The sequence below is a fragment of the Amphibalanus amphitrite genome, unplaced genomic scaffold (genome assembly GCF_019059575.1).
Source record: "Amphibalanus amphitrite isolate SeventyFive unplaced genomic scaffold, NRLGWU_Aamphi_draft 000290F_arrow, whole genome shotgun sequence".
Classification (NCBI taxonomy): Eukaryota; Metazoa; Arthropoda; class Thecostraca; order Balanomorpha; family Balanidae; genus Amphibalanus; species Amphibalanus amphitrite.
The window spans coordinates 606,644-676,195 of NW_024881785.1; the positions used below are offsets into that span (position 1 = coordinate 606,644).

Below are 69,552 nucleotides of genomic sequence, written 5' to 3' on the forward strand. Positions count from 1 at the left end.
GTGAGCCAGCAGCAATAATCAAGGCACATGACAAATACATAGGTAGGATTATTTTCAATACTGCCCTAATGTGGTCCGGGTAATTGTGAAAGGAAATCGGAAAGATCGATTTGAAAAAAAAATCAAGCGTTAACCCGCGCCCTGCTGGGGGGTGTTTGAACACCCCCTTGTGGTTTTTCGCAAATATCTCAAAAACGGCGGCGCGGAGCGCCGCCGTTTTTGGTACACCTTATCATACATCAATTCTACACATGCTGTTAAAATTTCAGACCAAGGTCATTCAATGTCAGGTCACCAGGTCACTTGAAGTGACCTCACCTCATAAAAAGTTTCAATGTCTGTCATAGCTACACCGAGTGACAGATCGCTTTGAAACTTTCAGCGATTGCTAAGAGCAATAGCATTTACAAAATGTATATCTCAGAATTTTGATATCGATGACCTAAGGTCAGGTCAATTTTGCGACCTCCCCATTATAAGTCAATGGGAGAAAATTGAAATGCGCCTCTTCTGGACGAAAGACATTATAAACACTCCCAAACACCGAATTACAAGTGGTTTAGACACACTGAACATGAAAATGGTGTCCGTGACCCTTGTTTAATAATGTTTATGCCCTGAGGTCATCTTAGGTCACGAATGGTATCTAACAGTTTTTCGCAAATAACTTTTGATAGAAGCATGCTAGAGCGATGAAAACGCCTTAGATGTGTTCAGCTCGACGATACGGATCGACTGATATGCAACATGACCCTTTCCGGTCAGGTCGTGACCTTGACCTGAGATCAAATTTTCAAGTTGACCTTTCAAGGTCAAGTTATAGTTCATTCGATGCGTCTTGACGAGAGGAACACGATGCCGGTGAAAGTAAGCTCGTACAAGGCTTGTGTCAAAAGCTATTGCAGAAAAACTGTTTCCGAAAAATCGGCTATTTTTGCAGTTTTTGCCCCCTGCAGGCAAAACCGTTGAAGTAAGTTCAAATCTGAGGGATTACTCAGAAAGGGCGTTAATAGGGCTATCGAATGCGCTTTTCCGCGGCGCTGTAGCTCTATTGGTTCCCGAGTTATGCGTTGGCTTCTTGGAAATTTTCGACATTCGACCTGGAAATCGGCGAAATTTTGCCTTCAATGACCTCTGGTGACCTGACCTTTGACCTGACCAAAAAATTGACCGAAGTGATTTCGTCATTATTTTTGACGCTCTTTCGAACGCCGCCTTCCGCGTATCGCTACGTGGCCCAGGAGCCGAGTTACAAGGGGGGGGTGTTCAAACACCCCCCCCCCAGCAGGGCGTGGAAATCCAGGACCCCCAGCCGGGCGCGGGTTAAGAATGAAGCATTAAGCTTTGAGATTAGAGCGCAGCTCGTTATTCTTCTCGACCTCCACATTGCAAACATGTGCCGTTTGCGCCCCGTCCCTGTACGGTTCCTAACGGTGTGTACCCTCGCGTGAGTTCATTCACCCCTCGGTGCGGGGAGGGGCAGGGACGGCCTCAGGTGATCGCCTTGGTCGATAGTCGATAGCGTTCCTTCCGCAGGAACTTGGCCGTGATTGCAGGCAATGCACAGCAGCAATCACTGGCTAGACATCACACCGCAAGCAATAAAAAAATAAAGTTTAACATGTCATGGTTTATCACGTCAGGTTTAGGAACAACTGTCTATCTCGGAAAGCATCTAACGTTGCAAGCCCTATGCCATAGTTCTTAGCAGCCCTCGGCGCCCGCGTCTCCCACCCAGCGCCCCGGTACTACGCCTGGCAGTGCCGCGCTGTTCACTGTGCAGACGGAGGGGGCGGCAGGGCGGCTACTCGCCGGCCCGGTGGCACTCACCTGTCAGCGGGCTGCGGTCCGTGGCTCACCTGCCCTGCGCCGCGCGAGTGGCGTGCCGCGCCGCGCCCCCTGGCGGCCCACAGCGCGCTCCAGCCGCGCGGCCGCCTCCCCGATCAATAGGCGCAGCGCACCGCTCAACAGGTGGTCGGCCACGCCAGATCAATGCTCGCGCGGCCGCAGCGCGCACCCGAGCGCGTGCGACCGCGCCGCAGTCAGAGGCCGGAGGCGCGGCTGCCCTGGAGGCGGTCCCGGCAGCCTCAGAGCCGAGCTGGAGCCGCAGCGGCCGGCACCACCCGCCGGCACCGCCGTGTCCTCCCCGCCCACCGCCCGCGGCGGCCGGCCGGCAGGGGCGACTGCGCGCAGCGGCTCTGCAGTGGTCAGCTGGCGCCCTGCCCTCCCTCTCGAGTGCGACCCCCTCCCCCCTCCACCCCTCCCCGGCAGCCACCCGTCTCCAGAGACCATTGATTGCAGTCCAGTCACGGACGCGTCGGAGTGGATGGGCGCAGCGGCCACGGGGTGAACAATGCCTCGCCTCGGGTGACGCCAGCTGAACCAGTAACACTGCGAGTCCGAGGCTACTGGCTCAATGGAAAGCCACACAAAGCCCTATCTTAATTCTTAGTCATATGTCCATTTATCTTTCCGGAGCCACAATCACAGCAGCAGATGCTTTGTCTGCACCGTCTCGGTGACAGATACTGATAGCGCAGATGACCGAATCAATCGATGGCGAGACACTCGGAAATCATATTTGTCCTCCTGCTGGACAGACCTACTCGTACTTTTTGTACGATCTCTGCTGGGGCGCTAGCAGCACATCGAGTGGACCAGGAAATTGCCACTCTGTCCCACTTCCGTGCACCTTGGGGGCCTAATCTTGCTCGCCTTGCCGGCTCTATATTTTCTTACACAACAGACGTTCCACCCAATAATCTTATTGATCAGCTGATAACAGGAGTACCGGAATTACTAGGCGAGCAAAAACAGACTCGGCCGTCGCCGTCGGAAGTTCAGCCCAAGCATCAGCGATGAGCTTATTTATGTTCGGCGCTGTATTTGGTATTATGACCATACAAACTGCTGGGTAGTACGGGCTACGGACGCTATCGCGAGCAAAATAAATGCAAGTTTTTTTAAGGAAACATGGTGTTTAAAATAGAATGATGCAACAAACTGGCGTCCTCTCGGGCCCATTTGGCACAATAATTCTTGTACGTCTGTTTAGTTACATGTGTGAACTTTAAAACTTTTCCAAAATAATTTTAAGGGCACGGCACGTATGGCCGCCAGCATGTAATTTTATTCGGAATTTAAAAATTGATTTATTTATTATTATGTTGTTATGTCTTGCAATTATCTTCATATGTCTTGTCGACTGAGCGGACTCAACTGTCCCTAAATGTGAAGTTTCACCTTGGCCATGATCGTCATATTTCCCGCGAAAGACGCCCTCGTTGACGGTTGAGACGTTGAAGGTACGACGTTGAAGGTACTAAGATGTCGTTGAAAACGTCGTTGATTGTAAAGCCAGTAGTCACAACCAAAGGACTTCAAAGTATTAAAGTAATTACTTTTGGAATCATGCAGGCGCGCACACAGGATTTTTGAATGGGGGGGGGCACGACCTTCGAACTGGGCCCCCCTGGCCGAGGGCCCCCCCCAAAAAAAAATGCGGCCCACGGGGCTATATTTCGGTTGGTTTGAAGCTTGAGCAATTGGTTTATCAATGCATGGTAAAACAATTATTTCGGTACCAGCTTAATTTTCAAAACATATATATTTTTACGCTAGCATGTTTTTTTTCTCAAATGCGACTCAGAGTCGGTACTTATACCTAATCATCTAATTTATTACGTAAAACATTTCATTAAAAAACATTTTTGCAAGTCCCTCAGAAATCAGCCCCGGGCAGCGACTGACTGCCGGCCGGCCGACCGGCCCGGGGTGGCTAGAAGCAGAGGCCGGTCACTGTTTGGCCCGGATGTGTAGGAGCGGGAGCAGCACTCCTTTTTCACGTATATTCGCACATTTTTTTAGGCACATCGACATGAAATGTCATTATATCTGATACGATGGGGGATCACAGACTAGAGATCCAGCTTATAACTTATATTTAATGTTTAACCAATGAATCAAATCAACAGGACTATGTACGATGCATGTCGGACACGCACCCAGAATTTCGCCCAAGAGGGGGTCACCTGCTGGTCACCTGACCCCGGGCCCGCGAGTCATCCGGGGGGCCCGGGGTCAGCTCAGGCAAGGATGCATCCAGGACCTTTCGATGGGAGGAGGGAGGCACGGTGGGTCCAGTCTCAATGGCAGACGGGTCTCTTTAAAACGGTCTTTGCATGAGAAAATGTGGAAAATTGGCAAGCAAAAGTATCATTTTATGCCCGAGGAGTGTGCCTAATGTACACTAATGCCTAATTTACATGGTATTTTACGAGCGAGCGAGCTCCTCAGAGTCACCGGTGTGTGGCGCGCTCAGAGGTGCCAGTGAAAGGCCGTCAGATGCGCTGGTGTTGGGTCCTCACAGGCGCCGTTGCGGGGTCTTAGGGCTTAGAGACACTGGTGGGGCCATCATTGGCATGTGTGTGGCCCTGTAAAATGGCCTGCAAGTGGAAAGTGGCCCGTCATAGGCTGGCAAGGACACTCAGAGGCTGGTAAGAGGCCCTCAGAGTCACTGGTACGTGGCCCTCAGAAGCGACGGTGTGGGGACTCTCAGAGCCGCCGATGTAGGCCCTTAAGATGCGCTGGTGAGGGTCCCTTGGGAGGTGGGGCGAGGGGCCTCGCAGTTGCCGTTGTGGGTGCCTTTAGAAACCTGGTGTGGACCGTGTGTCTATCACAGACGGATGTGGAGCCATAGCAGCCAATCCCTCGTTGGCCGTTACTAGGGCCCTGAGCGGCCGGCGAGGTCTCTCAGAAACCGGCATTGGGCCTTTATGAAGATAATTGTGGCTACATAGGAGCCAATAACGTCCCTCCACAAGCCCTGTGGTGTCCTTCCGAGTTGAAGTGCGGCCAGCGCGAACTATCTGCTACCAACTGGCGCCGCAGGGCCCCTCGGTTTCGAAGGAACCCTAAATCCACGGGCACGTACAGGGACCCGCAGTTGCTACTGTACACATATATTACCAATTTAGAATTGTGTTATTATTTGCTAAGTGCAGGCCATTGGAGAAAAGAAATGTAGCGCAAAGTATGGAGGAATAACACATGTTTGATTCCAGGATGAATGTTTTGCACAATTCCTCTTACCGCAACAGATATTCTTCCAAAACTACAATCGTGCTATTTTTATGTGCCGGTTGCCTCCCCAGAGCCCGTCCTTGGTATCGCCACTAGCTCCCGCTCCCGCTACGTGAATGAAAGTCACGTGACTACTACACGTTTGCGCTCAGTACTAACACACCTAGCCCGAGGGCCGGTCCGTAGCGGGGAGGGGTAGAACGCCAGAGCTCCAGTGCAGTGGAGGTGGTGGTGGCCCGTATCATAAAGAGGCAACCGTAAGCAGAACTACAATTGCCGCAGTATGAGATTGTGATAAAGTTTTCTTTAAATGTATTGATTAACAAGAAAGTGCAACGCTTTTTCGATATTATAAAACGGTGTCCAAGGTCTGGAAGAACTGTGAAACATATTCAGGAACGTATAAATTTCTGATACAGGCCATGACCTTTCACCTTGCCTCCGGGGAGGACCGCTCAGGAAGCCACATACCGAACGAATCGAGGCCTCGCAGCGCTGCGGCAGACGAGGTGGAGAACCATCGCCTGATCTTTCGATTACTTATGTTTCCAGAAGAAGAAAAGGGGAGGGCTGTTTTCAACCCACTCACCAATCCTTGCGTTAATAAGTTATAGCTTACCAAAAAGATACAACACAATGGTGGCCGTCACGGGCGTCACGAGATGTAGCGAATAGTGCCTCAGCCACACCGGTTTTAAGTAAACCTTAAGCATTGGAAGTCAGGCCAGTGATCCTGAAGCAGTATTTTATTTTTGTCGTGCATAAGCTGGGATCACGTGGGCAAAGTTAATCGCAAAGAAACGGTTTTAGTTTCAGAACATTTCTGAGGCTAATCGCGCCAAATAGTATACGTTTGTTGCAAAATGTCCAATAGAATGTTGACGTGCTATCCAGATGATGGAATCTGGACGATGATGGAATCTGGATGGAACACAAGAAGTAAAAAAAAGGCATCGTTAGTCATGTTCCATACCTTTAAATCGATTCGTCAGCTCGGTTCGAGCTCAATAGTTCTTTTGCGGATGATCGGTTCGTTTTTTTTTTTTTGACAGTTTATGAGCCCGCAACCACCCTCCCCAGTCCCCCCCCCCAACAACAACAATTGTTGACAAATACTGTGATGGCCTAAAATGCCCTCAATTGTGTTAAGCATTTGGGGCTCTCAACTTTGATTTGTTAAAATTATTGGTCTATTCATTATAAAAATCTGTCAATTTTTTTTTTTTCCTCACGTTTATTGATCGGAACACCCATCCATCAGCACACATCAACCCAGCAGCACGGTAGCAGCTCACACTCGAGCATGCTACACACATTCTAAACATCACCAGGCACTCTCCCATAGCAGACATCTGTCACCCCCGTGATCCGTCAATAAATTTAGCGTCCGGCGCACCGCTCGCTGCCTGTCGCCAGTGTGTTTACTACCTATTCACGAGCCAGGCGGCGCCACGACGCCCCACGACGGCGGCCCCCGGCCCGGCGGACCGGCAGAGGACGGCGAGGGCGGCAACGTGGAGACCTTGGAAACGGTCTCGTGAGATAAATCGCGCGACAACCGCCAACGCCGTACAGCGGCCGACGCGCTCGCTAGCTTGATTGAAGGAAGGAGAATATCAGGGTTTGGGATACTATGAGGGGGTGCCAATGTGTATTGTGTTATAAGAGTATAGGTGGCGGTAATGTGTTCATGTGGCTGTGCAGTGTGTTTGTGTGTTGTGTATGTGTGTTGTGTATGTGTGTGTGTATGTGTTTTTTTTTCTTCATGTCCTATTCATTTTTAATACAGTCCTCACTGTTTAAGCATTGATATGCCTAAGTGCTCCCCATTTCTCTTGAAAGCTATTTTGTTTGCCGAGCAACTCGGCAACTTTGCTTTCTGTTTCGATTTCTTGTTTTAACATGTTCATCCAGTGTGTGATGTGTGGTGTGCTATCTTTGCAGCGCGCTCTGTATATTGCTATTTTTGCTAATGTGAATATCAATGTTTCCCTGGCTGGTAAATCTGTGGGAAATAACCATGTTTTTAAATTTACACTTACACTTACGTTGTACTTGTTTAGAAGAATCTGTCAAATTTGCCGTATCATTAACCCGCGCGGGGCTGGGGTCTCCAGCCGAACGCGCGGGGCTGGGGGGGGGGGGGTAAATTTTACCCCCCCCCCTGTTATCTCCCGAACTAATGGTCCGATTTGGAAAATTCAAACGCCAATCGAAAGCTCTCATCACGAACTACTAAAAACATGTACTTAATTTAAAGTTTGAGGTCAAGGTCAAGGTCAGGTCAAGGGTACAAATTACAAGTTTCTACAGTATCGGCCTTGCACCGTAGTTGCCGAAGAATGGAGTCATGGACTGAGACTGATCGCCCAAAACGTGTTCTTAGGCTACCAAGACAATATTCGTTGCATACAATATCATTCAGAGGTCAAGGTCAAGGTCAGGTCAGGTCAGGTCAGGTCACCAAAAAACAAAATATAGAAAAGGGCATGTGCGACACATGTTTTATGGGTCATTTTACTCATAGAATTCAATAGGCACACTCACTAAGTGATATGGACCACATCTGGATGAATTTCAGGTCGAGGTCAGGTCAAGGTCAGGTCAAGTGAGGTCAAATTTTGAAGTTGGTTGTTAAGGCCTAAAAAGGTGTCTATCTGATGCAGTTTTTCACGGCGAATCGAATGGTGCTATTTTTGTTTCCGTACGAGGTCTAGAACTTCCAAAAAAGTCATTTTTCAAAAATTTTGTGTGTCGTGACGTCATAAAATTTTGAATAACTCCCACATTTTTGAACCGATTCTTCTAAAATTTGGTATGTAGGTGCACATAGACCACTTCTCTGACATATATTCCGGTTTTTTCGATAGACTCAAAATTTTGGATTTTATAATGATTTTCCCAAAAAAGTCAGTTTTTTGAAAAAATTTAGGCCAAAATCCAAAATTTTCAAAAACCGAGATAGCCATTTGATAGACAAAGTAAAATTACGTATAACCTTTTTGTAACGTCTTGATTCCTTTAAAAATGAAGATGTTAGCGGCGTTTGAACTTTTGCCGTTTTTGAGGCGAAAATGGCGAACATGACGTCACTAAAACGTCAATTTCTCAAAAAAATTCCGACGGATTTCGCTCAAATTTTCAGGGAACGTGTCAAATTGATGTAAGAAAAGGTACTGAAAGTTTGGCGGCGCTGCGCGCCGCCGTTTTTGAGATATCGCAAAAATTCGCGAGGGGGGGTAAAATTTACCCCCCCCCCCCCAGCCCCGCGCGGGTTAAACTACTATTGAGTTTGTATTTCACACTTCTCTAAAATGAACATTTTTATCACTGGATAGTTCTTTTATGAATGGATGGTCGCATGAATGAACGAATGAATAGCTCTGCATCATTTGAGCGTCAGATGAAATCAATCCTAAAACATCTATCAGTCTGCAACGAAAAGGTTTTAAAACGGCAGTGCAAGTTAAGTGTAGTTTCTAATCTATGCCGTTTTTCATTAAGTGTCTCATAGCTCCTCAATCTTGAGCCGCTTCTCTCACGATTCATTTTATGTGATGCTTATATTGTTCATGAAGTTATTGTGTATTCGAGCGGTCTTTAAACTCATCGAAATAAATTAAAGTATTTCGGCACTTAAAAACCAATCGATATTTAAACCGCACCCGCTTAAGCATTTTTAAGCGTCTTACATGTAGCGGTAGGGCGTAGAAGCCCTCAGTCGTTCGGCCCTTTATAATATAGAGCCAGAGCTTCGCTGAAAGAGAAAAAAAGAGCGCGCTCCTCGTGACGAGAGAAATCCGATGATTTTAGGGTCCTGGTCATCGGTGACGAGGGAAAGCCAATTATCTTTATGTCCTGGCCAATGTTGAGATCCTAGGTCATTGGTCGACCTCCCAGATCATGTTAATAACCCAAAAGCACGAAAAATTGGATCCTGCTAGAATTTATCCAAGTGAAGTTTGCCGGGGACTTGGCTTCCTCCTGACTTCGAATTTGCACTTGTTTTGTTCAAATAATCAAAGCATTTCGGGTAGGACGGGTCACGCCAGATCATCCATTAGACGTTCCGCCGGCTATCCATAGAATGTTAACCAGCACTGACAGCCTTGCAACATGTTGGATAGGCACTATACCTAACTGATACCAAACTATGCTTAGTTTTCAAAGCTAAAATGGGTGCTAAATTTCAAACCAACATTACCTAAAAACCACAGTAAAAAGGTGTAAATTTAACCCGCGCACCGACGGGGGTCTGCGCCAACTTAGTACCGACGGGGGGGGGGGCGGATGACCGCCCCCCCTGAGATCTCGAGAACGAAGCAAGATAGCGACAAGCGGTAAACGGCATCGGATACGCACGGACAAGGTCTACAATTTTTACAAAGGTCATTTTCAGGTCAGGTCAAAGATGACGTCACAGGGGTCGAAAAAGTCAAAATGGCGGCGCTAGATATGGAGAGGGTTTTTCTCGAATAACTTTCGAAGTAGTCAAGATAGGAACAAACTAAGGGCATCATCGTGATCCTCTCGTCAATCCGCATCGAATGATATATATGTTGACCTCGAAAGGTCAAGGTCAAAGGTTGACCTCAGGTCACGTGACCTCGAGGTCATCATGTATATCATTCGATGCGCCTTGACGAGCTGAACACAATGAGACCATCCGCGCGGCTGTATCTTGTTCCTGTAAGGAGTTATTGGCCAAAAACCTTTGGTGACCTTTGATGACGTCACATGACCTTACAGCTGCCCAACAGCAAAACAGACCTCAAGGTAGTGAAGGTTGATCGTATGTGAAGTCATGTATGGTATATGGGGCCATTCCGACCCGTTTTAGTGGTAAAAAACAGGGAGTTGATTTTTCCCCCATTGACTTATAATGGGGAGGTCGCGAAATTGACCTGACCCATGGGCGTAGGAACCTCACGAAAAGTGGGGGGGCCAGCTAAACTTCAATGTCTCTTTGTGGGAGCCCCAATACCCCTATGAAGAAATTCTTTGCAGTTTTGTGCTCATCTCACCTTGCTAAACCATTTCCTGCTCTTAGTTTTGTAATTAAAATAAAAATTGAAGATTTTACTTAAAAAATGGCTGAAAAGTGGGGGGGGGCCATGGCCCCCCCGGCCCCCCCTGTTCCTACGCCTATGACCTGACCTTAGGTCACCGACATCAAAATTCCGAGATATACAAATTGTAGCTACTAATGACCTAATAACATCCTGCGACTTTCAAAGGCCTCCGACATCTACTGTAGCTCTGGCACGGTGACAAAGTTGCAAAAAAGTGACTTGAGGTTGGGTCATTCAAAGTGACCTGGTGACCTGACCTTAAAAGTTAGGAGGTTCAAACTTGCACACCATGTGTAAAATTGATGAGAAAATAGTCATACCAAATTTCGCGGCGCTACGCGCCGCGGTTTTCCCGCTATCCGCGAAAAACCTCAGGGGGGGCGGATATCCGCCCCCCCCGTCGGTGCGCGGGTTAAAGAGGTTAACCGACATCATTTCAAGTAAACGACCTTAATCGGAGTTTCACGTGACCTTGGCACCCACAGCAATCAATGAGAAACATTAAATATTTATATTATATTGCACATGTTGTCACGTCCCTTATCACATAACGACTACGGAAACACTCAGAAGATGTGCGCTGACTGACTTTCAATCGCTCATCTGGCTAACATCATGATCAGTCACAGGTCAAAGGTAATTTGGTTCAGGGATTTCAAATTCTCGGGGAAGGTGCAAAATAATAAGGGCTATTTACTTTTCCGGGAAGCTGTAAAATTGATTATCTCCAGGGCACCAAAGAATCGTCGCAATCCTTAGCTTTTACGCGACTTAGGTATTGGTGAAAAACAGAGGGCGGGGTCTACTTAACTCTATTTGTAGGTATGTGTGGTGAGGGTTAATATTCATTTTATCTGTGTTGATGAATGAGCGACAATTTCTACATGATCTGAGACTAGTCCACTTGAGTATGTTTTTCTCACGGACAATGGCAATACAATAACAATGCGAATAAATAAAACGTTTCGGACAACAACGTGCCTTCGTCAGTGGAGAAAAATAAGTGTAGGTTTAACATCGATTATTAATATATGCGGCACCGTCTCGGTATGGCCAGCCGGGTTGCCGACAAAATATACAAATGTTTATATGCTTCCATGATGTGCTTAAAAAAACTGCTGAAAATATATCTGAAAAAATAAAGATAACTACTTCATCGATTTTATCGAGAGATAACACCTATACCTATTATATGTAGTGACTAATATCTTGCCACTGACGAAGGCACTTTGTTGTGCGAAACGTCTGGTTTTATTCGTATTGTTATTGTATTGTCATTCCCTGTGAGAAAAAGCATAACGCTTCAGTTCTAACCATAAGAGTGAAGCGGCTTAATGTAACACTTCACTGTGTATACGAAACCCCTAAGTCCCTAAAAATAATCCTATTTACCTACAGCTTTTAAAAAGATACAGCTTATACAGCCTACTGCTTAGGCATACAATTTTTTCTGCAACAAGACAATATTCATTTATCTCCACAGAATATGTTAAAATAGTGCTGCTGAAGTTCACTTTCAAAGCGTCGCCTCCACGAATTCCACAGCTCTCGAGTGCCATTTTGGATCACGGAACATGGCTGGGCGCGGGACAGGTCGTGTGCGAGCTTGGACGGACCACGTGACCACCTCCTGCCCTCCCCTTCATTCCCGTCCCCTTCCCCAGCAGGGCCTCCGATCTAACCGCGCCCCAGGCAGTCGGCTCGGTCCGACCTTCACTGGTCGAGCCCCGGTGCCGCCTGCGTTTGTGCCGGGTGCAAAACTGGAGCAGTTACTAGTGCCGGAACTAGTAATCAGCACGACCATCGTCAGATGGCAGGAGTGAATGGAATAAGCGGTTCCAGGTTTTAGAAGGAATGGGGCAGGAAGAAGCGCTGAAAACAAGGTTTTGCTGATACAGCCATAAAACGTTCATTAAATTAGGAGAGCAGCACATCAGTTTAAAGCCCTTCAGATGGTGGTTTTAATAAGCACACAATCATTTCCCAATTCGCCTTCAACGGTGTCACAGGCCAAGAATACGCTGAAATACTAGTGTGTACAGAAGCAACTGCGGGTCCCTGTACCCCCTCGCTCCCTTGCTATGTCACTGAATCCAAGTGATTAGGGACCTTTTAGGTAATCAGGGGCGTTTCAGATGACCGGGGGTTTTCAATTGATCAGGGGCCCACCAGGTGACCATGGGCCCCTCTGGTAACCAGGTGCCCCTCAAGTAACCAGGTGCCCCTCAAGTAACCAGGGACCCCATCAATAACCAGGGCCCCTCAGTAAACGGGGGCCACTCAGGTAAGTGTAGGAGTCCCGCAGATAACCAGGGCCGGCAAGGTTTCTCAGGTCCGTTTTTGACAAGGCTCTTATTGACTCAGGTGCGAGCCCTTTGCCATCAGAAGAGGGCCCTTTCAGGCCTTTTGAGGGCCGTTTAACGTCTCTTGAGTTCCCATTGAGGCCTTCTAAGGGCCCTTTGAGCAGTCGAGGGGCCTTTGAGGCCTTTTGAGGGCCTCTTGACGTCAGCTGAGGACCGTTGGACGCCAGCTGAGGATCGTTTTTGGGCCTTCTGATGGCCATTAGACGCCAATGGATAATGACCCTCTGACACCAACTGGGGCCCTCTGACCCCAGCTAAGGGCACTTTAAGTTTGACGCTAGCTCAGGGCCCTCTGACATTAGCTGGGGGGGGGGGGCTCTGACGCCAGCTCAAGGCCCTTTGACGCTCTTTAAGGCCTTCTGAGGGCCCCTTGAGGCTTTCTAAGGGCCCCTTAAGGTTTTTTGAGGGCCGCTTGACGCCAGCTGAGGACCGTTAGACTCCAGCTGAGGACCGTTTGAGGCCTTCTGATGGCCATTTGGCGCCAGCTGGGGGCCATCTGGCACCAACTGGGGGCCCTCTGACACTAGCTAAGGACCCTTTAGAGCCTTCGGAGAACCGTTTGACGCAAGGTGAAGGGCATGACCCTCTGACGCCAGCTCAGGGACCTTTGACACCCTTTAAGGCCTTCTGACGTCCGTTTGACGTTAGCTGAGGGCCCTTTGAGGCCATCTGAGGGCCCTTTAAGGCCATCTGAGAGCCCTTTGAGGTCATCTGAGGGCCCCTTAAGGCCATCTGAGGGCCCTTTGACACCATCTAAGGGCCCTTTGACGCCAGATGAGGGCCCTATGACGCTAACTGAGGGCCCTTTGAGGTCATCTGAGGGCCCTTCGAGGCCATCTGAGGGCCTTTTTAGACCATCTGAGGGCCCTTTAAGGCCATTTGAGGGCCCTTTGTACACGGTCTTCAGTGGTCTAAGGATTAGTTAGAGGCCCATTTGAGGCGGCCTTCGGCCGCCTCAAATGGGTTCGAGGCCATCTAAGGGCCTTTTTAGACCATCTGAGGGCCCTTTAAGGCCATTTGAGGGCCCTTTGTACACGGTCTTCAGTGGTCTAAGGATTAGTTAGAGGCCCATTTGAGGCGGCCTTCGGCCGCCTCAAATGGGCCCCTATTCCTTCGAGCTGGGCCCCCCAACTCGAATGGGGGGGGGGGGCACGGGCCCGTGTGCCCCCCTTGTGTGCGCCCTTGGAATCATGTCAAAAATCTAATTTGATTGGTTTTTGGTACATCCTGTTCCCGAGACTGAATTAGGAACGACTTGATAAATTGCATGTATTTAATTTAATTTCATCATAGACCCCAAAGGCATGCACACTTAGATGGAAACCCTCAATTTCATGGCACTCCTGACATAGCCTATAAGCCAGATGGACTGGTGAAGCCAAGCGTTGCTGCCGTCCCGCCGGATCACGCCGCGACGCGGCGGCTTAGCGGGCGGCTGGCGTGTTAAGCGGCACAGTCTACCTTCAGGCGCCGTCGCTAGTGCCATCTAGGGACAAACGGATTTACTACTGCTGGGGCGCGCCGCTGCGTAACTGAGCGCGGCGGGAAAGCGCAGTTACGAAGCAACAAAACTAAACCACCTATCCAGCCCCGTGTATTTGATTGTTATGTGCATGTTCCAGCCTAGTCTGCCTACCCGTGCTATAACCCACCCCGCGCATGGCGACTCCTTGGTGCTGTACTGAGCTGACAGTCCGTTTTTGTTTGATGTGTTGGGTTAGGCCCTTTCGGTCTGACGAGACCATTTCAGAGCCGGAAGGATGGTAGGAATTAGGGGGAGACATTGGTCTGGGCAGGCACCCTAGTGAGTCATCGGGGCTGAGCCCGTCAAGAGGACAGGCCACCCAGCCCCAAGGTACTCACTGCACCCGTCTACGGGATGCGCTCCCTCGGGAGCAGCGGTGCCGTTCCAAGGCAGCAGCCCGCATGAGATAAAGTTGCCTGTCCAGCCCGGAGGGGTTGCGGCGTGGAGAAGAAAGATTTCAGTATCCTGAGGATAGAAGCACGGAACGGGTGACAGCCCGTCTCTGTGCCAAATGCGGCCCGCGATAACCACAGTCAGTGAAGCGCGTAAGGGATTGCTGTCTCCTCAGAATCCGGGACCGGGCAACACGCGAGAGTGATGGTCGGATACAGTCAGCAACGCTATCCGGGTGTCTCCTCAGTCCGCACTCAGCCTGCTTCTCCCGTTGACCGGCTGCATGCTTCATGGTTTTGTTTCTCCCCGTTACAGTTTCTTTCGAATACATCGTCGAAGCATCAGCCCCGCGCAGGTAAAACAGACACTTCGCTCCGATTCTGTATTGAACCAGAGGATGACAGTGAAAAGTGACAATGGGGCTGAACATAATGCCACTACCCTACGTTGTACATACATCCCGCTCGGCGGCTGCAACTGCTATCATACTCGTACTTGTCACACACCACCAGATGGAACATCCGCGCGGCATTGGAACAGACCTGCTTCGTCGGAAAACACAGGTTGGCGGGACTTCCGATTGTACCCTGATGGACTAATCACCTCGGCTCGGAACGACAAGTCAGGATAGCTCGGCGACCAGACCGTATGGCAGATGGTAGATCACACGAAATCGCGACAACTTCACACATCAGTCGCTATCTTGGGATGCAAGTTTTGATGACCTCGTGACGACATACAATGCTCAACGGGTTACCCATTGTCTTCTGAACCAACAAATGAGATGGAAATCCGCATTTGAAACAAACTGAAGCAAATAATACCCATCTTATCCGCCGGCCGGCATCTGTCACTCAGAAATCTTACCGTCACACAGATATCTCACCCGTGTGACAAAATCTGATATTGCCACGCCCATAGCGCCAATGTGACAATATCAGGGACGATGTTGGCAGCATAACATCACTGTGGGTACACTGCAAGACGACAGCGGCCCGCCCTGCCGTCCGCTACCCGCCCGGCCCGCGGCGCCCCTCCGTTCACTGGAACACAGGCGGGGGAGGGGGCGGCTGCTGCGGCGGCGGCTGCGTTGGCAGCGGCGGCGGCGGCCGGCTGTAGGGCAGAGCCGCGTGCGCCTGGCCGCCGCGCCCCCGGAACACGGGGCCGACCGGAGAGGAATAGTCACCCCCTCCTCCACCGCTGGCGTTGTGATAGGTCGCGTTACTGAACTGGCCGGCCTCTGGCATGTTAAAGTCTCCCTGGTCGCCCATCTCGAGACCGGCGCTGGCGCTGAAGCCGGCCGCCGCGCCGCTGTAGCCGGCCGCAGCGCCGCTGTAGCCGCCGGCGCTGGCGCTGTAGTCGCCAGTGCTGCCCAGCGCCGCGCCGCTGTAGCCGGGGTCGCCGCCGCTGGCCGGCGTGTAGCCGCCGCTGGCCGGCGTGTAGCCGCCGCTGTAGCCGGGGTCGCCGCCGCTGGCCGGCGTGTAGCCGCCTCCGTTACCGATCCAGTCGGTCCCCCCGCCCTTACCAAGCCAGCTGGCCCGGCCGCGGCCGATGCCCCGCGCCAGGCCGCCGCCGGAGAGGCCGCCGGTGGTCAAGCCGCTGTTGCTGGTGCTCAGACCGCTGCTCAAGCTGACGCTGTTGAGACTGCCGCCGGCCAAGCTGCTGTTCGTGTAGCCGCTGCCTTTGAGGCTGCCGGCACCGAAACTGGCGCTGGCGGTACCGGCGCCGCCGCTGGTGTACCCACCGCTGTTGTACCCACCGCTGGTGTACCCATCGTTGTTATACCCACCGCTGTTGTACCCAGCACTCTTGAGCAGACCGCCGCTGGTAAAGCCGCCGCCGGGTCCGCCACTGGTGCCCCTGCCGCGGCCGCGGCCGCCCCTGTCACGAGTGGAGTACGGCGTGCCCCGGCCGCGAAACCCTTCCCCGAAGCCGCGACTGTGGGACACTTTGTTGCCGGCAATCTTGTTGGCGTGCTTCTTCGAGTTCATGTGCTGAAACAAATGGAGCGTCAGAGTTTTGTCATTCCTGGCGAGTCACATCCTTTCCCATGAGTAACATTTATATTTCATAGAAAATAAACTTTGCTGTTCTGGTTTGACAAGTTCTTGAAGTATCTGGCACGGATTCGACGATCAAGTTTAGCTACACTCATAGTGTATAAAATGAATACCTATGTCGCTAACGCTCCATCAAACATAACTTGAGGCTATGTTCCGCAATAGTTCCAGTGAGCGTTCACTCATCGCCTGCTACGGAAGGGCTGTTTAATCCTTTTTATATCCACGACAAAAACATGTTTGCGCATTCGTTTTTATGTGTGTCCACTTCGTATGTTTGCATTGATGACATGGGCAATATGAAAATAGACAAACACTGTTCGAGCTACTCAGGTTACGAAGAAACATTTGTGTTTCTCCGAAAGTTCTATAGAAAATGCTGATCATTGAGCGAGCAACAGAATTGTTCTCCACGACTAAGATATTAACAACAAATTGTGAGTCCTCCCGTCACATGCCGGTCCCGTAGCTCAGTCAGTAGAGCGTTGGACTTCGCGTGGTGAGAGCACGCGTTCCCGGTTATAACAGTCCGGGCTCGAAGCGCGAAGGGCGTTTGAAGTTTGAGCCTCCTGACAGGTATGGTTGCGGTTGGTTGCAGGCCGCAGTCAGGCGAAGTCAGTGAGGGGACCGGCCGTGCGCGGCTATGTGTGCACGTTGAACTTTGGACTCCAAATTCTGCCATAGAACCGGAATTGCGTGATCGGAGGGTAGAGGGCAGGGCCAACGCAACAAGCTTCGCTTAGCGGTGGCTCTGTCCTTGTGATTCCTTCCCATCAAAAGGTTCGAACTAAATTTAATGCGGGAGTTCACACAACGTTTTGGTTGAGACAATGTGCATAATCAAAATTGATCTAATTCGCTTACACTAAGGATGATAATGTACTTTTGTTTTCATATTCTACCGATGTGTAGCATATCGAGTAAATCATTTATGAATTTTCAAAGTTTAAAGAACATATAATTTTAATGTAAAAGGGGCGCCGTTGTCGTAAAAACTAAACGCAATCTTAATTCTTAAAAAAGCACCTATATTCAATACTTAATAATAATACATAAAACTCCTGGAATATATTTCATGCCAATGAACTTACAGCTAATTCAGACAGAACTGATAAAACTTCGGTGCCGACTGACGCAATACCAGCCTTGAGCATCAACGAACTTTTAGGTTCGCTTGAACTTTCGAAACCCGTCCAGGCGAACACATCACCAAACAAACCGTGTGATGCTTTCATCAAAACTTTTCCAAACCAGGCCTAAATTATCCTGTTTTGATAGCTACGCCTATTGGTTTTTTTAAAGGTCTGATATTCTAACAATCTACCCCATGTTTGGATATGAATGATTTGCTTAAATGAAATGATAACGTGACTCGGACACACCCGCACATCCGTTAGCCAAGTTATTGAGACCTACGTTCAGCTGTCTCAATGTTACACTACATATAAACGCCCTTTAAAGTTTCACATAATACATAATGACTCAAGGCTTAAAAACAACACGCGACACTGCACCTACCAATGATGCAAGGTGTACAAAGCCCACAACACATTACTGGCTACTTATCAACGCCCGCCATAGACGGAGCCAATGTAACCGGCCCAACATTAGTAGCGAGTCGATGGATTTACCTGGTCGCGCTGGCTCTCCGAGTTGAGGTCCACATTGCACGCGACGCACTTGAAGGTCTGCACGGGCGGCTTGGCGGGCTTGCTGTCGACGGCGGTTTTCGGTTTTGCTGCAGCGGCTGTAAAAAGGCACGTTGAGATACAGGGGTTACGAGTGTTGAGATGAGGGGGTCACAAGCGGACTAGCCCCACAAACGGTTTTCTATAGAGACCAGAAGTCTGCAAGAAAACTAAGCAACATTACAATCGAAGACTAAACATTACATTACATTACAATTAAACAGGTACTCAATCCGTCAATATTATCGCGTGATAGCGACCAAGCATCACTGTCTCGCCGGTCGTGTATACAATTACAGACCCCGTAGCCACCCTACTTTCCACACTGTGTCCACCGCACCTGCAGCAGCTGTCCCAGCGGCGGGGGCGGTCCTAGAGACTGGTGTAGCTCCAGCGGCGGGGGTTGTAGCTCTAGCGGCGGGGGCCGTGGCTCCAGCGGCGGGGGTGGCTCCGGTGTCGGAGGCCAAGGCTGAGGGAGCGACGGCAGCGGGTTTGGCAGAAGTGGCCACGATCGGGCCCGCGGCAGCGGACGGCTGACTGCCCGTGCCGACACCAACTGCTACCGGCTGCCGGTCAGCCAGCACGATGGCACTGCCGCACCGCTTGGTCTTCTCGTTCATCTTGTGTCGGCTTCCTGCCAGGGCACAGGCAGATGAGTGATCAGATTCAACACACTTCATACATGACGGTCAAACGGACAGTCAAACCAGGCGTATAGGACATCTATAGAGGTCCCTCGTGCTCCGAAATCCCTCGAAACTGGTGTGAAATATCATGGTGAGCGGGGGTCGCATACGTGCCGCACGCTCGGACAATAAATAAGTGTTTTCCGATTTCTCACAGATTTCCCCTGGGTGTGAAAACATACCGCTGAGATGCATGGCCAGCTGTTGTGAAGAATTGAGCGTGATATCGCACAGGGCGCAGCGGAACATGCTGTTGATTCCGGTAGCTGCCGGGATCTTCTCTTTCAGATCAGATAGGATCTGTCGCGATTTCACCTGAAAGTGCATTGATGACATTAGGCGTATTCAACTGCGATACGTTTTTTTTTTTCATAACCAACACGTTAGCGCATAATTATTCATAAAAAGTACAAGGTGAAAGGTAATTTGTAAACTTGGATACAAGCTAAATTGTTACTAGCTTCGGATCTTATTTCGAATAGATCGAAAATGTCCGTCCGTAGCTCAGTTCGTAGAGCATTGGACTCCAGCGGCGAGAGCCCGGGTTCGAGTCGCTCCGTCGCCTGACGGGGTTAGTCTGCGGTTGGTGGGAGCAGCCGAAGTAAATGGAAGTCAGTTGAGTGGGACAGACTGTGTCGGCTTCGATGGGCCCGTTTTATCCACATTCTACCGTTGCCTGGAGCTGGAATTGCGCGATCAGACGGAAAGGGTCGAGGTCTACGCGACAAGCTCTGTTTACCGTGGGCTCCGGCTATCTCGATCCGCCCATTCAAACATTCGAAAAAAAACTTACATTGATTGCACAACAAAAGTAAGAAGTAGGAAAGTAGTGTGCTAGAGCACTTTGTTATATGTATAACAATATACAACTATGGCCTCCCAAACTTTCCTTTCAGTTGAAGACCAATCCTGGAAGTTCAATGCTTCAAATGTGCTGGGTATGCAATGAATGGAACCGAACAGAAGGAGCATTGTAAGCTTTGCAGTAGTAGACTTACTGCCTTGGCATGTTTGGCTCCAGCCAAGTGAGAATTCAGTTCGATGCTCCTATTGAAGTCCTTGGCGCACACCTCACAGTGCAGATTTGCCTGCTTGAACAGAAACAGAACAGTGGATAGGTACAGCTGCAGTCATAAACAAAAACACATGTATTCCAGATTTACAGCATTTGGTAAAAAGATCGAAAGTCGGTACAATGATCATTTGATCATGGTTCAGATGATTGACCAACTAACATAAACACCATAAGGAAAGCTTTTAGTACTTAAATGAATAGGCACATTAAAATGTATACCAGCTATGGATATAATTTTTATAAAACATCTCCCTGACACGAATCATATCATCTAGTAATAATAATTAATATAATAAGAAACGTATCTGTTTATTATCATCATCAAACTTCAGCAAACCTTTTGATTGGAAGCAGTCTGTTGACTTCCATTGTTGGGTGTAGTTCCTTGGCCCTGATGAGCTTGAGATGAAGGCTTTGAATCCATCCTGGAATGAATGAACACGAAGAAATATGAACGATCAGTAGGTACCTATGACATTAAATTACACTCGGTGCGGACGACGGATATATAGGTATGGAAGACCTCGCTGAGCATTGCTAAGCGTTGTGAAGTACTTAATCCTGCAAAGGGTTCCTGCCCACTGCGGGATTGACGGGAATGAGAGCGCGGAAGACCTGGCGAAACAAGCGGCCGCACTGCCGGAAAGGTCATCTTATGATTTTGCATTAACAATAACTTGAGGCGTCGGACGTGATGCGTGTTGATGAAAAGAGCCCATGAAAGGAGTCGGTGAAATCGTTCCCAATTTTGGGTACGCCGTTCCCATAATAAGGAACGCTGGCAGCGCCAGTGCACCAAAGTGTTCCCAAATTTGGGCACGCTGCCCGGGCGGCGGACTGCTTTAGTAATAGGGGAACGTTTGAAACTATGTTGGGCTTTACAATAGCAAACTTTTTCCCAACAATATTGAGACAAATGTCAGGAGGTTCACGATCATTTGATATTTTTATGGACGTCATTTAACGGTTCTTCTTCTTGTTTTAAATAATGCCCACATGGCGTTTTCATATTTGGGTTTTTCGTTCCCAAAAATGAGCACGCTTGACCATAGTTCCGCCTACTGAGAAGTGGAGTGTGAAATCTGCTGTGCAACTAGGCACCTAGCCCACAACCAGTCTGCAAAGTATGACAATATCGACGAGATCTCGTCGGTGCGGGCTTGATCGGCTGGTGTGGATTTGCCTTGGTGCTGTGCGGATTTAGTGAAGTGCGGTGTGGAATGAACTTAGTGACAGACATGACAGGGCAGATAAGATAGAAGAGGTAAATCAAGAAAAAAAAAACATTGTTGGAACATCTTCGACATCACGTAATTCAGTGTGCTCTCGGGTCCGAATGAGTGTGCAGTGGTCAGAACGGACGGCCAGTGCTGGTGGTCCCATCCATCACGTGGGTCGCCCGCAAGTTCGCACTTTTTGCACTGTTACAACACGAAACGCACCGCATGGCCCTGTGAGGCGCCGGCGGTAGAGTAAGAGAGATGAGCACGGCCGATGAGAGGGATTCAAGATTTGTACGGCCGATGGGAGCCGAGGACCAGAAAATCACCGCTCCGCCGCTTCAAGCAGTCAAATGCGAACAATTTACTGGGTACCTTCCTACGTTTGACGCAGTTAGTAGGTTGCGTTGAAAGAATCCGAGTTTGCTACATTCTGCACTCTGCAGCATTCGTGAACGAGATGCTCTCGGCTCATGTGAGAGTTTGGCGTTGTCGCTCGGTGGTAGGTAGGGCAATATGCGCATGGCTGATGGCAGGCCTTGGGGACCACCACTTTGCCACGGCTAAGTAGTAAAATCCGCTGGGAATGACTTGCCTATCAGATTTATTGTTCGATACAGCTAATGACCTCGAGAAATGCCAAAAATGCATGCAATGGGCCCAATTTTTGCCGTTCATATTTTTATTTCTATAACTGGGGCCTTCACAAGTTGTCAAGCCATTCAGCTAAATGACAGTGTCATTTAACCACTAGGGTAACCATGGGACATACATCGCACAATTATCACCCTGGATGAATCGCCGGGGGCAGGTGCCATATAGGATTCTTGTATTGGCATGACATGCTTTTTATTCTAGTTTTGGTCAGCTCATTTCGTTTCCATACTGCTGAGAGGTCAGGCTTGTGACTCATGTCAATAATTGAGGTCAGTGCGGCTTTCAGCTGGTCACTTGTGCGGGTTCGGTGCATGTTTTATTTTGTACTCTCAGCTGGCTTTGCGGCGGATCTTCCTGCTCTGTCTGAAGGATTGGTGCGGATTTAGAGCTTGGACCGGTGAGCATCGTCAACCTGCGAGCCATACCTACTGGTCCTGATCCCAAAAAACTACAGTGCTTTATGCTATAGGTATGGCTTTATCATTTCCCTTGCCCACATCCTTTCTGATTGCTGAGTGGACAAAACCCATTGAGGTGAGTGAAAATAGGTTGCACCGCACGTTTTAAAATGTGGATCCATTTTGATCAACTTCAGGTTGGGCAAACTAGACTTTTGGAATCAAAATATGGAGGCATCAATAATTTGATTCTGGTGGGAGGAGCCATGACCAAATATGGGCATGGAATCAATTTTTTGATTCATTTGGGTACACTTTTGACTTCAAATGTATCGTTACGGTTGAAAAAAGGCCCATGACGGTGAGATTTTTCTTTAAAAAGGTAGAAAAATGTGGTAGGTTTCCAAAAAGTGTTACCTCAAAACTAAGAAATTGTCTCTTTGGCCTTGTGAATGGGAAAAAGACAGAGCCACTCTCCATCACGTAAAAGCTGTTGTGAGGAAATCACACTGTATGCTATTTTTGTATCATGAATCGCATACTAAACAATCAGTATTTGTGTAAAATGGCAAAATGAAATTTTTAAACCCCTAATTATCATTGTTGTAGTGCTTTTATATTTATTATATGGTTTTTACCTGTTGCTTCAGTTTTTGTATTCTTGACATTTAAAAATTGTGAATTGTTATCAAATGTAGTGAAGGTTAAGTACAACAATGCTATAGGTATCTGTTGTGGTGCTGAGGATACCACTAAATGAGAATAATAGCAAGATAAATGATGTATTCCTGCAAGTCATTGTTGCCTATCTCTTAACATTACCTGTGAATCAAAATAATGATTAGCCAGCTGATGGGGAATCAATATTATGATTATCTGTTTTAAGTGAATCAATTCCTTGATTGCCTTTCACTACCTATATAATTCAAATTGTTATGATAGGAGCAATATTATTTTGCTTAGGAGATAGTTCCAGCATTTCTGTTCAAGATCAGGCATGCTCCTTCTTGAAACACTCTCGTATTTTTATGTGATTGGTAAGTTAGAAATGGTCTGCATTTATGCCCAAATATGGTCATAAGGAATCAATCTTTTGATGCCTCCATATTTTGATTCCAAAGGTCTAGTTTGCCCAACTGAATTAGTAGGTACCTACCTGTCTACCTATAATTTTTGTTATATTACTTTATTATAAATTTTACGCATTTATTATAAATTATACGTACACCGTATCGTAATGAGCTGATTATATGACTTCTGACAGCTAAATGGCTGATTTTTTCGCGTATTTTGGCTTCGAAGCCCTCAACTCACAGCAAATTATGTCCGCTCCTGCGCGCACGCCGCGCCAGCGCGACACACGAGACCTTTTGCGCTGTTTGTATTTTCTGCGTCAGAAGTGTAAAAATGTGAATGAAGTTGAAGGAAAAACTATGTGATGAATAATTTTAAAGCGCTGATTGCCTTTCAAGTTGAATCATAAATGATGCAGTTTTTATTTTGATCTCCAGCATGTATATTTTTTAGAAGTATTGTGGTAATCTTATTTTTCGCTTTGAGTCTTTTTAACAAATCAAGCTATTTTCAATAAAAATACTTATTTTTCCTTCCCCATTTTCCTTCATTGTTTTGCTGAGAGCTCTTACTAGTTTTGATTTGGTAGCTCTTGTCGCACTTCGCAGAAAGATGGAGGAGGGTGTTGATGGCGCACATTCTTTGAGTTATGGAACAAAAATGACTGAGTTTTTAAGTTATATCGGCATAATTGCCGGGGAAGAACCACACACAAATGAAGTGGTTGTCTTCCTGTCAAAGAATCAAGTGAGTGTCGCTTCAAATGATGCATGTTTTCATTTTGTGCTTCACCTGGCCCTGCTTACCTGGTCATTTCAATTTTCTGTTCTGTTCTACCTGAGCTCTTGTGCTTGTTAAATGTCGTTTTTATTTAAAAATGTAGTTCTTAGCTCTTTTGTTATATTGTTCCTATGCTAGGGATCAAATGTGTGTCAAGGTGCTCCTCGGTCACTTATTAATCAGCAGGCTGTCAGCTACGCTACCTGGCATTTTTGGCTTCTCATTGACTGAATATTGAATTCACATGATATGTGGGGTTCACCAACAATAAGCCAAGAAATGCAAGCAAACAACTGCACTCGGAACTATTAGCAGCATCAAGCATGCTGATGAAAACTCAACGCCACACTGATCTGGTCCAGACTGTAGAGCGTGGCAGCAGGGTTGATAAGTTGCACCAGCTGGGGTGACAAAGCTGGATCAGCTTGCACCAACCAGGCTGGAAAGCTGCACCAGCTTACACCAAAACAAGACCTAGAACTTCTGCTACATAGTTTATAAATCTGCTCTTATGATAGGCTAATGCCACAATAAATTGGATTACCCCATTATCTCCTAACTACCTCTTTTGTGTCTCCTGTGCATCTTTTTTTAGGCCATGGTGTGACAGTACAGCAGTTTACTACAGCCATGGTGAATCTGCACTGCACAGTGCACAGCACAGCAGCAGTGCCTCAGCACTGAAAAGAGCTCATTAAGTTAACCATGCCTTGCAGTCTGGGCTCTGGCTGTGCTAAAGAAAAAATGTTAATGTTGCCTCAAACAAGCAGGCACACATACAATAGTCATACCAGTTACCACATATAAATTAGCAAGTATTAAGGCGTGACAGTACAGGCCAAGCCAAAAAGAGCTAGAATACTTCTTCTCCTCTCATCATCTCTCTGTGTGTAGCAGTTCAAGAACATTCTTGATAAGCACTGGAGTGACATCATTTTTATTCATAACACCTAACTACAAACATTGCAGTTTCATTCAGCCTCCATCTGCTCAGTAGGCTTGGGAACCATTAGGTAAAGTGGGGCTCAAAAGTTCCATGTATGGTAAATTGAGGTAATATTACAGTGACAGCAGTCAGTCAGTGGTTCAAGCATAAGATAGGCTAAAGACCGGACTGCAAGGCTCAGACTCTGTGGACCAGCCTCTGTGGCCATGCTGCAAAGACTAGCAGCTGTAAAAGAGCTTCATGGCAGCTCTGCATGATGACAAATCTATGCCAGCCCACACCAGCTGGCAACCAGGCTGGAACTTCCCACCAATGCACATGAAAAATGGTTTAATTTTTACCATGACAATAATATTTTTTTGCTCATTATGAGCTACTGCAATGTAAAATTGATTATTCCCCACCTGATCCATTGTCTCATGTGGGTGCTTTTGGTATCAAGATGAGGGTTTTAGCAACCAGTAGTATGGGTGTGGCCTTAACAGTTCTGGGTGTCACTGTTCCAGTGAGACAGTCACCTCTGACCTCACCCAGGATGAGTACAGGAGCTGGGGGAGCAGGGGGCTGCACAATCAAAATATCAGTTCATGAAGTTCATGAAACCCTTTATCTTGAGACCAACAGTACCTTATTTTATTGAATGACTCTGTGCCAGCACACTCTGTTCAGTGCAGTGCTCATGTAGGACCTGCGCCTCTCGACGCAAAATCAGCGCCATGCAACGGTAAATCGGCACCACACCGCGCACCCGCAGAGTGGCCTCGCAGTCCGCGCCGACGAGATCTCGTCGATACTGCCATCTTTATAGTTTGTGTGGTATGACCTCAGTGGCATAGTTACGGTGACGTGGATCCGCGGGCTGCCCCCCGGCGGGCGTTTGGCCCACGCCCGAGACGCCGGGTTTCATCACTTGTCTCACACTCTGCCGTTGACGAGTGGATAATTGCGCCCTCGGCGAACCGTTACTACAACAGAAATGCCACACCAGTACCACCATTGTCACTTCTGTCGAATTGCTTGTGTGGATCAATATAGGCGGACCGTTTCGCCCTCCTCTCCCACTGACGTGCAGGGCGCGAGTTAGTACTCCCCATAACTGTTGTTTATATAAATGTTGCAACATGCTCTCTTTCAATTGCAGGTGGTGGTTGGGAGCATTGCTCTGCTTCTCTTGTTGGTTACCATCATTCTCTACTGCATCAGAACTGGGTCGACTAGTGAAATCAAGAAGAATCTGCAAACCAAAGGTGAGTACAGAGTATGTAGGTAACTCTTGGACCAACTGTCTCAGTCCTGGGGAGATTTGTGGATCGCCACCCCGGTAGGGAGTAACTCCCTAAGGGCTGCTATGCTCGGGCACCTTGTAGTCAGGAAGACAGCTACCCTTGTTCTGTTTTATGTGCCATCCTAGCTGTTATCATTACCATCGTGTTTGGGTTGATATGCGCCTCGATAAGACCGGCTGAATTGGCGGTGATCGAATCGACAGCTGTCGATTGTTTTTATGTCCGCCGCCGACTGGCAGAGCGGACTTTGACCACTGGACGACGGTCACCAGTCGCTACTCGAGTGATTCGTCTCGGGTTGCTACGTGCTATGATTGGTACACAACTCAAAACTTCTTTTTGTCGACGTGCGTGACAGGGAAGTTGTTGAGGAAAAGGAATAGTGACGAAGGAAAGATTAGTTGAAAATCGAATTCATAGGTAATGTGGCCGAATCAAGAAGAGTAGTATACCAAACTGCTGTAATGCTATAGTGAAAAACCACAAATCGATCGCTCGCTTAGCTGTTTGCCGAATTATATTGAAAAAGCAAAGGAATTCATCGCACCAGGGAGCACAAAACTGATCCACACATGCATTTTAGTTGCATTTGATAGGTAGCTGAACGCATTTCCGTGAGATGGCAGCATTTTCCTCGAAAACAGGACGGACGAAAGCCAAACTGATTAGATGCACGAAGAACTAAGCTCAGTTTCGCTCCGGCTTTCTCAGTCCAGACATCACGTCACCAAGAAGTTCTAAGTCGACGAGTGTATTTTTATTACCGATCAGACTGACTACTTTTCTCATCAAAACCGAACACAGGACGTATTATGCAATTTATTTACTAAATCAGTATCTGACATTTTATGGTGTTTACAGTGGAAGACATGAAGGACTTCGTCGGCGTTGGAACTCGGCCTCGGTTTAGAAAACGAGACAAGATCGTGTTTTACGGACGGAAAATGCTCAGAAAGGTAAGGTCTCACTCATTCAGTGATTTGGAATGCAGAGCTGAAGTAGCACCTTTTGCCCGGAGTCGAAGCCAGAATCGAAGTGAACTAGTAACACAAAATTTTGACTTCCTACAACGTAAAAGGATATCGCAGGGGAGCTCCAAACATCGAAATATTCATGGATACTTCGATATTGTCCCGTCACTTGTCAGTCAGTACTCGTCTTACACAGATCGCCCTTTCCCCAGGTGAAATCAGTGGGCCAGTACGTCAAGTCGAGCAAGAACGTGAAGAAGCGCCAGCTGGTGATGAAGTTTGCCAGGAACCTGTTGCAGATGCGCAAGGACGACCAGACGCAGCTGGCGGTAAGCGGCCGGACAGGACTCGCAGTGGTCGGTGAGGTTAGGTATATTGGCCTCTCTCGGCCGTCGGGCGTAGGGCAATGTGATGCTCACTGCTCGCAGCGGTCGGAGGGCCATGGCCGCTACCCTGGTATCGGTCGATCGCCACTGATGTAGGTGGAGAGCCGAGCGCGGTATGCCTGGGCTCTCGTTAATTATTTCCGAGTGGATTGCCGGTGAGCCGCGGTGTTCAGAGATCGAGCCGAGCCGAGCCGGGTCGATCTGCCGTCCAAAGGCAAAAACGCATATGTCGGGTCAGGTCATCACCCGACATATGCGTTTTTGCCTTTGGACGGCAGCGATGGAGACGGTCCGGATATTGATAGCGCCTTCCAGAGAGTCAGAGCGTGTGTCTTGTTGCGCTTCCATCCAGATTTTCGAGTTAATTCTCACAGCCCTGTAAGCCAGTTCTGTGGAACTGACTGATCAGCTCTGTTAACACCTCACTGGGATGGAAACACCCCCGTAACGTTCCCCCAAATGTTTGGGAATATTTCTTGGAACAAATCTGTCCTCGCATATGCTTTTACCTGCGACATTTACAATTACATCCATCACCTTTTCACCAGTGTTAATCACCCATCACCCTTTTGAAGAAAAAAAAAACCATTGTAACTTAGCTTGATATTAAGTCGGAAAATAATATTAGCCGACGTCTCACCCGAATATATAACAAACATAAATTTATGGTGGTCTGGGCGACAATATTATTGAACTTTGCTCATCAATGGATACCACCCATCATCCCTAGCATTGATGGCTCGACCACCCGTTTGTGAGTCGATCACGGGCTCTCCGTTACTGCTGACGCCCCGTGACGTCATTGTATCGGTGTGACGTCAGGTGCTGGAGCCCCCCAGCGAGTACCTACAGGAGGATCTGCGCGACGACAGCGACTCCTCGCTGCCGCGTGAGGTCATGTACATGCTGCGCAGTGTCAGGTCAGTCGCGCACGCTGGTCCGAGGAATGGGCGAGGGAAATGGCAAGTTATCGTTGGCCACCCACCTTATATTGAGGCTGTTGCAGTATCACTTATTCGTGCTTTGCGGTTGAATGTACGAGCATTAACAGAACATGTTATATTGTTTTACAGCTTTTATCTCAATGTATACCTGCAGATACTGGTGCTTGGTTTTGATTTATGAGCCACTGCTAACATCGTTTCTTTTCAGAGTGTTTGGTCATTTTGAGAAGCCGATTTTTCTAGAACTTTGTAAGCAGTGTGAGACAATACGACTACGTCCTGGGCAGTTCCTGTTCAAAATAGGTGAGTCTCGGCCATGAATCATTTGATTAAATTCACAAACGCCAAGTAATAACCGGATATCCAGCTTATGTCAGCCGTCAGTCGAGTAAAAAGGGACGTAGAATTAGTTTCACATCAAATGTTCTAAGCACGCAGCGATTTAGACTTAAACCCTATTTGGTTCAACTCTTGCAATCAATATCTGAGTCACTTAATAATGTGTTCAATCCCGTCCCGCATAATAACACGAGACATGCGCTCGGTTCATTTCGTGTCTGTTGACTGTTGCACGTGGTGTTACCGCCATGTCATAACAATGCACACGCTTCGGCTGTCGTTTTCGTGTCTGGCGTACGGTAACCGCCGTGACTATCCTCAGGTGACAGTGACGAGAACGTGTTCGTGGTGCAGTCGGGTCTGCTGGACGTATTCATCACTGAGGCTGACGGCAGCGCCAGCACGCTCAAGTACGTCGGCGCCGGCGACTCGGTCACATCGCTGCTCAGCTTCTGCGACGTGCTCACGGTACGGGGGGGCGTGATTACGGTACGGGGGGGGGGCGTCCTCACGGTACGGTGGGGGGGGGGGGGGCGTGATCACGGTACGTGGAGGTGTGCTTACGGCACGGGGTCGTTCTTACGTGTCGGGGAAGGGAGGGAGCCTTGCTCACGGTACGGGAAGGCTCACTCGGGGGGAGGGGGGGGGGGGGGTCGAGAGACGTGGCAGAGTGGTTTAGTAAGCTACGGAAGGCTATCAGGTTAGTAGCTGGATACTAGAGACGTTCTTTACCATTTTACTTCGGGCTTTGTTTCTTCCTTCGTGATCTGACATTTAATAAAAAGTTTTTCTATCTGCTCCACTTGAATTCGTGTAGAACGATGCGGCATAGGTGCCAATATTTTGACAATTGGTGCATTTTCTGTGTCACAGGGTCACCCGCAGCCTTATAAGACGGTGTCGGCAAAAGCAACCGAAGATACCATAGTAATCAAACTACCCTTCATGGCTTTCTTGGTACGAACTCATCAACATTTTAGCGTGCTTGTGTTGTTTTATGCATGTGCATGTTTTCCTGATATCTTAATGGTTAACCCGCGACCTGGTGGGGGGGGGGCTATTTTTTGCCCCCCCCCCATCCAGACTTTTCGATATATCTCCAGAACCGCTGCGCCGATCGTCACCAAACTTTCAGTACCCTCCCGGACATCAATTTTACACATTATGACCAAAAAATTTTCCAAAGCCTACGATAGGTTGGCCGGAAGTGACGTCAGAGTGACGTCATGTTCTGCCGTTTTCGACCCAAAAAAGGGTTTCGCGGGAAGAGCTGTCAGGCCTATAGCTTTGCAAATACAGAAAAATGATAAAAAACATAAAAGCTGTAGATTGGACAGGGCTACAAAACTGCTATCTCGGATTTTTGAAATTTTTGGATTTTGACTCCCAAAAATCAAAAAATAGTTTTTTTGGATATAATAATCGAAAAATCCAAAAAGTTTTTTGAATTTCGTAAAAACCGGAATATATGTGATAGTCCTTACCGCCTTCCATTCACATACCAAATTTGAGATTGATACCTCTTTTTTTGGGCGAAGTTATAGCGAAAAAACTGTTCAAAATTGATGACGTCAAATTTTCAAACTCAATTTTTAGCAATTCTAGACCCCGTAGCGCAAAAAAAAGACCACCATTAGACTCTCCGTGACGAGCTGCATCGATTCAATACCCATTTTATGCAAAACTATCAACTTTAAAATTTGACCTTTTTTGGCCTGACCTTGACCTGACCTTGACCTGAACTTCACCAGAAAGTGACCTAAGCCGTACCTGATAGTCTTATAACCAACACCATTGAGTTGGAAATGAAAAATTGGCCATAAAACATGTATCACACAACCTTAGTTAAGTTGGGCTCATGTGACCTGACCTGTGACCCTTGGTGACCTGACCTGTGACCTGACCTGGTATTGCCAGTGACCTCTAATAGCAGCATATCTACTAGGCAACTGACGTCCTACCGCTGATTCTCGACAAAATGCGTTTTCCTCGGTGTTATAGCGTATTCCCTAGAAGACCCGTGAACGGTGAAACATTTCATCTTTGACCTGACCTGTGACGTCATCGGTGACCCCGAGGTCAATGAAATTTGGTTTCGTTCGACAAATTTGACAGGCCTTTCGAACGCCGTTTGAATTTTGCGGATCCGTCCAGTAGTTTCGGAGATACGAGGGGGGGGGGGGCAAAAAATAGCCCCCCCCCATCAGGTCGCGTTATAAACAGACCCCACCAGGGCGCGGGTTAAGTGCGAATGTTTGCATCACTATCGTGCTATGTGTTTGGCAGTAACTGACGGACGCTTCCTGTTTATGATTGTGACTTATGCTTTGTGTCTGACGTATTGGGCAGAAATTGACCAACAGTTTATATATAACCGTCGTGTGAATCACGCTAGGTGTTTTACATTTTCCTTTATTTCCCCCTCAGAAACTGACGGACAGCTACCCGGAGACGGTGGTGCGTATGGTGCAGATCATCATGATACGACTGATGAGGGTCACCTTCACCGCTCTGCATCACTATCTGGGGCTCAGCTCCGAGCTGATGACACAGGTGAGGTCAATGTAAGAAGGTCACTGGTCACAGGTCACTACCTGGGGCTCAGCTCCGAGCTGATGACTCAGGTGAGCTTGATATAGGGGTCACAGGTCACATGTCACTACCTGGGGCTCAGCTCGGAGCTGATGGCACAGACGAGGTCAGCACTCCGCTCGCATTATTAAATTGCTGTGCGCTGTTCTGCTTCCCTCCCCAGTGTGCCATATTACCGACTCCCCCTCCCCCTTTTCCCTCCACCCCTCAGCACGCCCGCCAGCGGACAGATACGTCGCTCAAGTCGCAGCAGCAGTCTCCGCGCAAACAGCGCCGGCCGGCGCCGGACGCCGAGGTACCGGGCGGCGGCTGGCGGCCCGGCGTGGTCCAGAGCGAGCCCGTGCCGACAGCCGCCTCAGGAGACGCAGACACGGAGGAGGTGCTGGTCGGGTCGGCTCAGTCGACTGGCAGGGTGAGATGGCGCGTGGCGGGTGAATAGGGGGAGTGACTGAATGGAGCAGGGAGCGGGATGTGGAAGGAACGACGGCAATGAATAGGAGATCGAGATTCTTTGAGTTGCCACTTGCCAAAAAAGTATGTGAGAGTGGGAGGGACGAGATTGCTCAGACGATTGGAGTGGGACATCGTATTCAGGGTTGTGCCTGTCTGGCATCGCATTAACTGCTTTTTGTAACCACCCCCTCTCGCCCCTGTACAGGAGCGTCGCCGGTTCATGGACATGGATGAGGCGGCGCTGTCTGCAGACGCACTGGAGCGGTTCCGCGCCATCCTGCAGCTGCCCAACCTGTCGCTGCTAGAGGGACACGTGCTGCTGCGGCACCTGACCCCCGGCCAGGTCATCATGACGGAGGGTGTACAGGAGGTCAGTCACACTCCCCCCCCCCCAGCCAGGTCATCATGACGGAGGGCGTGCAAGAGGTGAGTCACTACACTCCCCCCCCCCCCCCCTTGACCTCGTCCCGGCCAGGTCATTATGACGGAGGGCGTGCAGGAGGTGAGTCACTACACTCCCCCCCTTGACCTCGTCCCGGCCAGGTAATCATGACGGAGGGCGTACAGGAGATCAGTCGCTGGCTGCTGGAGAGGACATGAGATAACGCTGTAAGGGGTGATTTAACCGTAACCGCTTCTTGCAGCATACACCCACCACAGACACCTTGGCATAATCATTCATTATGCTCTGTTTCATGTGCAGACATCCTTGAGTTTGCTCGCTTGGTACATGTCGTGTCGTGTAGCTTACTCAACCGTTCGACCGTTCCCTTGCTGCCAGGAAGAGAGAACAGCCTGGCGCTCGCGCTACATAGTACGCTCCGTCCACTGACTGCTCTCTCCCTCCCCGTCAGGAAGAGAACGGCCTGGCGCTGGTGCTACACGGCACGCTGCAGGTCAGCCAGCGGCGGCCCGACAAACCGTCTGAGGAGGTGCTCATGTACCTGGCGCACAGCGGCCAGATGGTCGGCGCGCTGGCCGTCCTCTCCGGCGAGGCCAGCTTCTTCTCTGTCCGCGCCAAGTCTGCGGCGCTGGTGGCCCAGATGAGTCAGCAGACGTTCTACAACATCATGCTGGAGGTGCCGCAGGTAGTGCTGCACGTGGCCAACACGGTCATCCGCCGGCTGTCGCCACTAGTGCGACAGATCGACTTCTCGCTGGACTGGACGCACATCGAGGCCGGAAAGGCCATCTATCGGTGAGCGAGAGGGCAGAGTCAGGAAGGGGGATAGAAAGGAATGGAGGGAGGGAGAAGAGAAGAGGCGAGGAGTGGAAGGAAGAGCTGACATTTACTTCATTTTCGTCCAGACGATCTATGTCACAAAATTGGCTTTGGATACCGCTAGAAATTATCAGCATGCCTAAGATACGTTGCTCTCTAAATTGCTGGACGTTTTTGAGTGCACTTATTAAGTCTTCATAATTCATCATTCTGCTTAGCTGCTGAATGTCTCTTGGCTAGCTGCCGTTCCTACTGTCTTCCCCGCTCGTCCCGTCTCTGACGCCATTACCCACTGTTCACAGTCAGGGCGAGCCGAGCGACAGCACGTACATCGTGCTGAGCGGCCGTCTTCGGTCGGTCATCAGCCACCGTGACGGACGGAGGGAGCTGCTCGGAGAGTACGCGCGAGGAGACCTGGTCGGCATCGTGAGTACCTGACCGGTTCGACCAGGAACCCTGGCAGACAGGGAGTGGACGTGGGGCAGGGTAGGGCAGCGGTAAGGGTCTGGGCGAGCCGGTTATAATATGTGTTGTAAATGTCAGCTTGCCCGCCCGTTCTCCTAGGTGCGGATTATCGTCATATCCAATTGTCCATCCATCCGGGCGGCCAGGCAGAACCCTTAACCCGTGTCTTTCCCTCATTGCCAAATGAGTACTGACACAGTTCAATGCCCTCATGCGTAAATAATCTGATATTCGTCCGTCCCTCAAAGACAGAGTCACTGACCGGCATGTATCCCTCCTCCTCCCCGTCAGGTGGAGACTCTGACGCAGACGGAGCGCAGTACCACCGTGATGGCTATCCGAGACACAGAGGTGGCCAAACTCTCCGACGGTCTCATCAACTTCATCAAGCTCAAATACCCGATCGTGGTGACGCGCCTCATCGAGCTGCTGGGCCACCGGATCCTGGGCTCGTGGAAGCGCTCGGCGTCTCCGCTGGCGGCCGGCAGCTCGCTCAGTGCTGCAGTGGTCGAGCAGCGGCCCAGTCAGACCAACTTCAACACGGTGGCGCTGCTGCCCGTGTCCGAGGACGTGCCGCTCGTCTCGTTCTCGTTCGAACTGCTGCACAGTCTGCTGGCGATCGGTGAGTGGAGAGGGCGGTGGACGGTGGCTGATAGAGTGTCTTGTTGTGGACGACGGTGGTTGGTCGTTAGGGACGGCTGTGTCGCCTGGTTTGTGTGTTAATGAGTATGTTGGTGAGTGTTTTGATAAGTTTATGTTCGAGAGGCTTTTCGATGAAATGTGCGACTTATTTGTGTTTGTCACAGGACGTGCGACTCTGCTGACGTCCGAGCTGATTAGGAAGACGCTGGGAACGAGCATCCTGGAGCCGAGCAACGACCACCGGCTGATCGCGTGGCTGGCGCAGCAGGAGGACCAACACCAGGTAAGACGCTGACTCGTTGGCAGACTGATTCATATCCTCCCCATAGTGGCTGTTGCCCGATCCATCGATTTACTGTTCTTTCCGGTCCGCTGAGCACTGGCCCCAGTTATCTGTCTCAGTCGACTGGTGGGTGGGTGGGGAATTTCAAAATGATTGAGAGCCATTTACGTCTTTTCTCTGAGTTGTGTGTTGTTCCCTGTCATTTACATCAGGCTAGTCTAGTTTTGGAAATAAAATTTGTATTGTTCTGTGCCGGGTCTCACCAGCTTCCGCCGTGACCGCCAGGTGACCATACCTGTGGCCTCTGACCGGTCCCCTTCTGTAACCTCCAGGTGACGCTGTACCTGTGCGACAACGAGCTGACGCCGTGGACCCAGCGGTGCATCCGCCAGGCCGACTGTATCCTGATCGTGGCCCTGGCAGAGCGCGGACCCTCCGTCGGAAAGGTGCGCCAAACTCCGTCACAGACCCTAGGTGTCTGGCCGCACCTACCAGCCATTTCTTCTGACAGACCATGTAAAACTTTATGCGCCCGTGGCTACTCAATGAGATAAAAGTGTTGGAAATACCCGCTTTCGTTAACCTTACATGAGCTCAGTTTGTGGCGTTGAATTTTATTTCACCGTTCATTCGCTCATGCTACTAATTTCAGCTGGATTGGTCGTTTCTCTGTTTCCCAAATTAGGGAACCGGGGTCAAAATTTCGACCCGTTGAGGGCTGACAAATGTAGTATTCTCTGACGAATAATTGTTCCTCGTCCGTCTCTACCAGATCGAGAAGCAGCTGGAGACGCTGGCGGTGCGCACGCAGAAGGAGCTGATTCTGCTCCACCGCGAGGGGGCTCCGCTGCCGCGGCATACGGTCCGCTGGCTCAACATGCGCTCCTGGTGCTCCTCACACCACCACATCCAGGCGCCCAAGAGGCTGTTCGCCAAGAAGAGCCTCACAAAGATCGTGAGTTGGGGTGGGGGGTGTCTGATAGAGGGTGGTAGGGCGGGTGGTAGCTTCTTATCCATCTCTTACTATCCGCTATCACGTCATGGTTCTAGGAGGCGCGTCGTTTTTATATGTGATGATGTTTTTATAGGTTATTCTTCATCCTTCTAATAATCATACGATGCATGAATAACAACTAGAATGACACTGTATTTGTTCCAGAACATTGTTACATAAGAGAAGTAGCGTTACGACACGTTAAAGGAACTATCCCACCTTCTAAAATGTTGTTAAAACCGGTTAAATTGTGCCCGACTTTATAGATTGGATGACCAGGAACACGGTTCTGGCATTTCTGGCAGACAAACACGGTTCTGGCAGACAAACACTATTCGTTAGAATTGTGTTTTTCTATTGAAAAACAACCGGAGCGGTCGTTCTCCGGGCTATGTTTTGCAAGTTATTTTTCATTAAACATCTTAGGCTTCCCATATTCCAAACACAAACTTTCAAATATGTGACGTCACAGCCCAAAATTACCTCCTTCCCCAGGCCACATTACTGTCATAAAGCTGATTTTTTTACTCTGTAGGCACCACAACAAAGTTCAGACCAAGTTTTAAGCGATTTTTCAACGAACAAACCCATTTAAATCAGAATGACTATAATGACTATAATAAACGAGGTGACGTCACACTAACGGTCGCTCCATGTTGAAGATAGGGCCTTGCGCAAGGCCCATTTTCAAATGAAGGGAACGAATTTCTTCAACACCAAGAGGCCGCGGGGGTTGCAACCTAGATAGATAGTGGTTTCTGAACCTCGCCGCAAACTTGGCTATCTCAACTCAAACCCCATGTTAAAGGTGTAATAGTCCCTTTAACGCTCACATTTTGACTAAGGATTCATTTTCCATCGCCATACACCTTTCATTATGTGGCAACTAAGATTGTTGGCAACCATACGTATCATTGTTGTCTCAGCCGGCTGACCGCCTCTCCTTTTTCGCCCCATTCAGCGTGAGTCGTACCGCAAGATTCTGGAGACGGAGCCGAACCGTTTCTCCGACGTCTCTCGGCTGGCGCGCCTTCTGACGGGCACCTCTGTGGGCTTGGTGCTGGGCGGAGGCGGGGCGCGTGGCGCAGCGCACATCGGCATGCTCAAAGCCATCCAGGTGAGGCACACAGTGTATTTTCGCATGAGACTTATGAGATGCCGCTCTATGAACGTGTTGTTGGTTGATGTTAAACTTAAATTGAACATGCCGCATGGTACATATGAATGGACAGTCACTGTGGGACACGACGTATATAACATAGCTAGCGTTATTAGTTCCTGTTCCAGTTCAACAGGAGGTCTTTGAACACTATCCGTTGTGTTCCCGCCCATATGAGGCCACTATCCCCTTGCACTGTTTTCCGCCAATAGGCCAATATCTAGTGTTTTTGGACATGTTTTCATTTCATTTGTCATCTGGACCCGTTTTCCACCCACAGGAGGCCGGTATCCCCATAGACATCGTAGGCGGAGTGAGCATTGGCGCCTTCATGGGCGCGCTGTACTGCAAGGAGAAGGACCTGGTGATCTGCACGCAGAAGGCCCGCAGCTGGTCCATGGTGAGGGCGGACGGGAATGTTACAGAGCCTGCTGTAGTGTATAACTGAGGTCGGTGGACTGGAGGTCGTCTCAGTAGGTCACGGTCATCCTGTGTTTGAACTTCGCAAGCTTTGTCAGATTTTCACCTTCAACATGTCCCGTCAGGCCGCTATCTCCTTTTCTTCAGCTGAAATGGCAGAGTGGCTTCTGATCTTAGAGCTAACCGTTCTCTCCCTCTCATCTCTCCCACAGAAAATGACGCAGTTGTGGCGTCAGATCTGGGACCTGACCTACCCGGTGACGTCGTGGTTCTCGGGCCGCGGCTTTAACGCCCTGATCCAGGAGGCGCTGGGCGATGCGCAGATCGAGGACCTGTGGCTCCCGTACTTCACGCTGACCACAGACATCACGGATAGCGCCATGCGCGTCCACACTCACGGTCGGTGCCGGGTGGGTGGGGAGCGGGGGGAGGAAGGGTCCGTGCACGTGCCGGCTGGCAGGGGAGGGGCTCACTGGAGGGAGGTCCAGGGGTCCACGATCGTTGGTGGGTGAATGGGAGGGACTGGCCACTGGGTGTACTGTGAAGAAAAGGGATCGGGAGAAAAGGGAAGTTCGGGAAAATACAGTGCCGAACGTTAGGGAGGGGAGCGTGGGGCCTGTGGGATAACACCATGGGCTTTCGCGGGCGGGGGGCACAGCTTGGGGCCCTTGAATATTTCCCGTTTTTTATGTGATTTTTTTTGTGTGTTATTTTAGCGGTAGTGGCTTGTCTAACATGTGTGTGGTGAGCTTGTTAGGTGTCGATGCTTCAGAATCTCTGTCATGCTTTTTTAGCAGTTTTGCTGGAGTTTTAGCTAGGTTTCCCCTGTTTGGTGCACATACCTAACATGTTTCTTTATTTGCTAGTTTGATTTGCACATAGCTTTTATTTACCTCTTCTAGTACGTCTATCACGCATATTCTGATAAAGCACTATTATAACACATTTTCGGAGGCCTGCTCGATGCTACAGCGATGTTATTTTCTTCAAACGCACTTGGCAGGCTGCCATGATTCCTTGTGCAGTGTTAGCAATTATAAAATGTGCTGTTTTTTCCTCTGCTTATCATTGCATTGTTCTGAGTTTGTAGACTGACGGTGTTGCTGATTCTGCTGATATTTCACTTCACTCTATGATCTTAAATTGCCTTGAAACCGTAACGTACTATTGCGGATACAAGTAACAAACACTGCTGCATTGAGCACGCCTTCATCCACTAGTACGTGCCCGCCTGGGGACTCTATTGCAATTTTTTGGTAAACACTCTAAAAATGTTAACATATTTTTTTGTCATCGACTTGGTAATGGTTGCGTCGTTTACGATTGATCTGTTTGTTTTGTTTTGTTGTCACGTTTTTGCAACACTTGACATTTTGTAGCATGTTTAATTTAAGTTTGTTATGTATTGAATCATTTTCATTGCTTTTCTTTCTCTATTCTGTTAGCTTTCGTGTTTTGTTTACTGTCATTACCTCATACGGCATACCTATCGTTTTTATGCTCAAATTACGACTTGTTTCTCGCTCTCAGCGTAAAGTCGCCGGCGTTCGTGTGTGTGTGTGTGTGTTTGTGTGCGTGTGTGTGGTGGCGAGAGTAACCACGGCACCGCTGCGCTGCTGTCCTCCGCTCCTCTCTCTTCCCGCTCTCGCGGTGCTACTCGGCCCCTCTGCCCCGTGTCCACGCCTATCAGTACCAGTGAGTCCATCATGCCGACACCCCGGTCCGCCAGCTGCGTCCTTTGATCCCGTAGAGATGCAAGGCTCCTCATGGGTCCCCGTCGGCCTCTTGGCGTGCATGCCTCCTCGGGTGCTTTTTAGAGTTGGATGGTTTCTGATTGAGTTGGGGAGACGTCTGTGAGGTTTTTTATTAGTTTTGTTACCCAGAAGCTCAGAATGGGTGACAAAGCCTGCAGCTGGGGGTGGCAGACTCAAAAACTTCGGTATCTTGAAGTGGTTTGTCTCAAATGACTAACAGTTATTACCGACTTTGTAGTGTGCTGTAACCCTTTAGGTGCTTTGTAGGCTCTAGTGCTCGGTCGCTGGATTAGATACTTAATCGGAAATAATTATTTTCGTTGCACATACTGGGCGAATTTAGTGTCTTCGCTTTCCGTCATCGATAGTTGAGGGATGCTCTCAAAGCTCATTGTACATCCACTTCGTTTAGGCATACTGGCCTCGAAGCAACACAATGTAAATGGAAGTTTGATATGCGAAGGAGGCACTTAGGGCAAAGTTGTTCTATTTTGGTGGCTAAAATAATAGGCAGTAACTATCACGGATTTAACTATGGATAAGAACGAAATTGCTGAGTCAGTGCATACAGTAGCACACTAACCACCAGCGAAATTGCCTGCTTACGCTTTTATTCATACATGTGAATGATGTGTTTATGTGGTGGACAGCGAATGCCCTTGTGTGGAAGGTGTGCGAATGGTATTTGGTCTAACATCTGGGTACCCTGAATTTGCCTTATCGCTTTATATTCATTCATTAACATGCCTAGTTGTGGGGTGTATCAATTACACCTGAAGCCACTACATAAGAACATGCATTTGTACTGGTTGTGGCGGTGGCCGTGCCGCCGGGTCCCCCGCCGCCCGCTGTGTGCTGAGCTCCCCGTCCGCCGTACCCGGGTGCGCGTCGCAGGCTCCCTGTGGCGCTACGTGCGCGGCTCCATGTCGCTATCTGGCTTCATGCCGCCGCTGTGCGACCCGCGCGACGGCCACCTGCTGCTGGATGGTGGATACGTCAACAACCTGCCAGGTAACGCCGCCAGACGCTGACACACTGACACTGATACTGACACCAACACTGACACAGACACTGGGACCAGCACTGAGACAGACAGACACCAGACACAGACGCAGACACCAGACACAGACACCGATACCAGACACAGACCGACACCAGACACAGATCGACACCAGATACAGACACCATAGATACAAACACATACACCGACACCAGACACACAGACACAGACACTGACACTTGCACCAAGACACTAACACCAGACACAGACACCGACACCAGACATAGACACCATACGAGTAGATACAAACACATACACCGACACCAGACACAGACGGGCACCACACAGACACCGACACCAGACATTAGACATTAACTTAAATATAGGCAAATACTGACCCGACACCGACACGAGTACTAAGACGGGTGTAGATAAACTAACAACACCAGTGCCGGCGTCGCATTATGTTGTTGGTGATGAGCAAAGACCGAGCCGACCAGGAAAGTTGAAATATGCGCCACGAACCGTGACCTTTGACCGAAAACGGCGCATTTTGGAAGGAGGGACGGCTGTCTATACTCTGGAGGGTTTGGTATGCTTGGATTGGGGGACGGGGGTTGCCATTGCTGGCTGCTGCTCACAAGTGGCTGGTTGGGATGCTTGGTCAGGATTATTTTCCGATTGGGTAACGCAAGATCAAGCGTATCTACGCGACTTTGTTGCATGAGTGTACGGCTAATTGGGTTGTCTTGTCCTTAACCTTCTGCTAGTTTGGTGGTGCTCTCAAAGTTGTGTGACATTTCTGGTGTGTTGTGTCGTGTGTGCCTGTGTGCTGGGTGACGGTCACTGGACGTTTGTTTAGGGCTCTGTTGCCTTGCCTTGGCAGCTGGGTTTCGCTAGTGCTCGGTACTGGGCTGATTTTAGCGAAGCCTGTATAGCGAGGGCGGATTTGAAGTTGACAATTCTTAAGTCTGGAGTTTTACTCGTTAATGCGGACACGAATTTTTATTATCTAATATTGTTGACATAATAATGTACATTTTTACATGCATTAATGTTTCATAGCATCTGCTTCTCTCGCAGCGGCAGTGACCTCGGGAGGAAAGGTTCTCTTCCCGCTCCGTTTTCTCAGTTTGGGCTGCCAGGCCGGCCAACACTCGCACCGCATGCTCCGCCCTCTCTTCTCCATGCACCAAACTAAACGCACGGTCCGTGGTGGTCGTCCTCTTCAGCGTTCTCTTTTTGTTTTTGACATTTTATCCTGTCTGTCGTGCTGGGAATATCCCTTTCCTTTTTCAAGCTGTTTTTATTGTAACTCTCAAAATATTATTTCAGTTTTTCATCATTTCCTTCACTTCATTTCCTGTTGCCTTCGTGAATATTTGATAGCTAAACTTGCTATCCTATTCGCAATTCCAGAAAGTTTCTTTTTCATAGCCATCTTTTATAAATTCAGTTTTTAGGTAAACGTTATGTTGTGGCATCGAATCGGTTAAAAGTTTGATCTCGATGGATTGAGGTGTATTTTCTGCCCTGCAGTCGGTTGATTGTTCATTAACACGCCATTCGCTTGAACGTTACGTTGACTCTTCCTTTACGAGTAGGTAAAGTTTAAAGAATAATAATAAAAAAATGGTAAGCTAATGAGTAGACTTTTCTACCCGGGCACTTTACTCTAAGTTGACGCATGAAACACCACCAGCTGGCCTAGTGCACCCAGAACTATGCCCTTGCCCATTCATTAATTAAACTCTTCTTTCCTATATTACCCAACAGCGGGTCGTCCCGAAGTATCTGGCCAGCTTTAGTCCATGGACTTTATCAGTCATTTTAACTCCATGATAGTGATCCATGATGCAGCCCATGACTCACCCAAACCTTTAAATTTTAATGATTGTCATCGGTTTCATGGCTGGAGACTTCCGGGCACGATTCTCATGGCTAGGTCTCTCGTCATCGCGCAACTCATTCAACAGGCTTCAATCCTCACCTAACCCGCATTGGGTCCACGCCCTAGCCCTGTCCACGGGTCATCAGCCCCGACCTAGCCCGGTCCCCGGTCTCCTGAACTCCCTTCCGGCGGCGGCAGCCCGGCGGTGCCGTCGGTGACCCGTCCGTGACCCTTCCGGTGACCTGGCGTGACCCACCGTAGGCACCCTGTGGCGGTACGTGCGCTCCAGTATGAGCATAGCCGGCGTGCTGCCGCCCGTGCCGGACCCGGCCGATGGCCATCTGCTGGTGGACGGCTGCTATGTGAATAATGTGCCAGGTAGGACGCTAGTGCGGGGTATTACCTGCCAGGTAGGACGCTAGTGCGGGGAATTACGTGCCAGGTAGGAGTGGGTCCAGTCGCCCAAGTCCCGCCGCACCAAGACGTCATTGGCTTGCCGCTGAAACACAACGTTACTGACGATGTCCCAACTCCCAACATGCTTAGTTTGACTCTGTAATGAAACTAACATCGAAGGCTCGATTTGACGGGAGCTATGCTTGACTTGCTCGTCTTTCAATAAGGTTTGTTTCAGCAGCAACCCACTGTCTGTCAATATATGGCGCGCACCCACACAGCATGACTGTCACATGCCGTCCGCGACCGCGTCCTCTCGCTTCTGGCTGTCGGGCTGGGCCTTTGTCAGCCTGAATGACGCCGTTCGTGTTACACGCTTGCCAAGCTTATGTCACGCACATCGCTTACTGCTTACCCTCACGGGCACAGGATACATTGGGGCGTCGAGACGGTGGCAATTCGTAACACAGAGAAACAACTTTCACCCGTTGCTTTATGCTTGTATGTTTGGAGAAATGAAAGGTCGCGGTAGAAGTTTTGAAAGACGATAGCTCGTCTTATTGGTTGACATCATTCCGGGCTTGATACACGTCGAACAATGCTCAGATGTGAGGGTCCCGCCTGCAGATTTCCATCCGTTAAATATTTAATTAAATTGATGTAGAAGAATGGGGTAGTGATTTACCTACTCGAGATTCTTCTGCCCATTCTTATAAAGAGCCCGGGCCAAAGTGATACTCTTTGCTAGCTCGTTATTCTAAATCCACGACTTGTATCAAAGCGCTGTTCAATGAACGGGCTTTCTACCGAGTTTGTGGCAGCCCGTGTCCGTTACCCAAAGTGCGCCGTTTGGTTCGTTCCAGTGGGTTCCTTCGGCTGGTCAGGCGGCTCGGTCTTTGCTCATTCGATGCTATATTTTATGTGTAGTGTAAGTTCTTAAATGACAATGAATCTCCATAAAGTATTCAGTGAATATTGGTCATGGTAAAACATTTTATCCACATAATTTGACAGTTTGCAACATGCGTTGTGTTTAGCGAGTTTTGATCAATGCAATGTATGTTTAGGATAAGAGGCATGGTGTTCTGAAGTAACGTTCGCACTGAAGTATGTCATCCACAGCGATATTTTTGCAGCATTGCAGCATTCGATTGGCTTTTAATTGATTTTACCTAGAGTCTAGACCACATGCATCGATCCCACGAACACCTCTCAGTGTTTACCCACACCTCCCACCCCTCCCCACCGCTCTGTCTAACCCCTGCCCCCCCCCCCCCCGCGCGGCGCAGCGGACGTGATGCGCTCGCAGATGGGCGCCCACATGGTGCTGGCCGTTGACGTCGGCTCGCAGGACGACGTCAGCCTGACCAACTACGGCGACTCGCTCTCGGGATGGTGGCTGCTCTGGAAGCGCTGGAACCCGTTCGCAGAGCCCGTCAAGGTGCCCAGCCTGCCCGACATCCAGTCACGGTGGGTATTGGGGGGGGGGGGGGGGCACGGGACGAGGCTGATAGGGTGGTATCCTAATTTGTCTATGGGTGTTCGGTGTCTAGTTTTATATTAAGTTCGATAAAAAAAAAACTGGTCATGTGCTCGAAATGTCTTCTAGATCTCGTTTGTCAAAAGTATTATGCTTGACAGATGTTATTTATCTGCGAAATCGGCAACTTTATAGCTACTTCTCTCAGGGGCGCTTTTCTTAGTGACTTATTTCGTTTATCTTTTGTTCTGCTTTACCGTCACTTTCTGGTGCGCTTTCTGTAGCTCACAGCTGACTCTTATCCCCGCTATGTTTCAGGCTGGCGTACGTGTCGTGCGTGCGCCAGCTGGAGGAGGTGAAAGGCTCCGACTACTGTGAGTACATCCGGCCGCCGATCGACCGCTACCGCACACTACAGTTCGGCAGCTTTGACGAGATCAAGGTAGTGCCAACTCGACGTGTTTGTGTGCGTGTGTGTGTGTGGGGGGGGGGGAGGGGGATTGCTCGGAATGCTCCCGATTTTTCGAAATCCTGGGGGATATGATTCAGCTTTGCTAAGGCCTTGGGTATGTGATGCTGAAGCGGGGAACTAAATTAACGGACTGGGGAGAGATATGGGGATCGTGGGTATAATTTGCTGTTGTAATTGCATTCAAGACGTGTCACGATCGCCTGGCCGATTTTTATCATTGTACCCGTCTGTTGCTCGGTAGATCGTCTGTTACGTATCCTTGCGTTATGTATCCATGTGTCTCTCAATAGGATGTCGGCTTCGCGCACGGCAGCGCCTACTTCAGCGGTATGCGCAAGGCTGGCACCCTGCAGGCGCTGTACGACCCCAAGAGCTCTGCGGCCGTCGCCCTGGAGACGGCCTCTGGTCAGCCGAGGAAGCTCTCGCAGGAGACGCCGCACGCGCCGCACAAGTTCACCGACCTCGCACAGATGGTGAGTGGCGGGGGATTGAGCGGGGCGAGAGGTATGGGAACAGATTGGATTTTGGAAACATATTCAACTTCATTCATAGTTAGTAGTTTTGTAACGATCGTAGAAAGATAGTGGTTTTGTGACATGGGAGAGATTGTAAAATCAAATTTCAGGGAGACATCCCTGAATCATCCGTCTAGTGCGGTGCTGTTATTTGAAGACTGAGCTAGCCGCACCATCTCACTGTTGTGTGCGAGTATGCCGGGTCCGGGTCCTGTACAGCTCCCTGCACGACAGTGGACTGGTTATATGAGTCGGGAGCTGGCCTATACCGATTCACTGCTGTGCTAGTACAGCTGTGTCGAGTCCGGATACCGCGGAGTTCCCTGTTGTGCGACAGTTTGGTTTTGGACTGGTTATATGAACTGGTAATTGACCTGTTCCATTCCCTGCCTCAGGTGTGCCGAGTCCGTGTGCCGCGTACCTCCATGTACGACAGTCTGGACTCTGACGAGGAGGAGGACAAACCGGACTGGACGGGCGGCAGGGCCGGGCGAGCGACCGTTACCGAACAGGGCTACCACTCGGAGCCGGCCGTCCAGCGGGGGCTCTCCAAGGTCAGTGGTACTAGCGGGGCTCTGCTGTATGTACTACCACTCGGAGCCGGCCGTCCAGCGGGGGCTCTCCAAGGTCAGTGGTACTAACGGGGCTCTACTGTATGTACTACCACTCGGAGCCGGCCTTCCAGCGGGGGCTCTCCAAGGTCAGTGGTACTAACGGGGCTCTACTGTATGTACTACCACTCGGAGCCGGCCGTCCAGCGGGGACTCTCCAAGGTTAGTGGTACTAACGGGGCTCTACTGTATGTACTACCACTCGGAGCCGGCCGTCCAGCGGGGGCTCTCCCAGGTCAGTGGTACTAACGGGGCTCCACTGTATGTACTACCACTCGGAGCCGGCCGTCCAGCGGGGACTCTCCATGGTCAGTGGTACTAACGGGGCTCTACTGTATGTACTACCACTCGGAGCCGTCCGTCCAGCGGGGGCTCTCCAAGGTCAGTGGTACTAACGGGGCTCTACTGTATGTACTACCACTTGGAGCCGGCCGTCCAGCGGGGGCTCTCCAAGGTCAGTGGTACTAACGGGGCTCTACTGTATGTACTACCACTCGGAGCCGGCCGTCCAGCGGGGGCTCTCCAAGGTCAGTGGTACTAACGGGGCTCTACTGTATGTACTACCACTCGGAGCCGGCCGTCCAGCGGGGGCTCTCCCAGGTCAGTGGTACTAACGGGGCTCCACTGTATGTACTACCACTCGGAGCCGGCCGTCCAGCGGGGACTCTCCATGGTCAGTGGTACTAACGGGGCTCTACTGTATGTACTACCACTCGGAGCCGGCCGTCCAGCGGGGGCTCTCCAAGGTCAGTGGTACTAACGGGGCTCTACTGTATGTACTACCACTCGGAGCCGGCCGTCCAGCGGGGGCTCTCCAAGGTCAGTGGTACTAACGGGGCTCTACTGTATGTACTACCACTCGGAGCCGGCCGTCCAGCGGGGGCTCTCCCAGGTCAGTGGTACTAACGGGGCTCCACTGTATGTACTACCACTCGGAGCCGGCCGTCCAGCGGGGGCTCTCCAAGGTCAGTGGTACTAACGGGGCTCTACTGTATGTACTACCACTCGGAGCCGGCCGTCCAGCGGGGACTCTCCAAGGTCAGTGGTACTAACGGGGCTCTACTGTATGTACTACCACTCGGAGCCGGCCGTCCAGCGGGGACTCTCCATGGTCAGTGGTACTAACGGGGCTCTACTGTATGTACTACCACTCGGAGCCGGCCGTCCAGCGGGGGCTCTCCAAGGTCAGTGGTACTAACGGGGCTCTACTGTATGTACTACCACTCGGAGCCGGCCGTCCAGCGGGGGCTCTCCAAGGTCAGTGGTACTAACGGGGCTCTACTGTATGTACTACCACTCGGAGCCGGCCGTCCAGCGGGGGCTCTCCAAGGTTAGTTCAGTGGTACTAAGTACTAACGGGGTACTACGACTGTCCAGCAGGGACTCTCCAAGGTTAGTTCAGTGGTACTAACGGGGCTCTACTGTACTGGGGACTCTCCAAGGGCAGTGGCTCAAACAGGGCCCCGCTCCACTGTATTGAGACTCTTCAATGTCAATGATTCCTGACCTTCCTGTTACATTTCCGGGCTAAAATGGTGCTGATCGCTACTTCGAATATGTTGTATCACCCTTACATCATCTGTTTCCGGTATATGTCAGAATATGATTTCATGAAAAATGCGAGTTGTTCATTGCAACAGTCACTAAATATCAGTTTCGGGTTTCGACCACGTAGTAGGTGACCTTCGCCCGACTTGGCTCGTCAAATTCGGCGTCTAGTCGAATTTCGGTGACATAAAATCCGACCACCTCCCGTCGTCGGAGCGTCTGTTGGCAGCGAGCCAGCCTGGCTATTTCTGTGTCCGGTCACATGTTCCCTGGCGGCGGCTGGTCGAGCCTCGGTCGGGTCACTGACGACTGGGCGGTGTTCTCAATGAAAGTTGTCGATTGGTGGATGATATAATGATTTTTTTTTCGTTATGGAAGTACATTTCGTCAGATTCAGTGCTTAAGGTTTTAATGTTGTCGTTTGATGGTTACTGACGTTTGGTGCCACAAGCTGAAGCTGTTCGTCTCGTACATCAATCCAATGGCATTTCAGAATATTAAGCACCGCGGTAAGACTTGGTGTTCGACATTTGATCGACTCCACCACCCGCCCCAAATGCGTGTGCCAGTGTTGATACCTCACCAGCCGCCACCAGACCTTTGTTTTGTTGGGCTAGGCTCTTTTAGTCTGTCGAGACTATTTCAAAGCCGGAAGGATGATAGGAATTAGGGTGAGACATTGGTCTTGGCGAGCACCCTAGTGAGTCGTCGGGGCTGAGCCCATCCAGTGGACAGGCCACCCAGTTCCCGGCCCGTAACACTCACTGCACCCGACTACGGGTGTGCTCCTATGGAAGCTTCCCGCACGGGATAAAGTTGCCCGTCCAGCCCGGAGCAGGGGGTTGAGGCGTAGGGAGAAGGATTTGACTATCCTGAGGATAGAAAAGACGGAAGGGTGTCCAGTGCCGTCAGAACTGAGAATGGTGACCCTACAACGATTGACGTGAGTTTGCCGCGAGTGACGTTCGCCGTCAGTGGGTGACGAGTGCCGTCAGCGGACTGACGTGCCTCCCTCTGCTCCCCAGGTTGAGGGCGCCTCCAAGGGCTACTTCTCCGAGGTTTCCGACGTGGACGTCTCAGAGGGGGCTGATACCGCTGACCTCTCCGACGAGCTTACGCCATAGTGTCCCGGGCTTCCGTAGACGTCGGTAGGGGCGGCCGGTGCCGCCAGCGCCGCCTGTGGGCTGTAACAGGTACTAGCAATGCAATGATTAGCCGATAGGGGCGAGCGGCGCGCGTACGTTACGTATCGTAAGGCGGGTTCGGTGTCAGGAGGGCAACTAGGCGACGCCTGGCTGGCTGGTACTTAGGGACGAGCCTCCCAGTCATTGGTTGCTTTGTTTTCAATAAGTAACGGGCTCAAGGAGGCTAATTTATTCATCGTTGAAGCATAATGTGCAACTCAGTAGCGGGTTAGCGCTGCCGCTGCAAGCTTGCCATGCTGGGCGTCATTGTAGTCATTTTGGGTGTGCTATCTTGCCGGATATGCAATATATGCAGAGATTGTTCGCGGTGTAGTGGTCTCCAGTGCCTTATGTGTGCCGTTGGGCTCAGAGCTGTTGTGGAAGGCGCACCTGGAACGACTCCGCTGCACTGAAACTGGCTGGTTGTGCTGTGTCGTAGATTTAGGCTGAGATGTGTTATGTGAAAAGGCCGACTTGTGTAAGATGCTCCAAAGCACATGCTTTCAAATTAATGTTATGTAAGCAATTGTATTTTCGCTGATGTGCGTTTCAAGTTATAACAGCCAATTCGGGTAAAATCCTCTCGTCACTGCGTTCGTGGTTCGGCGGAAACGTGAACACTCCTTTTTGTCGCCACAGCAAGTTGGTCATTTTGTTCACCGGGGCTAGTTGATATCCTGCCAAAGGTGCCGCGCCGTCCCGGTCGTGGGGTGTGCGGGCGCATAAGTCAGTCACCAAGACGGACTGCACTTTGTCTTTCTGTGCGGTTTGTGACTGTGTGCGAACGCTGCTATAGTGAACCGCGCCATGTTGGAATGGCCGAGCTTCGCAGTCACTGTCCAACTAGCAGGGAGTCCGATTATACCGTACGCTCGTATATACTCGCCTGAATATATGTCTGTGTGAAAGGAATGCTGTCTCAGTCAGTCTGCGCGATGAACTCGAGTTCTGCTACTGGTACATACCTATATACGGTAGGCATTGCAGAAACAAATGTAGGTTTTGTCATATACAACGTACGCTACGCGGAAGTTTTTCAAATTTCAACGGACTAGCAACATGCGTAGCGCAGTGCGTATGGAAGCTCGAGCTGGCAATCCAGTCAGCTGACGTGAAGCTGCTGATTGGCATCTTGGTTTTGTCATTTCACCACTTAACCCGCGCAACGAGAGGGGGCGGCTGTCCGACCCCCCCCCCCCCAAGCCTTTGCGAATAGCGGAAAAACAGCGGCACGTAGCGCCGCGAAATTTGGCACGAGTTTTCCCTCATCAATTTAACACATGGAATGCAAGTTTGAACCTCTTGCCTCTCAAGATCAGGTCACCTGGTCACTTCGGATGACCCAACCTCCAATCACTTTTTTTTTGCAATTTTGTCACCGTGTCAGAGCTACAGCAGATGACGGAGGCCTTTGAAAGTCGGAGGATGTAATGAGGTCATGGATGGCTGCAATTTGTTTATCTCGGAATTTTGATATCGATAACCTGAGGTCAGGTCAATTTCTTGACCTCCACATTATAAGTCAATGGGGGGGGGGGGGGAATCAATCCCCTGTTTTCCCCCTAAAACGAGTCGGAATGGCCCGATATACCATGAGTCACTTCATATACGATCAACCTTGACTACCTTGTGCCCTTTTTTGCTCTTGGCCAGCTGTAAGGTCATGTGACGTCATCAATGGTCACCAAATGTTTTTGCTAATAACTCTTTACAGGAACAAGATACAGCCACGCGGATGGTCTCATTGTGTTCAGCTCGTCAAGGCGCATCGAATGATATGCATGATGACCTCGAGGTCACGTGACCTGAGGTCAACCTTCGACCTTGACCTTTCGAGGTCAACACATATGGCTCGATGCGGATTGACGAGAGGATCACGATGGTGCCATTAGTTTCTCCCTAGCTTGGCTACTTCGAAAGATATTCGAGAAAAAACTGTTCATTTCTAGAGCAGTTATTTTGACTTTTTTACCCCTGTGACGTCATCTTTGACCTGACCTGAAAATGACATTTGTAAAAAATTTTAGACCTTGTCCGTGCATATCCCATGCCGTTTACTGCTTGTCGCTATCTTGCTTCGTTTTCGAGATCTCAGGGGAGGGGGTCAACCGCCCCCCGTCGGTTCAAAGTTCACCAAACCCCCGTCGGTGCGCGGGTCATTAACCCTCGCCGGCCGAGGGGGGGGGGCGGGTGCCGCCCCCCCCCATAGGGTTTTTTCGCGATAGCTCCGAACACGCTGGCGATAGACAGCTGAAACTTGGCATACCTGACCTTTGATCCAAGCCGCATCTTTTGACACCAACCGCATTTTTGGGTCAGGTCAGGTCACTGACCTATGACGTCATAAGTGAACCTCTGCACGGTCATCAGATGTCGCAACTTCGCAACGCCCTCACTGCCAGAGGAGATGTCACAGGGAAATGAAACTTGCAGGATCTAGTATCCATTATGAGTCTCACAACTTGTATATCTCGGATTTTTCCTAAAGGTCATATGAGGTCAGGTCATTTTCGTGACCTCACCATTATAAGTCAATGGGGAAAAATGAAAACTGCTATTCTGGCGCCGGGAACGATCTCCAACTATCTCAAGCACACAGAATCGTGATTTGATGCACTCCTTGCAAGGTCAGATGCGTCACTTTTGCACAGAGGTGAATAAAACTCAAAAGCTGTCACCTACGCGATGTCTAGCTGTCGGCAATTTTTCACAAGTCATATTGAAACAGAAGGTACCATTTTTTGCCGTTTTCTCATCACCTTTGAGGCCAAGAAAGTAAATTTGAAAATGAGGCTAGAATGTTAGAAATAAACTTATCTTTCAAATTTCAGACTCTGGGCATCACAACGCATCACCATATTTCAATACCTAGTTACACAACAAAAAATAAATCACTATCACTAAACTTACCTATAGGTCTGATCGACTTCCTATAGCTCGTCCTGGCTTCCTGATCCAGTTCAATCAGAACTCACGAAAGGATTGTCAGTTGTCACTGATTCATTTGTCTTTGCTTCAGTAGTCAAGACCAATTATCAACGCTCCTACCAAGTTTCTAGGACCGATGGTCATGGACCTCGCACCAGTTGTGGCCCAGATGTGACGTCCCCCGTCCCCAGTCGCCCGGTCCCTCCCTACTCCGTCGGCGGCCAAGGCCGCGTCGGTCCCCGCCTCCGCTCAACCGGCGACGAGCGGGGACGAGCTGTCGCGCTGTCGCCGTTTTTCCTGCGTTGTCTATGGCGCTTCACAACGCACCGGCTGTCGCACCGGCGGGATTTTTCAGCCCCAGCTGTCTACAAAGAGACGACGCTGTTAAATTTTTGTGCCGTGGTTCATAGTGGTCTTCTATGGGAAGACAGCTCTGATTGTAGCGGAAACGGCCTAGTTATCTACTTTAAATGCATCAACTGAGATGCTCGAATCTGTCTGTTTATTCCTATGGCTGTCGCCTACGCACGCAGGCGAGTAGCAGGGTTTTTTTCACCTCTGCTTTTGCAATGTTGACCTTGCGTGACGTCATTTATGACGTCATCAAGGTCATATTAGTTTTTCGTCAATAACTCTTGATCAAATTGAGCTAGCGAGACGAGAAAGCCACCAATGGACTCAGGAAGACCTGCCGAATCGAATGATATGCGACATGACCCCTTTCGACCAACTTCGTGACCTGGGGGTGCTGACTGCTGACCTGACCTTGACCTGAGGTCAACATCCCAAGTTGACCTGACCCGGACAAAAAGTATATCATTCGACGCGCCTGAGCGAGGCGAACACGATGCTGCCAAAATCGCGGCTCTGCGGCCGTTTTTTGCGAAGTTATTCACCAAAAACTGAACCGTACCCTGGGGCACTTGACCTGACCTCAGAGGTCACCGGTTGACCTAGGACCTTAAAATCGGGTACCAATCTCTGCGTCTCGTAACGGCGCACACGCTCGTTTTTTCCGCGACGCGCTAGCTCCACCAGGGGCGAAATGGCGAGGGGGGGGTCGTACCCGCCCCCCCCCCCCTCGGCCGGCGCGTATGTAGAAAACCAATAGGTCCGGCGAGGGTTAACCCTCGCATGTGTGCGGCGTTTGCCAGCTTCTAATGTGTAGGGGGGGGGGGTCGGTTGGACCCCCCCCTTGCCGTTTGGCCCCTGATCGAGCTAGAGCTTCGCGGAAAAAACGAGCGTGTTGCCCGTGACGAGAGGAAGCCGATGATACCCAATTTTAAGGTCCTAGGTCATTGGTTGACCTTCCAGGTCAGGTCAATGACCCGAAAACCGGGAAAATCGGGACCTGTTAGAAGTCGTAAAGTGTGGCTGCTGAGGGGTTTTTCGGGGTGCTGATCACGAATATCGTGTTAGTTTTGATCACAGATGATGTCTTGAAGCATTTAGACCAGGTCGGGTCAGGTCAGGTCAGGTCAACCAGTAGGCGTCGTGACGGGTATTCGTAGTACGTGTCAACCGCCTCTGACAGCTTCGTAACATGTTACGAAGTCACCAAAACTACTTCGTAAATGTTCAAATGGTTGCTAAATTCGAATTCAGCTCCAAACACTAGCCAAGAAACATGTAAAACTCGAAAAAGTGACCCGAGGTCACCCGAGGTCACCAAAGGTCAATGACCTGACCTGACCTTCAGGTGACCTTGACACACACGGGAGTAACATCAAATCACATGTTTGAACGTTTGAAACCACGAAAAGCTTACAAACACGCGGCTAGTGCGAGCCGACATACGCGAAATCGCGATTCCGGCCAAACATGGTCTCGGAAAAGAGGTCACAGGTCAAAGGTCATTTGGGTCAGGGTCATGAAATTTTCAGGGTAGGTGTAAAATTGATCAATGCGAGGGTACTGAAAGTTTCGCCGCGATCGGCCGCTTTTTACGCGAGTTATTCGCGAAAAACCATGGGGGGGGGGGGGTCCATCCGACCCCCCCCCCCCCCTACACATGCGAGGGTTAAAGCTGACTCTTAGCATTTTCAACCATTATGGTTCGTTATCTCATTTCCAATAAGGTGTAACGACTAACGGGTCGTAAAATGCTTAGCGCCTGGGGCCCTGGGCTTCTGTGCTCATCTGCCAACATTATGAAGCAGCTTCGATAAGTGAAGAACTGAGATAGGATTTTTATTCTTGCTGTGACGTCGGAACGTCGTAGAACAATAGACGCGTTTACATAGGGTTTGTTGGAAGCTTATATCTCCGTTCGTGATGTTGCAAAAGATGCCAATGGTGCTTGACAATTTACAAAACGATCCCCTCTAAATATTTGAAGACCACTGCAACGAAATTATCGCCAAATTAACGAGCTAGAGGCTAGAGCCTCGTCAAATACAATGGTGCAATTATAGTCACCGTGGTCAAATATGCTATGTAAACCGGGTTAATGGGATTCATGAATAAAAGCTGCATCTCCCTCACAAACCGTATGAATTAATTTTGCCATTACCTTTTCTTTTCAGGTTATTTATTCATCATGTTATCTTGTTGAAAACAAAAATGAATAGATATTTTTCAAGCAAAGCATCTTGGGTTATTAAAAGGACACCAATAAACGTACAACGGCCCACAGGAAATGCTAAAACATCATTCGTTACTGAGTATTATAATTTAGCACTCACGTATTAAATTATAATTTTCCTTCCAACTACATATTACCGTATGTACCTGTAAATGCATACCATTTTTTATACAATATCATCACTTTCTCTGTCTTTCAACAAACAATAATTTCCTATGAGGGTAAATTTTGAAACTTTACAGAAGAAAAGCGAATTGATTTTGGGTTTAGGGCTATTTTCACTTTACAAGTAATAGTGATGGAGCACAAGCAAGTACTTGTGGTGAATTTTGCCGGTCTTTGGTTTTTCTTTACCAGGCATGAAAATATTGCCTTGCAGTTTGATGATTTTACAGTCTTTTTTGAAGTATTTGAAAATATAAGCGCAATTTTGTGGTCATTCAATGTAAATGTTACAGAGAATGGTTTCTGAATGGCATGTTTCTCTTTGGATAGTGGTGTTTTTCAGAACATTTCAGTACTTCTTCACGCGGACCTTCTCATCTCGTTTTCTTCACCAGAGGGGACCGGTGGGGAAATGATGGCGCTGTGCTCCTCAAGAATTGTGGCGGCTGCCGCAAGGCACATTCCTCGGACCGCAACGAAGGTAAGAATCGTTCTGTATCAATATATCATCGTATTCTTCTTGTCTGTCAGAAATATTCAATGGTTTGCTACAGGAAGGCGTTTGTGGCGCACATGGTCCTGAAGGCTCGTACTGCCGAAATTTGTATTTATCTGGGAAAAAAGATTTTTTACTAGCTTTCGTTGCTCAATTCCTTGAATCTATGCTCCCTAACTGCCGAGGGCCTTTTTCAGGGATGGGACAGTCAACTTTTCCCAATTTGTATTGTGTTAAAAGACCTACAAGATGTTCATTGACACGCTCGCCGTTAGGCAGACGGTTTCATGCCACTATTTCTTTTGGTTTCAATATAGGTTTAAGATTGCTAATTGAAATTTAAGCCAATTATGAATTGATTTTTTCATTGTGAATTCCTGTTAGCCCTTGATTTTACTGGCATGGCAGTCCAGTATGAAAAGAGCATGACCAAGTGTAAAAAGTAACTGAGTATGGTTAGGTTAGATTTAGTTATATTATGCTTTGTTTGGCTAGGTGATGTTATTTTCAGGACCTTCCACTTTTATTACCTGTAGTAGCTTACCTTCCTAACATGCAGATTGCAGATGCATCAGTTGGGCGAACCAGGCTTTTGCACTGGAAAGTGGTGGCATCAATGATTTGGTGGTTGTTTGTGTGGAGCTTTTGCCATTCATTGAAAGATAAACAGTGTTTTGGTTCATTTTGGTGTACTCTTTCCTTCTAATGATTTGTGTATGAATGTGTAAAAAGACTCATATTGATGGGATTTTAGAAATATAAATATGGTTAGCCTGAAAAATAATATAAAAACAAGTGTAGCATTGGCCTTCAGATTTGCCAAAAAAAAGAGTCTTTAAAACAAGAATGTATAGCATACTGATATCACAGATTGCTTATTTATAGATAGTTCTAACCCTAGAACGCCTAGGGGGGGGTTGTATCAACCCCCCCCCTGAGGTTTTTTCGAAGTGCACGCTAAACGGCTTGTCATAGCGGGCTGAAATTTTCAATACCCTCTGGGGCAACCTTTGCGCATCTTATGCCGAAAAAATTGATCGGGTCATGTCAGGTCACGGAGTTATGACGTCATAAGAGGTACAGCCTCCGGCCGACAGTTACCAAACGTGTGCGCCGAATCCCTAGGTTTTCTGCCGGTGATACCCACATTGTTTGATGGATCATGATGAAACTTCCCATGCATGTTGGGGCAAGCATTGGCTATCGTGTGGTGCAAGAAAATTGACCGGGTCAGGTCAGGTCACGGAGCTATGACATCACAAGAGGAACAGCGTCCGGTACTATTTTTGAAAAGCGCCCGAACCACTATTTTGCTAATTCTTGTCACCTCAATGGGAATATGCAGCAATATTAGCTTCTATAGGGAGCAAATGGACCTCCCTAATCCAAAAATACAATCAGATTTCAAAAATTTAAATTTTGATTTTTCGAATTTCTGCCGCCGACTGTGACCTTGCCGACTTCCGGCGCTCCCAACGCGCCATTTTTAGAGCTAGGGAAACGAAATACATACCAAACGATAGAGAATTGATCAAGGAACACGATAGTGAAGGTTTCAAGTCGATATCTCCCACCGTTTTGCCGCAATCGCCGCGGAAAGTTGAAAAAGTTTGATTTTTTCGGAAAATTTGACCTTTTACCGGTCATAAGTAGGTCAAATGTTGACCTAGGACCAAAAAATATACCACCAATCGCGAGATCTCGTTGAGAGCAATCCGTTGGTTTTTTCCGCTAAGCTCTATGACCTTCCGTTTCGAAACGCCAGGGGGGGGGTCGTAACAACCCCCCCCCCCCGGTCGTTCGTGTTATGAGAAATGGCCTGGTCGTGCGAGGGTCAATCTAACATCAATAAAGATTGCTATCTTCATTTTACTCGTTTTTTTTTTAATCCATAAGAAGTCTTCATAACTGGCATGGTCATATTTGGTTCTGGTTTGCCATTCATAGGCATCAATATGGTTAGCATTGGTGATATTTTTGGGTTATCATATCATCCAGTAAGGCAATTGATCTGGTATGCTGTCTTATGTGCCCACTGCCCAGGTGTTAGCTACATGCCAGGGTTAGATAGGCACTCACTTTTACTAATGTTGTAGTTTCCTCCAAATGCCTGCTAGGAGATACACAACTTGTTGATGGTAACCATTGGTACCTATAATTGATAGTTACCTGAAATCAGTATTTCATTTGGGCATAATTTTAACATTCCTTTTGTGCAACTAGAATCATTTTTACTCTTAAAAGTTGCTCTCACAATTCCTTTGCTAATTGTTTTGTAGGTAGCCTATTTCCATATCAGTCTTATTTATTTGAAAGATAAAATGATTAGTGAAGCCTAATACAATGGTGAGAAGGCATTTCCAAGCTTAATTTTTCACCATTCATCTGCTGTTGTCAGAATTTTCCCCTCCAGAAAATCTGTTATAGGTCATTGCAAAAGATGAGAGGAATACAATTCTAGTCTATTTCTCATGTTTTATGCAGAACATACAGCATGAAACTAAAGGATTATTATTAATATATGATTATCAATAAAGGATCAAATATGATTATTATTTAGTGGGATGAGTTTACACCATTTTTTATCAGTTATCAGTAACAATTCTGCTCAGTTTGCCTGCTATCTTTTTCTCAAGATTGACAGATACAGTTATATCAGTAAGTTTGCCAGCCTTCTACAAACTACAGGGCTGCTTTTCTTTTACTTTTTACTGAGAAATTAGCTTGAGGTGTTAGAGTAATCATTGAATGTATGAGATCCAAGCACCAACAACAGAAGTATGTTAAACTGACCATGTAAAGCGGTACTCCAACCATATACCTTTTGGTTAAAAGACATGAACTGGGGGTCAGGAAAATGGGCAGAAAATGGCATAGGAAAATGCATTATAATACAGAATTAAAATAACTCATGATTTAATCCTGCCTGTATTGGTGTTTTGTCAGCTGCGAAGTGCAAGCGTTTGGGGGGTCTCAGTTCTGCCCCTGATTGACGTAGAGCTTCACGGAAAAAACGATCGGTTGCCCGTGGCGAGAGGAAGTCTAAGATCTCCAATTTCAAGGTCTTATGTCATAGTTGACCCTCCAGGTCAGGCCAATGACCCAAAAGTCTGGAAACTTGGGACGTTTTAGAACGTCGTGAAGTGATGTTGTTACGGGTGTTTTGGGGTGGTGATCACAAATGTCAGGTTACGTTTTTATCAGAGATGATGTTTTCATGCATTTAGACCAGGTCGGACTGGGTCAGGTTAGGTCAACCAGTAGGCTTGCTGCCGGGTATTATTCATAGTATGTCAACCACCACTGATAGCTTCGTAACATGTTACGAAGGCACCAAAACTACTTTGTAAATGTCAAATGGTTGCTAAATTCGAAATCAGCTCCAAAAACCACCCTAGAGACATGTAACACTTGAAAAAGTTAACAGAGGTCATCAAAGGTCAGTGATCTTGACCTGGCCTTCACTTATCATCCACCATAATGCATGGTACCAACATCATTTCACATGTCTGAACGTTTAAAACCACAAAAAAAAGCTGTAAACGCGGATAATGTGAACTGACATACGCTGAATCGCGATTCCGGCCAAACATGGTATCGAAGAATAGGTCACAGGTCAAAGGTCTTTTAGATCAGGGTCATGGATTTTCCAGAGTGTGTAAAATTGAAAAACTCGAGGGTACTGAAATTTTCGTAGCGATCGACTGCTTTTTGCGTGAGTTATTCGCGAAAACCTGAGATAGGTTCATTCGACCCCCCCCCCGCTCGTTCGTTCGTGTATTCACATTAAATCACTGGGGGGTGGCTTTTCATTAATGCATTGTCAATCTGTAAGAACAGGCTAAAATGTACACCATTCATAATGATATATACACACATTCGTCATCACAAAGAATTGTCAAACCGTGTCCACGTCTGATTTTGTAACAAGTGAAGTACTTTGGCTGTTCATTTAAAAGAATTCGCCCTTCGTAACCGGCACAGAACACATTGTAAGCATCGACCCCATAAGTGTGAGGGATTATTTGCCTAAAGTAAGATATTTTAGGATGCAGGCAGGCTGCCTGTTACAGAGGGGAGAAATTGCCCTGAGGAGTAAATGGTTTCTGAGCTATCAGTTGGTTTCTCAAAAGTGTTCATAAAAATATCAGAGAATGGTCAAACGATTTTAGCATATTAACGAGAGAAGGTACTCAGGCAACTCCATCGCATTCATTGATTTCAACTCCCAGTAGCTGCTCTTTTCCAAACACAGACCATTCACCATACCATGGGGAGTCTCAGTGCATGGAGCCCCAGCCAGGCAAACTCAAACCTGTGTTTTCACCACAAGATTTACGATTCCAGGTCAAATCTTCGTATGGCTTTTTAAACCCAGAAGAAGCGAACCAAACATAACATAACGTAGCCTGACCTGACTTGACTAACCTTACATGTTGGTCTTAATTTGACCCTACATGAACGTTTTACAAAAAGTGTAATGAACAAAAATTTGCGCGAACGAACAGTTGTCCGGTAACGCCAGAAATACATTTCTTATTGAGTAATAAGATGGACCGCTAGTTGATTGAGAACATGAGTGACATCATTCACGACATTTCAAGATACAATTCTAAACTATACTGAATTACTGATTATAGTGATTAGTGATAGATGTCGGAATGTAAATAGGAAATAGTGCTTTCTAGACTTCTTTCCAGAATAAGAAATGGAAATTAAGCTGTAGATGACTTCAGTTGGTAGTATTGCCTCCTAGCTCAATTCAATTTTATTGTTTCCCACAGGTTACCAAGACCTCGCTGCCGATTGTCCAGGTCGCCAGCCGCAAGTTCAGCGCCTCCAGCAGCCAGCATGCCGCCGGCTCCGCCGAGATCTCCTCCATCCTGGAGGAGCGCATCCTGGGTACGGAGTGCAGTTGTGGCAGAGATGGATTATTAAAGTGCGTTGTGATGTATGTCACAAATTGTAAAACTATGTTTTTAACCAGAATTTTGCATTATGTAATGGATGCTTTCAGGATCATGATAGTTTGTGCTGAAGCAACCACCCAAATAAAGCACAATCCATGAATACTCTGTAAAGTACACTCGGGGGCAGATTGATGTTCCACAACTCTTTATCCACCGGGGTCCTATGGCTCAGCATTGGCAGCAGCCGCCTGGTACCGGTAGACTGTGCCGCTTCACTTACTTGTCAAGCGGCACAGCCTACCCAACCGTATGACACCGGTCTGGGTCGGTGGCTGGAAGGTGATGTGAGCCGCCTGTGACGTCAGCGCAGCGGTGAGGGCCGAGCCCGGAGGCATGGCTCGGGTCGGCGCGGCGCGGCGGCTGGCGAGGGCTGGGGAGTGAGGTGGGGTGGGAGCACAGACCATCGCGCGGCTGAGCGAGTGTAGTTCAGTAGGCGGAACTATGGTCATGAGTACCCAAATATAGGAACGTCCCCATTTTTGGGAACGGAGTTCCCAAATATGGGAACGGGCGTTCCCATTTATGAGAACGGAAGGCAATTTTTCGGCCGTTCGCCCACTAAAACTCAAAAGTGCATCACGTCTCAAAAAAGTGCACGCTGATTTAAGTATCTACTAAATCTCCATAAAGTTATCTTTAATCTGACCGTGGAACAAGGAAATTGACCGTGGAATGATATTTTTAATGATTTTTTTAAAAATGACAGAATGGTGGAAATATGGGTTATACGACATTTAACATGCAATTTTAAGGAAAATGAAGCATTTTTTACATTTTGAGGTCAAGTTCAATAATTTTCGCCTGGTTATGAAGTTTCATTCTAGCGACACCAGATGCTGACATATGCAAGCGAACACGCGGACAGTCCCGAGGTAATATTGTTGACTTTTGGTGTCGGGGCGATCGACCGCGTGGAACGTCAGTGATTTTACCGAACTACTGTTGTAAACTCAGTTTCAGTGGTTTAAAATCATTCAGCTGTATTTTATCAGCCCTGAAAGACATATTTTATTTGGATGCTAGCTGTTTAGCGTTGTTTTATAAGCAGCGTCATGAGCGTGGTTTTTGTCTTCGGCGTTTCTAAGCATGATCGTTTGGGGGGATTTTCTCTGGATATAGGTCGCTCTGTGTGGCTTATTTATAATTTTCATGATGATTTCGATCATACCTCGTGCCCATCCTACCAGGCCTTTTGCCACTTAAACTCATTAAGAAAGGAAAAAACTAGATTTTCATTGGGACTAGGTGTTTTGAGGGTGTAACATATTCAGCGTTCCCATTTTTGGATACTTCTTGTGCTCGTCAACTCTCGGTGATTAGCAGACAGGTGCTTGACATGTCTCCACCCTCGGCGCGGACGGTGGATATAGGTATGGAAGACCTTGTTGAACATCGCTGAGCGTTGTGGATTACGTAATCCTGCAGAGGGGGGCGTGCCCGCTGCGAGATCGACGGGAATAAAAGCGCAGAAGACCGGGCGAAACATGCAACGGTCTTGCCGGAAAGGTCATCTGATGATTGTTGCGTTAACAATAATTTGCGGCGTTGGACGTGATGCTTGTTAATGAAAAGAGCCCCTGAAAGGCGTCGGTGAAATCGTTCCCAATTTTGGGTACGCCGTTCCCATAATAAGGAACGCTTGCAGCGCCAGTGTACGAGAGCGTTCCCAAATTTGGGCTCGCGGCCCGGGTGATGGACTGCTTTAGAAATAGGGTAACGATTTGAAACTACGATGGGCCTTACAATATCAAACTCTTTCCCAACAATATTGAGACAACTATCAGGCGGTTCACGATCGTTTTATATTTTTTGGACGTCATTTAACAGTTCTTTTTCTTGTTTAAAATAATGCCTACATGGCGTTCCCATATTTGGGTTTATCGTTCCCAAACATGGGAACGAAAATGCGTTCCCGAAAATGGGTACGCTTGACCATAGTTCCGCCTACTGAGTTAACTTTCGCGTCTCAAGGCGCCAATTATTCTACCTAACAATTGTGCCAAAGCAGTTGTTAAAATGTCCTATCCCCAAGACAGCGCCTAGCATGATACTTGCAATGCACATTACGACACACTTAAGCGTGGCAATGGGACAGCCGATAGAACTTATGTCACTCGTGCATCGAGGTGCGGACTGCGGAGCTATATTTTGTATAACATATAAGTATTAAGGCCTTGATTGAGCAGATTGGTGTCTATTGTTTCGCACAGCAATCGTCCAGAGACGTGGGAACTGGGGGTTATGAGTAGTGCCGCAGCCAACGTTCCAATTTAAAGCGATTATTGCTGTTGCTCTAATATGTGGTCGCAGCCTCCAATAGCAAACCGTTCCAACCAGAAGCCAAAAAGTCGGCCACTCAGGGGGGTTCGAACCGGGCTTCTCCCACCGGCCAATTCACGACACGAGCGTTCATCCACTGAGCTACCGAGAACGGTCCTCGTCCGCACAAAACAAAATGGCATTGACCCGCTGACCGCCAATGACAGTATTGTGACATTTGATCGCGTTTGACCGCGGCGGATGATCGCTGGTTTCGGCAGCTCAGTGGATACACGCTAGCGTCGTGGGGTAACCGGTTGGAGAAACCCGGTTCGAACCGTCCCAGTTGCGCGACTTATTTGTTCCTAGATGGAACGGTTTGCTATTGGTGGCTGCGACCACACATTAGAGGAACAGTGAGTTGCTTAAAGTTGGGACGCCGCGTTATCCAAAAACCCCAGTTCCCACGTCTCTGGACGATTGCTGTGCGAAATAATACACCAATGAGCTCAATCAAGGCCTTAATACTTATCTGTTAAAAACAATGTAGCTCCGCAACTCGATGCACGTGTGATATAAATTCTATCGGCTGTCCCAATGCCACGTTTAAGTGTGTCGTAACTCGTAATGTGCATGGCAAGTATGATGATAGGCACTGTCTTGGGGATAGGACATTTTAACAACTGCTTTAGCACAATTGTTAGGTAGAATAATTAGCGCCTTGAGACGCGAAAGTTAACTACACTCGCTCAGCCGCGCGATGGTCTGTGCTCCCACCCCACCTCACTCCCCACTCCCCAGCCCTCGCCAGCCGCCGCGCCGCGCCGACCCGAGCCATGCCTCCGGGCTCGGCCCTCACCGCTGCGCTGACGTCACAGGCGGCCCACATCGCCTTCCAGCCACCGACCCAGACCGATGGCATACGGTGTGGGTAGGCTGTGCCGCTTGACAAGTAAGTGAAGCGGCACAGTCTACCGGTACCAGGCGGCTGCTGCCAATGCTGAGCCATAGGAACCCGGTGGATAAAGAGTTGTGGAACATCAATCTGCCCCCGAGTGTACCTATCTATATGGTAAAGTGTCTTTCTCTGTGTAAGGGCAGTAGCCTGCTTGTTGCGCTGCCCTAAGGAGAGAAAGTACACTAATTGGTGTCCTGCTGATCTGCTGCGTGGCTCAGCATGTAGCGGGGTAAAGGTCACCAACACATAGATACCAGACATGTGCATGGATCCGAGTGATGGATCTATGATCTCAGTGGATCTCGAAGCAAAGTACAGGTTGGGATCTATGATCCCACCGGATCCGGCGTGAAAAATACATCTTGGATCTATGATCTCATATGATCTGACGATAAATCAAGAATATGGATCTATGATCTGAGTGGATCCCGCCATGAAAGGGTTTCTATGCCAATAAGTGGCACAAAACTATGGATTCTGACGTGCTATCACATAAAATCACTAAAACGGAACGTTTGTGAGTTGAAACAAGTGCTTTTTTGGGATATATGTGTTGACAAAAAATAAGTGAGGATCTATGATCTCAATGGATCTCAAGCAAAAAATGAGACTCAGATCTGTGATCCCTACGGATCTCTCGATAAAATACAGAGCTGAATCTATGATCCCGTCGGATCCGGGATCAGGATCCGTGGGATCAGATCCCAGATCCATTTTCTCGGATCCATGCACATGTTTGATAGATACCTTGCCTGCCTTAGCTTCAGTACTTATTGCAAAATGTCATTTCGCCGCTTTTTCCTCGATTAGTCCGAATTCTGTATGAATCCGGCGCCGTGACTAACCCCGCCTCCATCCCCTGGTCCACCGTCAGGCACCTCGACCAAGGCCGACCTGGAGGAGACGGGCCGGGTGCTCAGCATCGGAGACGGTATCGCCCGTGTCTACGGCCTCAAGAACATCCAGGCCGACGAGATGGTGGAGTTCTCCTCTGGCCTCAAGGTGAGGGCTATGTGCAATCGTCGAGGATCTGGGAACTGGCAGGAGTTTCAGAGCTAGATTCTAGCTCCGGCTCTTATTCTGTCGAGTATTAGTGGACGCTGTCACAGCAATTGATTTTCTGGTGCGATAAAACGACGTCTGCTTTGATTTTGTGGTAACTTTCGGAAGATCCCTGACAGCTTTCTCTGCTAACTTGGCCAATGCCATGTATCACTTAGTTTCGCCGAGAGAATTCGTAGCGTTAAAAGTGCTCGTCAGTTTCCAGAACCTTAGTTCATTCATAAAACTGACACTTGAATTTTTATGGGAATCACATATTGTCTCCCTGAGGGCTGCACATGACGCGCTACTGTTGTGTTCCCACAGGGCATGGCTCTGAACTTGGAGGCCGACAACGTCGGCGTGGTCGTGTTCGGTAACGACAAGCTGATCCGCGAGGGAGACATCGTGAAGCGGACCGGCGCCATCGTGGACGTGCCCGTCGGAGAGGGCCTGCTCGGCCGCGTCGTCGACGCCCTGGGCAACGTTATCGACGGCAAGGGACCCATCAAGGATGCCTCCAGGTGAGTGGTGTGGGGAGGCCGGGCGCTAGACGGGTGGGTGTGTGAGAAACAGCTGCGGGCTACTGGTGGGGTCGTCGCCAAAACAATTCTAAAAGCTGTCTGAGGAGAGATGCTTCCAACTTCCAAGGAGTTTCAGTAGCTCGGAATGTCGAGTTTAGTTGTTTTGGCTGGGTACTTTGTTGTGCGTGAGTATCATCCCATAAATACCGAGCCATATTCAGCCTTATGACTGACCGCCGTGTGTCTGTCCTCCAGGGCCCGTGTGGGTCTGAAGGCCCCCGGTATCATCCCGCGCCAGTCGGTGCGCGAGCCCATGCAGTCGGGCATCAAGGCCGTCGACTCGCTGGTGCCCATCGGCCGTGGGCAGCGTGAGCTGATCATTGGCGATCGGCAGACCGGCAAAACCGCCGTCGCCATCGACACCATCATCAATCAGAAGCGCCTCAACGACGGTCAGGACGAGAAGAAGAAGCTCTACTGCATCTACGTGGCCGTCGGACAGAAGCGCTCCACCGTGGCGCAGATCATGAAGCGTCTGACCGACATGGACGCCATGAAGTACACCATCATCGTGTCGGCGACGGCGTCGGACGCGGCGCCGCTGCAGTACCTGGCCCCCTACTCGGGCTGCGCCATGGGCGAGTACTTCCGCGACAACGGAAAGCACGCGCTCATCATCTACGACGATCTGTCCAAGCAGGCTGTGGCGTACCGTCAGATGTCGCTGCTGCTGCGCCGGCCGCCCGGCCGCGAGGCCTACCCTGGCGACGTGTTCTACCTGCACTCGCGTCTGCTGGAGCGCGCCGCCAAGATGTCCGACAAGAACGGCGGCGGCTCGCTGACTGCGCTGCCCATCATCGAGACCCAGGCCGGCGACGTGTCCGCCTACATCCCCACCAACGTCATCTCCATCACCGACGGCCAGATCTTCCTGGAGACTGAGCTGTTCTACAAGGGCATCCAGCCCGCCATCAACGTCGGTCTGTCCGTGTCCCGTGTCGGAGCGGCCGCCCAGGTCAAGGCCATGAAACAGGTGAGAGTGCGGCCTTGGGAGGATGGCAGCCTTTCTCTGTGTAAGGACAGTACTCAGCCAGTCATGCTGTTCTAAGGAGAGAAAGTACAGAAACTGACAGCTTACCAACCTGCTTCATGACTCAATATTGAAGCAGGGTGGAGCTTCGACCACATTTCATTTCAGAGCTTACGTTTTAGCGCGATGACGTTCATATAATGTGGTGTTCACGATAATTGCTACACCTATCTGTATATTTTCACCGTCGACCTTTATGCCACCATCCGCGGGACCGCTCCGATGTCCCATGCGTCGTTTCCTGCTCGGTGTCTGACTCTGGCTCCGGTGGCGCCACCAGGTGGCCGGCTCGATGAAGCTGGAGTTGGCCCAGTACCGTGAGGTGGCGGCCTTCGCGCAGTTCGGCTCCGACCTGGACGCGTCCACCCAGCAGCAGCTCAACCGTGGTGTGCGGCTCACCGAGCTCCTGAAGCAGGGACAGTACGGTGAGTGTCGTAATGAGGTCTCACGACGGCTTATCGGGCGGGTGCCGCGGCTATTTTTGGGATATTGATAGTGGTTAATCTCTGATAGTGATAAGTTATCTTGACGGGATTGAAGTTCGCGAGCTGTTTTCAATGTTAACGGTTTCAAGGCTGCCTGATTCTAACTGAATGTTTTGCGATCCAGAGTCGTTCTTTCGAGTTGAGTTTTTGTTCCCATTGTTCTGACGCTCCGGTGTGTGCGCGTCCTCAGTGCCGATGGCCGTGGAGGAGCAGGTGGCCGTCATCTACTGCGGTGTGCGCGGACACCTGGACAAGGTGGATCCCACCAAGATCACCAAGTTCGAGAAGGACTTCCTGGCGCACATCCGCGTCACCGAGAAGGACCTGCTGGCGCGCATCGCCAAGGAGGGCTCCCTGTCGCCCGAGTCGGACGCCGCCCTCAAGAAGGTCGTCCTGGACTTCATGTCGAGCTGGTCGGCCTAAGCGGCGGACGTGTGCGGTGCGCGGTGGGCCGATTTTTATGTAGTAGTGCAAACTGCCACACAGGCCGATCGTGTGTGTCCAGAGTACTTGTTCATGTGCGCAAGAGTGGGAGCGGTGATACGACGAGGACGCGGTTCCCGCGGCCCGGACGCGCTGCTGTTATATCGGTGCGCCCGAAATAGACCACGACCGACGACTTGCCGTCTTTGGAGAAGGAGATTGTGATTTATTAGAGCACTTGAGTGGGAATACAATATGGATGAGAGGAAACAAAAAAGGTGGTTTTGTTTTGCAGGCTGCCAGCGTTTCAGTTGCTTCCTATTTGACATCCGGCATGCCCTTTCCTCTTTGATTTTTGCTAGTTTCAGCTTGACTGACTAGGCCGGATGGGCTTGGGGGAACTGCATGAAGTTACAGTGCAGTGAGCTGTTCTACTTTAGAATGCTAACGGAAATTGCTTGGCTACTCTAATCACCTTCGCTTATGCTTCTGTTGCCAATGTCAGTATCGTAATTCGCAATCGTCTGTAGGATTTTGGTCTTACATTTTCAGTAGGCAGACGGGTCACAGGATTTGCGGTAGCTAATAGCGTTCCGGCTCACAGTTATCGTAATCAGCGAAGGCGTTGACGTGAAGACGGCGCCTTAAAGCCCCAATAAACAACTGTCTCTGTAGACATTCTCAGGCAGCAGCAGGAGCAACAAGAAATATTGAACAGGATGTCAGATACAAAACTGGCGACTGTGACTTCGATAAAGCGCATGTCAGATCACGTGACTAAAATGAAAAAAATAATCAGTATTGTTGCGAAAGTTGTCATTTCGTACACAAAACAAAACAAAGCAGATGCTATTAAATTTTTTTTATAGATTTAGTCTAAAAGGTCAATTTAAACACTTAAAGCATAAATTTTCCATATCATACCGACAACAGGTTTGATCACGTGATCAAAGCTTACCAAAGTCCCAACACAAAAGACTAACGGCGAATACGGACACCGGAGGCAACGTTTGGGTTGTTGGGAACGGAACTGCAATCCGCCGGCCAGTGTTTTTATATACCTTGTCCGCCGGCGAGGTGCTGATGATTGATTATATAGTAAAGAGCATTAGAAATTATTTTGAGGTCATCAAGCGTTTCTAGCAAAGCTTAGGTTCATTTTTTGGTTCCTTAGACCTTGGTTTTCAGGTGATTTGCCCACTCAGTCACAATGGTAAGTCTCAAAGTTGTCACCTGACAATTTCAATTTTCGGTTTGCCAACACTGGTCACTGGAAACATTTGAAGGTTTATTTCGTAATCTATGACCGACAGGCACAGTGTCTTTAATACATCATCATTGGTGCAGCTTAATACAGTGCCTAACCCTTTGTGGAAGAGGCCTCGTCCCGATCGCCTGTGTGCGTTATGTGCACCACACGAGGGCCTATTACGGTCTATTTTGATTTTGTGCCGAAGAAAGTGGTTTTGGTTTGGCTGAAATTTACCTACTGAAAATAACTGTGAAATGGAACGATAAATTCACGCAGTACTTTTTCCATCCATTGTACATGGTTATTTTCAGGCCTTGTTTCTTTGGCTAATATGCATTTGTCAATGCTGATGTTGCAGTAATTGGGGAATGCTCTGAGTGGAAAAGTGTTTTTCTGGTTGGTTTCAGAGCTCAAATTCAACAATGTTTTCCATAATGCTGTACTTATGTCCAATACCTACCAATTTATGGTTGTTACTGGCTATGAGTGAGTTGCCAGTATGACCAAGACCATATCCATGCAAACGTGCATCAGTTTTAATTTGTGTAGTACTTAGTGGTATCTTAGGTGTTTTGTCACAGGTTGAAACACTGAAATGTATCTTTGTACCGTGATCCCTCTTTCCATTTTGGAATCTTAATTAGTTGTTCATATTCATAGTTCACAGTTTTAAGTTAAGTATTATGCAACTTTCATCAGTAATTATCTTGCATGCAAGTTTGATTGTGCATTGTTCAGATTTATCTTAAACCGCAAACCATCAGTCTGGCATTGAGTTGTACGCTAATTGTCTTTCAGCTCTTCTACTCATTCTTCAAATCCCTAGTAGGAAAGGATGTGGTGGTCGAACTAAAAAATGATCTCAGGTGAGTGGTTTGGGAAGATCTGTATATTTAATAACTTATAAGTTTTTTATCCATAATTATAACTCATAACTGGCATGTGTGGAAGACAAATGACCTTTGTTGTTTGTGTACTGTGCATCTGCCTCTCATGTGATTGTCAGTGCTCTGATCCAATAAAGGTTTCAGAACAGTACCTAGTTCAATCATTCATTGTTTATTGTGTCATGGTCCCACCATGCTCACCTAACAAACAGCTGCACTGCACTGTTTCAGCATATGTGGAACACTGCACTCGGTCGACCAGTACCTGAACATCAAACTATCAGACATCAGTGTCATAGACCAGGAAAAGTATCCGCACATGGTGAGTGCAGTTTAATCGAGCCTCTTGACCTTCGGTAGTGTATCTGGATCAAGGAAAGAGGCTTCCTGTACGGAGCTCAGGTTTGCTCACCGGAAAAATGTTTGTGTGAGATGCAATCGAGTTTCGGTGATCAATATTTAAAATGTGTGTCGAGTTTCGGCCATTCTATTGGGATCCATTGAGTTCAAAATATCAGTTCGGTTTGTTCTTGTCCCCCACTGCCTCACACCCAGTAGTTCGCCATGTTGACGCCGCCGCCCGTTCTGCGCAGCTGTCGGTGAAGAACTGCTTCATCCGCGGCTCGGTGGTGCGGTACGTGCAGCTGCCGGCCGACGAGATCGACACACAGCTGCTGCAGGACGCCACCAGGAAGGAGGCGCAGCAGGGGAAGACGTAGCCGCCCCGCACCGCGCCCTCATCCGTCTCACTCGCCCGCGCCGCCGCCGCCGCCTCCGCACACGGGCCGCGCATCGTCCCGAAGTCATCAGTTTTGTTCCAGCTGTGTGTATACAATACACGTGCCGATATTTGTGTAACGAATTGTTTTGGTCGTGTGTGAACTGCCGTACCCAGGTTGGATATTACCCCATTCGTCAACATTTCTATCTGAGGTGTACGCCCGTGTGGACTTTCCGATTACATGACCACTGCGGTCACTGTCATCAATCGAAGAGTAAAATTATACTAGGCCGGCATCGTGAGACTTCCACAAAAGGCAATTATTTTATTGGTGACAAAAATAATCGCTTTATGCCTGAGCCCCAAAACATCACAGCAGTCCCCCACAACAAGCATGTGACACAACAAATGGCGTGGAATCGCTCCACGATCCGACTCAACAACACTACACCATACCATCAGCTCTGCACCGTCACCTCTGACCGGTGTCCCGCGCCGGCGGCCGGCCCGTTCCGTCCCGGTCCTGCTCAGCCCCCAGGTGTCTGAGGAAGTGGCGCTGGGTGGCGGCCGAGGCACCAATATCCTCGGTGAGGGCCGCCAGGCCGGCCTCGTTACAGAGGTGTCGCAGCTCGGCGCCGGAGAAACCGTCCGTCATATCGGCCAGCTCGGCGGCCGACACGTCGTCACACACCGGCATACCGGTCAGGTACAACTGCGAAGGGGATCACAGGGTATACAATTAT

At 49.0% G+C, this 69,552-nt stretch overlaps 5 protein-coding genes across 8 annotated transcripts in view; 3 read left to right on the forward strand and 2 right to left on the reverse strand.

Moving 5' to 3' along the window:
* Positions 1-14,803: 14,803 nt before the first annotated feature.
* On the reverse strand, positions 14,804-23,587 carry LOC122387588 (fibroin heavy chain-like). Its single transcript, XM_043377927.1, has 7 exons — positions 23,534-23,587; positions 20,282-20,369; positions 19,868-19,960; positions 19,052-19,184; positions 18,524-18,817; positions 18,127-18,242; positions 14,804-16,429 (listed from the first exon to the last, which is right to left on the reverse strand). Exons 2-7 carry the CDS (start codon positions 20,366-20,368, stop codon positions 15,476-15,478), a joined length of 1,677 nt encoding a protein of 558 aa, XP_043233862.1. The 5' UTR covers position 20,369; positions 23,534-23,587; the 3' UTR covers positions 14,804-15,475.
* A 294-nt stretch (positions 23,588-23,881) lies between these two features.
* Positions 23,882-48,938, forward strand: LOC122387589 (neuropathy target esterase sws-like). Of its 4 annotated transcripts, none has more exons than XM_043377930.1 (26): positions 23,882-24,040; positions 26,161-26,266; positions 27,167-27,261; positions 27,489-27,605; positions 28,485-28,582; positions 28,815-28,909; positions 29,268-29,413; positions 29,819-29,902; positions 31,373-31,498; positions 31,749-31,949; positions 32,196-32,360; positions 32,845-33,188; positions 33,515-33,638; positions 33,969-34,299; positions 34,484-34,602; positions 34,935-35,048; positions 35,375-35,557; positions 36,558-36,713; positions 37,036-37,155; positions 37,388-37,574; positions 42,082-42,198; positions 43,506-43,686; positions 44,015-44,138; positions 44,459-44,641; positions 45,079-45,237; positions 47,868-48,938. In XM_043377930.1, exons 1-26 carry the CDS (start codon positions 23,906-23,908, stop codon positions 47,964-47,966), a joined length of 3,909 nt encoding a protein of 1,302 aa, XP_043233865.1. In that variant the 5' UTR covers positions 23,882-23,905; the 3' UTR covers positions 47,967-48,938. The 4 variants fall into 4 exon arrangements, with proteins under 4 accessions (XP_043233865.1, XP_043233864.1, XP_043233866.1 ...); XM_043377929.1 differs by lacking the exon at positions 42,082-42,198 and adding an exon at positions 39,824-39,940 and having other exon boundaries at positions 23,884-24,040; XM_043377931.1 differs by lacking the exon at positions 42,082-42,198 and having other exon boundaries at positions 23,894-24,040.
* A 4,885-nt stretch (positions 48,939-53,823) lies between these two features.
* On the forward strand, positions 53,824-66,145 carry LOC122387594 (ATP synthase subunit alpha, mitochondrial-like). Its single transcript, XM_043377938.1, has 7 exons — positions 53,824-54,184; positions 58,984-59,101; positions 63,261-63,388; positions 63,755-63,951; positions 64,207-64,984; positions 65,322-65,466; positions 65,717-66,145. The coding sequence occupies exons 1-7, from the start codon at positions 54,011-54,013 to the stop codon at positions 65,947-65,949; spliced, it is 1,773 nt and encodes a 590-aa protein (XP_043233873.1). The 5' UTR covers positions 53,824-54,010; the 3' UTR covers positions 65,950-66,145.
* Positions 66,146-66,828: 683 nt separating this feature from the next.
* LOC122387592 (U6 snRNA-associated Sm-like protein LSm2) lies at positions 66,829-68,946 on the forward strand. Its single transcript, XM_043377937.1, has 4 exons — positions 66,829-67,162; positions 68,000-68,067; positions 68,320-68,410; positions 68,682-68,946. Exons 1-4 carry the CDS (start codon positions 67,160-67,162, stop codon positions 68,805-68,807), a joined length of 288 nt encoding a protein of 95 aa, XP_043233872.1. The 5' UTR covers positions 66,829-67,159; the 3' UTR covers positions 68,808-68,946.
* A 139-nt stretch (positions 68,947-69,085) lies between these two features.
* Positions 69,086-69,552, reverse strand: part of LOC122387587 (spermatogenesis-associated protein 5-like protein 1) — a 4,950-nt gene continuing 4,483 nt past the window's right edge. The window contains exon 7 of the mRNA XM_043377926.1: positions 69,086-69,521. Within this exon, the coding sequence (XP_043233861.1) occupies positions 69,282-69,521 (240 nt within the window). The 3' untranslated portion in view covers positions 69,086-69,281. The remainder of the gene's footprint in view (positions 69,522-69,552) is intronic.

Bases quoted from the DNA above. Each gene is read 5' to 3' on its own strand.
- LOC122387588 (XM_043377927.1), bottom strand. From the start codon at position 20,368: ATGGATTCAAAGCCTTCATCTCAAGCTCATCAGGGCCAAGGAACTACA. The intron at 19,961-20,281 runs GTTTGCTGAAGT...TTTCTGTTCAAG, and splicing joins AGACTGCTTCCAATCAAAAG to CAGGCAAATCTGCACTGTGA. The intron at 16,430-18,126 runs GTAAATCCATCG...CATTTGTTTCAG, and splicing joins CGGAGAGCCAGCGCGACCAG to CACATGAACTCGAAGAAGCA.
- LOC122387589 (XM_043377930.1), top strand. From the start codon at position 23,906: ATGGAGGAGGGTGTTGATGGCGCACATTCTTTGAGTTATGGAACAAAA. The intron at 27,606-28,484 runs GTAAGCGGCCGG...GTGTGACGTCAG, and splicing joins ACGACCAGACGCAGCTGGCG to GTGCTGGAGCCCCCCAGCGA. The intron at 35,558-36,557 runs GTGAGTTGGGGT...CGCCCCATTCAG, and splicing joins AGAAGAGCCTCACAAAGATC to CGTGAGTCGTACCGCAAGAT.
- LOC122387594 (XM_043377938.1), top strand. From the start codon at position 54,011: ATGGCATGTTTCTCTTTGGATAGTGGTGTTTTTCAGAACATTTCAGTA. The intron at 59,102-63,260 runs GTACGGAGTGCA...GTCCACCGTCAG, and splicing joins CCTGGAGGAGCGCATCCTGG to GCACCTCGACCAAGGCCGAC. The intron at 63,389-63,754 runs GTGAGGGCTATG...GTGTTCCCACAG, and splicing joins AGTTCTCCTCTGGCCTCAAG to GGCATGGCTCTGAACTTGGA.
- LOC122387592 (XM_043377937.1), top strand. The intron at 68,068-68,319 runs GTGAGTGGTTTG...GCACTGTTTCAG, and splicing joins GAACTAAAAAATGATCTCAG to CATATGTGGAACACTGCACT. The intron at 68,411-68,681 runs GTGAGTGCAGTT...CGTTCTGCGCAG, and splicing joins AGGAAAAGTATCCGCACATG to CTGTCGGTGAAGAACTGCTT.